The 72089-nt window shown below is 39.1% G+C and overlaps 2 protein-coding genes across 4 annotated transcripts; both read right to left on the minus strand.

The window, feature by feature from the left end:
• Nucleotides 1–26178: 26178 nt before the first annotated feature.
• Nucleotides 26179–38558, minus strand: LOC121147115 (alcohol dehydrogenase 1). Its single transcript, XM_040966845.1, has 9 exons — nucleotides 38410–38558; nucleotides 35328–35429; nucleotides 34623–34761; nucleotides 33800–33887; nucleotides 33484–33703; nucleotides 31431–31691; nucleotides 29318–29453; nucleotides 28347–28485; nucleotides 26179–26335 (listed from the first exon to the last, which is right to left on the minus strand). The coding sequence occupies exons 1-9, from the start codon at nucleotides 38533–38535 to the stop codon at nucleotides 26311–26313; spliced, it is 1236 nt and encodes a 411-aa protein (XP_040822779.1). The 5' UTR covers nucleotides 38536–38558; the 3' UTR covers nucleotides 26179–26310.
• Nucleotides 38559–49602: 11044 nt separating this feature from the next.
• LOC121147116 (alcohol dehydrogenase 1-like) lies at nucleotides 49603–65456 on the minus strand. Of its 3 annotated transcripts, none has more exons than XM_040966846.1 (9): nucleotides 65439–65456; nucleotides 59034–59135; nucleotides 58329–58467; nucleotides 57168–57255; nucleotides 56855–57071; nucleotides 54350–54610; nucleotides 52731–52866; nucleotides 51760–51898; nucleotides 49603–49762 (listed from the first exon to the last, which is right to left on the minus strand). In XM_040966846.1, exons 1-9 carry the CDS (start codon nucleotides 65454–65456, stop codon nucleotides 49738–49740), a joined length of 1125 nt encoding a protein of 374 aa, XP_040822780.1. In that variant the 3' UTR covers nucleotides 49603–49737. The 3 variants fall into 3 exon arrangements, with proteins under 3 accessions (XP_040822780.1, XP_040822781.1, XP_040822782.1); XM_040966847.1 differs by having other exon boundaries at nucleotides 52731–52862; nucleotides 54346–54610; XM_040966848.1 differs by lacking the exon at nucleotides 65439–65456 and having other exon boundaries at nucleotides 59034–59141.
• Between the last annotated feature and the right edge of the window lie 6633 nt (nucleotides 65457–72089).

Genomic DNA, 72089 nt, shown 5'->3' on the forward strand with positions numbered 1-72089 from the left:
TAGTAGTTAAAATTCCAGGTTGGATGGCCACCTCCCATACTGGAGCACCTTGAGTCCAATTATCGATTGCATGCCTGACTCAGTTTTCCTGCTAATGTGAACCTCCAAGGGGCAGTAGTGATATCTCAAGTAGTTGAGATCCTGCCACCCAAATGGCAGACCTGAGTTCAGTTCCTGGGTCTGGGCTTTGCTTCTTAGCTATTGGTGACATACAGAAAATTTTCCAGTGGACAAATGTGCTGTCTCTCTTTATGTCTAGCTCAGAAATGCTAAAGGTGATATGAAGCAACTGTGAATGAACACAAAGTTTTATTTGGGTAAAAATTTGGCTTCATCTCTGCCGGGGACCAGCTCCAGCTGACTGAGAGCTTGCAAAGGATGCGTGGATCGGCGAGATGATAGGAAGAGATAAGACACGGACCACTATGACTTGATGCTCATAATGGACAACTCAGAAAAGTTGCCTTCTTTATTTATACATAAATCATCACAAGTTATTTCACAACATCCAATTGTTTCATTTTTCATTACATCATGGTTATGAAAATGCAAGAAGCAATCCTAAAAAATATTTTTCTATTTCAAAGAAAACATTCTTAACAAACCGTTACTCATTGAAACCTGCAATCACCTGGCTGAAGCCAGGAACTCCACAGTTGGCAGCGCATGCAGTTACATAGTGACAAGTAGTTTACTTATACTCAAAATCAACTTTTACTAAACACAAACTAATATTGATTAAAATATTAAGAATACAGAATTAAAAGATCATAAGTAAAGGGATTTTATAAAAGCATATAACATAGATTCTTTGCTAAATTTTTTAATCAAATCATGCATTAATTACGGTCACCCTCACCTAGTGCTGATTCAGTTGTTTTTTATTCTTTTGTTAAAGGGCAGTGAAAGGCAATTCAGCTAATCTACAGAGGGCCTCTTACAAGAAACTTACTTTCATCTATATAAACTGTTTTCTTTCCCTAAATATAAGTGCCAATATAAGATTGAGATTTTAAGCCAATTTGACGGGGGTTCACATTTATTTCCTTATAAAAGATGCCCCATATACTTTTGCTTTCTGTGGTAAGAAACTAAAATGCATCATATCATGTGTTGTAACAGTTCGAACAGTAAACAAACTCTTTGTACCTCCATGATTGCCATCTGTTGCAAGATATTATCAAGCCATTTCTTAAGGAAAACATTACTTATACTAGGGCAAACTTTAGGACAAAAGTGGGCACATAACAGGATATTTGGAAACATAGTGGGCTCAATTGTATTATTGTATACTTTCAACTGTGTGTCATGGCCTTACGTTACTATAGGTGTTTTTATCATAACATGATAGATCAATTTGAGGTGTTATACCAGTTACAGGAATCACTTCACATTAGCAGAAAAGCAACAGCACCACCCTCAGAAGAATTCTATGAAACATCAGAGAGGTGATTGAGTTCCATACAATGGGGTGAGGCAGCAATGAGGTGACCAGAGACATTCTGCTGGGCCTTGCCACGCAGCCAGAAACTCCTCGCAGCCTTGCTAACTGAGGAGCGGTGCTCATCACACACCCATGCCATCCGACCCAACTGCACGGCTCCCCACACATCTCAAAGAATTTATATAAATAAAGCACTTGGTAGCATATTCCAAATAGAGGAATAACCTCTGAAAAATACTGATGATGGTGATCATCTGATGATGATAATTAAGATGATGATCATTATGCTATCTTTCCATCTTATTTTTATCTTTAATTTTTTAATTTTTAATTTTTATGATTGAGTCTGATAGGCTCAGGGATTACCCTTCTACCCTCCCATTCCTCCTCCTCCCACTGATTTTCCCCATATTATTACAGTAGTATAATCCTTAAACAACAGTCACAAGTCCATCATTCCACCATTAAAGTGTATCATGATACTGCAGGTATAGTCAATAGTAGAAAGTCCAACATCATATTATCAAAATATATTCAACAGTTTCATTGGAAACCCATCTTTTATTCAGAAGTAGAGATGCATATTGCAATATGTCTTCTCTTCTTGGTATGCTAATATTGATTATACAGTTCCTGTGTATGAATATATACATGTTTGCGTATATATCTGTTGTTCTTGTATTTTGCATGAAGATTGACTTTTATCACAGAGAACATAGAATACTTGTTCATTGAGGATTGGTTGATCTTACTGAGCATAATGATCTGCTTCGGCTTAGTAAGGCTCGGTGTGGTTGATGAAAGTCTGAGAAGGCTGTGACTTGAAAGGAAGGCATCTGTTGCCAAGAGGAGTACCATTTTCTGTGTGTATTTTATGGCATCTTACTGAAGCCTGTAACATTTGTCACATTTGCCTACATTCAGAGCTTTATTGAGCTTGTTTGCTGAGTTCTAAGAGATGACAGGTGATAAATGACCAATTAAGTGGTTTACAACAAGTCAGAAGGGGCAGAATCCGTATTGCTTCCTCACCCGGTTTATGCAGTGGGTTCCGTATTTCAAGGATTTCAGTGGATCATATAACTTTTGTTGCCCATTTCTTGTATTAGCTAAGACTGAGGTTTCCACCTTGTAGAAACACAACATGAGGACAGTTGAGGAAGAGGGAAAGGTTTCAAATAACAGTAACCATGAAAGGACGGAATTACCAACAAGAATGGAACTGCAATGAATAACTGGAATGTATTAATGTTCTATAGGACTTTTCTGTCTCTCTCACGTGAAACCATGGAGATAGAGCATGGAGACTGGCATTAACAGACACAAGTTCCATTGTGAGACTGGAGGGGATAATGGAGGGGAGGGAACTTGGGAAGGAGGAAGGGAGACCCCAGCACCAACTAAACTTTATAAAAAAATTAAAAATATGAGAAGCCTTTTGATGAAATGAAAATAAAAACAATCATCAAGACTAAAAAAAAAAAAAAACCCAAAACAACAACAACAAAAAAGACACAAGTTCAAATTACATGCATTAGTACAAGGCAGAAAATTCACTGAAATGAGGATGATTATAGCACTACTGAATTCAGAAAGTTATTAAAAGAATTCATAAAGTTTCTGTAACACAGGTATTGAGAACTTTGTTTAGCACATAGCAAATTTCTCCCCATTATCGTTGTGGTGTCTTTTGCAATACTGGTTTCATCTGGGTCTTCCACTTTGGGTGTAGGGACCCAAGCATTTGGACCATCTTCCACTGCTTTCCCCAGACAATTAGCAAAGAGCTTAATTGGAAGTGGAGCAGCTGGGACTCAAATCTACACTGACTTGGGATGCCAGCATTGCAAGTGACAGCTTTACCTGCCATAACACAATGCTGTCCTTCTGAAGTTCCTTTGTTAAGCCAAGAAATTTCAATGACTACTTACAACTAGAAGATTCCAGGGGAAAGTGTGAAACAGAGGAGATCCAGGATCCTCTAGCCCCCAGAACTGTGAAAGAATTTATTTTTGTGTTTTAAAAATCATGTGGTTTGTTTCCGTAGTTCTAGAAAATGAATATAGTTCTCAAAATGGAGAAACATGCTATTGCTGTAAAAAAACAAATTAAAATATTGTGTCTTTGATACTCTGGTTTCTCTTAAGATTGTATAATCTTTCACCTTTTACTAAAGAATTTGTTCTAGCATTGAGTCAAGATGAAAGTAAATGTCTAGATTGCTTTAGTAGAAATGTGGGTATTATAAAGTGATTCTTGGAGTAGGTGTTTAACCCAAGGGTTAAGTTGCTGATTGTGACAACTGCTTATACTTCTAATATCAGCTTCCTACCAAGACACACTTCACAATGCAGAAATGGTTGTGTTCATGCCACCTACATAGGGACCCCAGAGCTAATGCCTGTTTCTGGATTTAGTCTAGTCCAGCCCTGGCTGTGGTGTGCTTTTGGAAAGTGAAACAATGAAATGAAGTCTCTCTTGGTCTATCTATCTCTCAAATAAATAAAAGAAATGACATAAAAGTAGCAATTCAGGTAGAGAATCTGAAGGGGGAGAGCAGTATGGTAGAGGAACTCTCTGATGGAGCTTGTCTTGCTTGGCATAGAAGCCTGAAAGTTAAAGCTGTACCTAGTGAAGTTTCAAAAGAAAATGGGAAATTTGTTATTAGATCCTGAAGAAATGGATGATCTTATTGTAAAATGGCAGAGAGCCTGTCTGAATTGTGTTGTAGTATATGGAAAATTAGAACTTGTAACCAGCAAGTTCAGCTGTTTAGCTGCAAATGTGCTCAAGCAAAGCAGAGATGTGGCCTGATTTCTCTTTGCTGCCCACACTTAATAAATATAAAGCAGGAAAGGTTGAGGATGAAACTGCTGGGCCTTAAAGAAACAGCCCTTAACCATCCAGGTAATGTGCTCTGGAAATGGGGCTGAGGATGTGCCTGGACAAATCCCTTACAAAGGTAAGATTTATGGACTTTGTCATTTAAGCCAATAGGTATCTTTGGAAAACCTTCTTGTGCAATGTTGCGAATCTCCTTGATATATGCAAAAGACTGACAAGCTTTTTGAGAACATCGTGTCAGCATAAATAACTTCAGCTTGTTCTGAAGAGGCAAGAGACAGGATAAAATAAAGGAAGGCTGCCAATCTTTTGGAATTCTACAGCTAGGAATCAGGCTGATAAACAATGTTCAACTATAAGCCTGTGCTAACATAAAACAAAGGAAAAAATGACTAAGGATAGACTTGGAGATGCAGAGGCCAAAGAGGCATGCCCACAGGTAGAGCATTCATGCATGTAGAAGATGAGCTGAGCCATGGAAGATTCATTTCAGGCATTGAAATTAAAGACAACAGGCCCTGATGAACTGAGAATTTCCCTTTGCCTCATCTACCATCGTTCTTTAGAAGCAGTTTTTGTTGTTGTTGTTGTTTTGTTTTCCTGGTTTGGAGGTTCACAGGTGGGGACATCTGTTCAAGCATGGATCATAGCCAGAGTCCAATCCCTACCTGGAACTTATTGAGTTAAAAATACTTAGATGGGATTTGTAATGTAGAGTTAATGTTGAAGTAGATTAAGACTTTTGGGGGTTTTGAGCTAGGGTGATTATTTTATACACAGAATAGGGGAAGGATGTGAAAGGGAGAAGACTACTGGGTTTAAAAGTGTCCTCTTAAACCCAAATCAGCTTGAAATCTCAGAATTTGGCCTTGTTTGCAACAGGGTATTTGCAAATGTAATTAGTTAAGATAAATTGAGATCATACTGTGTTATAGTGGCTCTAAGCTTTACAAGGAAAGCAGATCCAACTCTGAAATGCAGGGAAGAAGTTCATGTTCCTGGGGGAAAAAAAATAAGTGCTCCAATGAAGATGAAGTGAAAAATTATTGGCCTGTTGAAAATTTGTTTTCTAATGTAAAAAACAAAAGTATGGGAGTAATCAAATCCATAATAAGCTAAGTCAGATGAAGTTGAATTTCAAGCTGTTCTTACAATTTGTTTTTTTTTGCATGATGTTTATTCCTGGTGTTTCCTCATCCATTAAGTTCTATCCTGACATGACAAATTTTGTTGATAAAAAGATGCAGTGTGTACTTATTTAGTCCTGATTGCTTTTGACTCAGTGTTATGCTTCCAACTGGTCTGTTTATTAGTCCACAGATCTTCCTCCCCTCTGGCTCTCTTCTCTGCCAGAATGGGAGGGCTCTCCATCACTTTTTAAATGACTACCCTCCTATAATTCTGTCTACATAGACAATGAGTCCATTTTGTTTATCCAGCTTATCTGATATTTAGTATGCACACTCCATTTTACTGTTTTGTATATAGATACTGTTTTCTGGGTGAGTCAAGGTAAGAAACAGAAGGGAAACTAAGGAGTGGTTTCTTCCCCCTTTACCATTTTCCCTCTTTTTTAATGAAAGCTAGGTTTGAATCTCTGCTCAGAATAGCTTCATATTTAAATCGCTTGATTTTTTTTTTTTTAGTTTTGAACTGCAGTATTGCATTAACTTAGTATTCATTCATATGCTTTCCTATTTCATTCTCTTAAAGACATTAGCAGTCAAGATATTTCTACAGACATTTATTGAAAAATGCCAAGAGATGTCAATATGTAAAAGTTTTTCTGGACAATTCAATTTCATAACATAAGATAACATAACATTGAGATGTGCTTCCTATCATACATTTTGGGGAAAATTAAAATTACGGGTTTATTTTACAGTGGAAAATACTGAGCTCAAAGTGATTGATCTCATGATGAAATAGCTGATAAGTATAGATTAGAGAAGGAATCCAGCTTTGCTTGACTCCAAAGTTCTTTTCATTACTTATGATGTCTTTCATTGCCATACTGAAACACTGCATAAAAATAATGACAATTCTAATAGCTCCTTCTAGATACTTTATCCCATGAAATAATTTTATTCTCAATTGTCTTTTTGAAACTGACTTATTTCCCTGAGCATACTGGCCTCTGGTTAGGACCATTTTGTTGCAAATGTTAGGATTTCAATTCCGTTTTATGGTTGTGTAGTATTCCACAGAATAGAAGTACCACAGTTTCTTTATCCATTTTTTTTAATGAGCATCTGAGCTATTTCCCTGTCTTTAGTATTATAGATTATGCTAGTATAACCAGACAGTTGCAAGTCACTTTCTGGTATGCAGCTTTCACTTGATGGTTCCTACCCAGAAACCATATTTAGGAACCATATTGAAGTTCTTGATATATTTAAAGCTGATTTTTATATAAACTAAAAGCTGTAGGTGTTGTTCATAACTTGTATAAACTGATACCCAATTGTTTCTATAACATTGGTTGAATAGACCAACCTTTTCCCTTTGGGTTATTTGCAGTTCTCTTATCAAAGACTAGTTGACTGTACACGTGCGGGCTCACTTCTGGGGTTTCGATTCAATTTTATCATCCTCTCTTTGCAGCAGTAACAGACTGTTTTAAAGACCACTGCCATATAGTATGTCTTGAAATTTGGAGTTGTAATTCCTCCAACTTGCTTTTTATTTTTCAAGATAGCTTTGGCCGCTCATAGTCTCTCCTGTTTCTAGATGAATTTTTATATAAATTTTTCCATCTCTGAGAAAAATGTTAAAATTTTGATTGGAATCACATTGGATCTGTATATTACTTTACCACTATTCTCTGTTATGTCTCTATCTGGTTTTGGTATTAAGATGGTGTTAGCTTCAGAGAAAGAGTTTGGAAGGATTGCCTTCCTTTTTATTGTTGTAGAAGATTGGAAAAAGCTCTTGAAATGTTTTATAGAATTCTACAGTGAAGCCATCTGATCTAGGGCTTTTCTTTATTGGGAATGATTCAATTACTGATTAGTCTTCATCCTGGTTATAGTTCTCTTTAGATTACCTCATGACTCAGTTTTGGTAAATTGGATGTGTACAGAAATCTATTCATTTCTTCTAAGTCTTCTGATTTGTTGTCAGAAGGTTGCTTGTAATAGTTCTGATTTTCTGCATATATCTGGTGCTGACTGGTGTTCCAGCTGCTTCATTTATAACCAGCTTGCTATTTGTGAGCTGGGATGGCAGTGAAGACTGGCCCAGGTTCTTTGGACGGTGCATACCCTGGAAGGGACTTCTGGCTCCTGGATTTGCATCAGTTCAGCTCCAGCTGTTGTGGCCATTTAGAGAGTCAACCAGAGGATGAAAACTCTTTCTGTCTTCTCTTTATAGATGTGCATTTCCAATAAAAACAAGTACATTTTAAACTGTATTGGTCACAGATCTGACAGCAGTGTCCACTTTCCTATTTAGTCTCCATTCTAGGCTCACTCTGTACAGAACATGGATTTTTTTCCCCTCTTCTTGCTGAAAACTGCTCACAGCTAGGTTAGGAGCAACCTAGACTTATTTTGTGTGGAACCCATGAGATACTGAGTCAATATTGTTTTACTGATGGGACCAGCAAAATGTGTTCATGACATTAGATTATGCAGAGGCCCCTTGGAGAGTCAGATACGGGTTCTCCCCAAACTTAATGCATGTGCAGATCGCGTTCCCCCAGGCCTTTTGTCACTATCCTGAAAATGGTGCCTGATGTGCCACCTGTAGTGGTGGTGTGGGGCTGCATTGTACACTCTATACCTGCTCCTGTGTCCCTCTGCATGGGCTCCACTGCTCTGTCTCATCTCCTGATTGATTAAAAGATCAGTGGAAGCTGTCATTTTGCCTTGAATCACCTCTGGCATCTCTGGTGATCTCTCTTTCCCTCCTGTGTGCTGGTGGAGCTCTGGTCTCCAGTGAGATATCTGGTCACTGCAACACTGTTCCACTGTCTCTGCTGCTTCCCTATGTCCATGGGTCCCTGGCTACTGCTCTGCTGCTGACCTGCCCCCTCCTGTCACCTGGAATCACATCTAATTCTTCTCTGTTTTAATTTGTCTTCACCCAATTCTACCATCTTTGCTCACTTTTTATTGCTGATAAATCAAGTCCATCTCATCAGTTTGTTTTGGGGCTCCAGTGTGATAGCTTCAGGAAAGTACGGATCTACAACCAGAATGCAACACACTGGCAAGGCTGTTTTATGCACACAGATATCCATAAACATGGTCTTAGGCATATTGGTCTGGAGTTTAGATACTGGCTGTAATGCATTTTTCATTCTGCCTAAGTTGGACAATCCTTGATTTACCTTGAATGGTATACTAAATGCATGTCAGCCAATAGGTATATGTAGGCTTTTAGGCCCACTGTCTGTTCAGTCTATCTCCGTGGCTGTACAAATACACTGCATGAACATATAAGAGACAGGCATATATTTTAAGAGAGTTGAAAATTGCTTTCTCATGTATCAGATCCTTTGAATGTATTCCAAGAAATGGGATTGTTGGGTCATATGGTAGGTGAATGTTCAGTTGCCTGAGTATTCTCCATACCAACTTCCATAGTGGCTGCACCAGCCTGCAATTCCACCAGTAGTAGAGTAGGATTCCATTTTGCACCTTTCCTCACCAGCAGGTGTTGTTGGTAGTTTTCTGCACATAGACCATTCTCACTGGAGTTAAATGGAATCTCACTGTTGTTTTTATTTGAATTTCACTTATTGCTAGGGAGTTGAGCATTTTTTTATATATCTGTTAGCAGTTTGAATTTGTTCCTTTGAAAAACGTCTGCTCATTCCCTTCACCCATTTCTTGACTGGTTTGTTTTGTTGTTATAGTTATTCTGGATCTCTTTCTATATTCTGGATAGTAGTCCCTTCTCTGTCGTGTAGTGTGCAAAGATTTTCTCCTACTCTGTTGGTTGCTTTTCTACTTTGTTGATCATTTCCTTTGCTGTGCAGAAGCTTCTTAGTTTGATATAGTCTCATTTGTTTATTTTGTTCTTGGCTGCCTTGGATTTTGAAGATTTTTCTAGCAAGTCTTTGCCTGTGCCTATATGTTATAGAACATTTTCTATGTTTTCTATAAGTTTGGTGATTTCTGGGTGTAGGTTTAGATCCTTTAATCATTTAGACTTGATCTTTGTGTGTGGTGAAAGGTGGGGATCTTGTTTCTTACTTCTTCAGGCTGCCATCCAATTGTTGCAACCGCATTTGCTGAAAAGACATGCTTTCTTCCCTGGGTTGTTTTATGTTCTCTTGTCGAAGATCAGATGGCTATACATGTGTGGGCTCCCTTCTGTTCCCCCACCCCAGGCCACCTTACCAATCCTAAATCTCCCATATAACATCTCAGTTTCTATGATGAACTAAAGGTTTTCAGAAATTAAAAAAAGAAAGAATTGAAAAGAACATAAAACTTCTGTTCCTAAGCCCCTTGTTGTGTGTTTGTATGATTTTGTGCTGTGAATTGTCATGCTATATGATCAACTTCTGATTCACACCCATACTAGAAACAGCTGCCAGGCTTTTTGAACTAACTAAAATATTTTAATTAGCTCTGTTTAAATTCTGTGAATATATGTACATATGCTTTACAGATGGATATGTGTACATTTAAAATTGAAACAATATGTTTTAAATGCTAGCAAATTATCAAATTTTAATTGTTCATTTATTTTAAGGGTGTGCTAACTTTTTAAATGATGAAGATAACTGTTTTACAGAAACTGTAAGAGCTTTCCGAACAATAGTATCATTTATAATAAGAATTTTCATATTTATTTGACTTGCTTGATTATGAAAAATTTTTAAAGGTTTATTTTTTTGGTTACAGAGTTACACAGAGAGAAATCTTATATGTGCTGATTGATTTTCCAAAGTGGAATGTAGTTGAAACTTGGCATGTCTAAAGCCAGGAGCTTCATTTGGGCTTCCCATGTAGGTGGCAGAAGCCCAAAGAATTAGCAATCCTCTGCTACTCTCCCTGGTACATTAACAGGGAGCCAGATCAAAAGTGAGGCAACTGAAACTTCAACCGGTGCTACATGGAATGTGAGCATGGTAGTCAGAAGCTTAACTTGCTATGCCACATTGCTAACCCTGAAGTATGACAATTCTAATGCTCTTACTTGATATCTGTGGTGATTTGATTAAAAATGCATAGAAAATATGTGAAGTCCTCTTCTAAATCCGTTATGTAAAATAATTTGTCAGTTTGAAATTTCAGAAATTTAAGATCTCATGGTCTTTGTAAACTTCAGCTTCTTTATAAAGGTACCTTCATGATTAGAAATTTTTCATGTTGGATTTAGCAAACCATTCATATTTAGCTTCAGATAAACCTCTAAAAGTTAGCTTTCATAGATAAAGAGGAAAAAATTAAAAATGATTGCTATACAGTGTGAAGAATTTAGAGACACTCTTGCAAAAGTCAGCATAGTTCTTTCTGTTTCTAACTTAAGTTTTAATATCAAATTGGCCTTTGAATCCACATTATAAATGATAAAGAAAATTAAGCTTCATATTAAATTTGTGTCTTTCTCCTGCTAAACTCATGATTTCTGTCATCTCTGCATCACCATATTTCAACTATTTGATCTGCTAGCAGAACAGAAATAAAATCAATTCTAAATATATGGTTTGTATTTTTTTTTTCATTCACATAATCAAAGTGGCACTGAAACAGCACTTGGAATTGTGACATTATTTTCCAGATGCCCAATAATATTTTTGTTCCAAGCTAATTTTCTTAGTTGAAATATTTTCCATTATATAATTTTTGAAGTTTTTATTTGGAGAAGAGTGATAGGAGGACTGGAAGCAGAGAGAGAGAAAGTGAGAGAGAAGAGAGATAACGTATACATTATATTCCAAGCACTGGCCAAGACTGGAGCCAGGAATGGGGAACAGGAGTCGGGCTGGAGCTGGGAACAGAATCCAGGCCCCCTGACTCCTCCAGCAAATACATTTTAATCTCTTTTTACTTCCTGGATTTTGTATTCCTTTTCAGACACATTCTGGTCATTAGAATTCTGTTCCCTTTGTTACACTGAACTCCAACTTTGAATCTATATAGTGCAATTGAAAAGAAAAAGAACATGAAGCAGGAACGAGGGTGTTGCGACCCAAAGAAATGTGATCCAGTTTTCTCTTCTTCTGAGTAGAGAGGCGGATGCTCAATCTGCCAAACCCAAGCTGCTGGCATTCCACTAGCAGAGTGCCATGCCAGAACTGGCTCAACATTTGGAGTGTCCCAATGCAATTCTGTCAATCACTAAGTTTCACAGAGCATCACTCCTGCCTATCAGCCCAGTTACACGTAACATTTGTATTTTAGTACCATCTTCTAAACAGATTATCCAGAGAGAATATATGATTGATGTAGCTTGGGTCAGGGGTCCCCATGTGGTGGGCAGAATAATAAGCCCTAAAATAGTCCATTCCTGATCCATTAAACATATAAATACTTTGCTATGGACGGCAACAGGGACATTTCCAATGTGGTTGAGCTACGATCTTAAGATGAGAAAATGATTTTGAATTATCAAGTGGACTCAGTTTGCTCACAGGGGCCTTAAAACTGTTTTTCCTAACTGTGTTTAGAGAGGAAGAAATGACTATTCACAGCTCTTAGATACTCAGTTTTATATTGCTGATGTAGTAAATACTGGAAACCCTCTTGGAAAATTAGCATAAAGGCAAGGTCTGACATCTTAAAGACAATTACACAGCTAATAGTGAGTGGTGGTGAAATTTGCTCCAAAGGTTCTCAAGGAGAGGCCAATGTCTGCAAGGATGATTTTTCCTTTCCTCAGATGCCTGATAACTGGCAAAAACAATCCTCAGTCCAAATCCTTCAATTTGACAAAACTCTGAGGTTATTATTTTAATGATTTGTTGAAAGGCAATGCAGGTTACATCAACCCTGTGATACACACATCCCATTTCTGAGTGGCAGTCCCAGTCCCAACTATGCTGTTTCTGATTCAAATGCCTAAAAATGTGCCTGAGAATACAGCCTAAGTACTTAGACTCCTTGCAATGGCAGGAACAGGGTTGGAGAGGGAGGTGATGTGCCGTTGAGAAGATAAGAAATAAGAGACCCAAGATAGACTAGAAATGTGAGATGGCCAAAGGAGATTGACCCTTTTATTGAACTGCTTGAGGAGTTAAAGGATTGATGCGGCACAAATTTTGGTAGCTGCACCATACTGTTGTTAACCAGCCAATATTTGGTGATTCAGAATTAACAATGTGACCTGGAGTTTGTCCTCGAGGCTTGGATGGACGGACCTCCCGACAGCATAGTGGCTGCTGGGAGCATCTGAGCCAGGTCAGACTCAATGCTTGGGGCCCTAGCCCAAGCTATTGTTACCAAGCAATGGGCAAATTCAGGACTTTTGGGTGGCTGGCGTGACAACTGATGCCGGGATTTGCTCCATGGTTGCCCAAGCAGAGAGCTCTGGGTCCTTAAAGGGGTGGAGTTACCGCCTACATACATCCATGGATAAGGCCACTGGACATGTAGGTGAGAATGAATCCTGAGGGACTCCCAGTGACAGGGCCACTGTACTTGCAGGTGAGTGAGAAGACTGAGACCTGGTGATTTGGAGGGGAGAGACAGGAAGATTTATATGGGTCACACTGATACACCAGTCCACATGGGAGACCTGAGTAGGGCTTGTTAGTATGGAAAATTGCTGACTATCACACAACAGTCCACATGAAAGCTATGGCTGGGGGTTGTGTGGCAGGGCTAGATCCCAGTACCAGACTGAGCATCGGAATAGGAGGTGAGTTATATTAGGTAGGGTGGTGTTACTGACCAGCACATGAGAGATCCAGGTCCAGGGGTAGTTTCTGTGAGGGATACATGGATCAAACCCCATGGAAATACAAGTTACGCTGGTTAGCTCAGGAGTTGGGATAATGATGGGCTGAATTGATGCAACCATGGAACCAGCCAAACTCACAGGTACAGAGACTAAGAATAGTCTGAGCATGTCCAGGCTGCAGCACCTACATGTGCATCCTAAAACAGGGTGTGGGACAGGCCAGACCACAGCATTCACCAGCTCATACTAAGACCGGGAAGGATGGGGCAGGCTATGCTGGGCAAGGGTCTAGCATCTGCTGGCATGCATAAGATCTGGGTCTGGGAGTGGGCCGTGTGTGGGAACTTGGGAAACTCCCCAAGTGGGTGATAGTTCTCACTGGTAAGCACGTGGTCCAGGCCTGGGGTTTGGGCAAGCTGGGCAAGATAGCTTCAACTGATAACAAATGTGTGGTTTGGTAGAAGGGGACAGACCAGGCAAGGCCAAGCAACCAGCAGGTTCACCAACAGGTGCAGAAACCAATGAGTGCAGAGCATGCTGGGCTAGGCTATCATACCTACTGGTTTGCATGAGTCAGGGATGGGAACAGACTGAGCAAGGCCAGATTCCAGCACATATCAGTGAGAGTCAGTACTGGGGGCAGGTCAGGTCAGGCCAGGCTACATCATCCAAAGGCAAAGGCCATGACAGGTGAGGGACTATACCAAGCTGGGTCAAAGCAACTACTGACACATACAAGATCTGTGGCTGGGAACAGGAGTGGTTGCGAGCAAAGGGAATGCCCAGGCTGGGATGCCCACTGGTGAGTGCAAAGGCCAGAGGTGGTGCTGCTATCTGGTCTGGACATGGCTGCAGTGTCCCTTGGCACAAGTATGACCTGGGGCTGGAGTGTGCCAGACTGGGCTAGACTCCAGTACCCACTGGTGTTCATGAGAACTAGGGGAGGCATAGAGCAGGCTATGCTAGGTCTCTGCCCTTGCTGAGCCATGTGTGAGCTGTGGCTGGGTGTGGACCAGGCTCAGTTGGGCTGTAGCACCCAACAGTAAAAGCCAGAATGGGTGAGGGTTGGTCAGGAACAGCCACTGTTCCTGCTAGGACAGTAGGTGGACTGAGTAGGACTTGCTCAATGACCCGCCGATGGACACGAGATCTGGCATTGGGAGAGGAGCTTGGAAAATTTCTCTCTCAGGACACAGTTCCTGCAGGTGAGCACAAGAACCATGATAGGGAGCAGCCTAGACCAGGCCAGGAAATGGTACCTACCAGCATACATTTGGTGCAAGTGTGGGGCACACCAGGTCGGGCTAGTTCACATCATCTGCTATTGAATCTGAGTGCTAGAATGGAGTGTGGGTTGCACCGGGTTTGATTGCAACACAAGCCAGTTAACATGAGGGCCAGAACTGGGGGTCAGCTGGGCTGGGCTAAGCTGTAGCTCCCACTAGTATGAGCTTGAATTAGGGTGGGCTGGACCTGGCCAGGCTACAGCACCCACTGGCAAATGCCAAGTTGAGATGGGCCATGTCTGACTGGGCTGCAGCACCCAAACAACACACATGAGGACCATAGAAGGAGCGGAGGGGAAAGCCAGTGGGGGGCTACTGTGAGGGGCTCCTCTGCTGGACCACCACTCCCAATGGAGAGCATCAGTTGAGATGGGGGCAGACAAGACTGGGCAGGGCTACAACACCTGTTGGCTTCATGTGAGCTGGTTTAGGGGAATGACAGGCTGGGTTGACTGTGCATGTACATGCATAAGCCAGAGTGAGCATGGGTTGTTTGGGCTTTGCTGCAGCATCAGCTGGCAGATTCTGGCCCTGGGGGGTAGAGGGAATTCCCTTAAGTTAACCTGCAATACTACCTGGAGAGTGCAAGTTCCAGGGATGATAGTGGGGCCACTAGGGAAACTGATCTGATAGTGGAGTGTATGTGTCAGAGCTGGGCCTCATCAGTGGCTTAGACAGAGCAGTGGCCAGCATATGCAGGTGCACGTGGAAGACGTGGAAGACGTGTCAGTACATTGGAGTATGCAGAGTACACTTAGTTCACAACAGAAGATGGAGGATAGCAAATTGATCCACTATCCCAGCCAATGTGTTGGTAGCGAATATCTGGGAAAATGGAGACTCTGAGGTAGACTATGTCAACCAGTGGTTTCTGGAGAGATTTTTTCATTCTAGGAGTGGTAAGATCAGCAGTAATTCAGAACTGTTGAACTATTGAAACCTCTTGAAGAGGCCTCAGAGCATGCCTCATTTTGGGGACCCTAGTATTGTATTGGGTGGCTGGACCAGGGTCCCCATTTGGGAGGCTGGGTGTGGTTTCTCTCCTTATCTTCCCCTTTCCCTAGATACAGGTAGGAAAAAAAGAGAATGTGGAAATTGTGATTTCATCCATCTTCTTGTAGCTCTTGATCCTTATCACCCTAATCAATTATGTAAAAATCATCAAAACAAAACAAGTGTGACCCAATACAGAAAACTGTATGACTGCCTCAGGAAATTTTAAAGCACACAGTTTTGTGGCCTTAGACAATTGTGCTGTGGGCCATTGCCCACTTTGATCTTGGAATTTTGCTGTCTTTCTGAGAGCAAGAGTTGTCCATCAATTTCATTATTGTTCTGTGGTACTGGCAGTCTGAGAACTCAAGATTTCAAACACGGTCTGTCCTACTCTTCCTTATCAAGTCTCAATTTTTTTTTAAAATAAACTACCTGTGGAATTACCCATTGGGAAAACTCTAAGATGGAGTTCAGGCTCCTGGCTGTTGCCATTGTGACCATGCTTGGTTAGAAGATAGTACTTTCTCTCTCTCTCTCTCTTTCTCTTTTTCTGCCTTTCATAGAAATAAGTTGTTAAAAATAAATGTGGCTGGGCCCAGCGCGGTGGTGCAGTGGTTAAGGTCCTCGCCTTGCACGCCTAGGATCCCATATGGGCGCCGGTTCTATCCCAGCAGCCCCGCTTCCCTTCCAGCTCCCTGCCTGTGGCCCAGGAAAGCAGTCGAGGACGGCCCAAAGCCTTGGGACACTGCACCCGTGTGGGAGACCTGGAAGAGTCTCCTGGCTTCGGATGGGCATAGCATCGGCCGTTGTGCTCACTTGGGGAGTGAATCATTGGACAGAAGATCTTCCTCTCTGTCTCTCCTCTCTGTATATCCGCCTTTCCAATAAAATAATAATAATAATAATGATAAAAATAAAATCTTTAAAAAAAATAAATGTGGCTGAAAATGAAAAATTGTGATGCTTCCTATATGTACATAAAAGATTCTAAAGCGGGGAAGCATGTTGAGGGATAAGGTGTTCAAAAGGAATAAGAAAGGTCTTTAGAAGTAGTAAGTCATCAGGACAGAAAGTTCAAGTTCGTTGAGCCATTTTAGAGATTATTTACATTCAAAACCATTAATTATTATCCAGTTGGCATTTCATTTAGATGAAATGAAAGATCAAAGATGTTAAGTGAAATGTGGGCATGGCAAGTAGCCTAGTGACTAAGGTTCTCGCCTAGCACGTGCTTGGATCCCATATGGGTACCAGTTTTAACTGTGGCAGCCTCACTTCTCATCCAGGTTTCTGCTTGTATCCTGGGAAAGCAGCCAAGGATGACCCAAAACCTTGCGACCCTGTACCTGAGTGGGAGACCCAAAAGAGGCTCCAGGCTCCTGGCTTCAGATTGGTGCAGCTCCAACCATTATGGCCACTTGGGGAGTGAATCAGGGGATGGAATATCTTTCCCCCCTCCTCCTCTCTGTATATATGGCTTTCCAATAAATAAATAAACAAACAAATAAATAATTCTTAAAAAAAAGGAAAATTGAAATGTTTGCCAATCATATTGTGACCTGGGAATTTTGGAACCTTCCTAGGAAGGAGGACTGCAAGGAAACAATGTTTGTTGACATTTTTCTTGCTTTGGGAAATAAATAGCCAAAACACAAAATCACAGAGATTTTTACTCATCTCACTGACAAACCACAAACCATGTGAATGACCCATAGTGGTTTGGGAGATTTATTTTAAATTATCCTGTTGATCTGCTTGGCAATTGCTTAAAGTATAAGCACCTTTCATGGCTGAGATGATGTGGAAGTACGAGGTATCTAATGTACCTTAGAACAATACAGATGCTATGGTAGGCACGATACAAAAAGAAAAATGAAAAAGTTATTTGATGGTTTAGAGTTTTCTGTTTTTTAAACATTTTAAATATAATTTTCATTAAAAACAAACTATTTCCTTACAACTATCTAACATTTATGGAGTGCTTAATTTTCTTTATGTTGCTTATATGTTATTACATCTATTGAAATTTAAAAATTGACTTCTGAAGTGGGTGGCACTGCCACACACATTATACACATGAGGACACCGAGGTTTACAGAGTTTACATACGCTACAGAAACTTCCTAAGTCACACAGCTAGTGGAAAGTCAGGATTGCAGACAGCCTAATTCCAGAATTTAATAGCCTGCCTTGTAATAGCAATAACACTAATGATAACAATGGCAGAAATTCTCACCACTCTCAGTTTGTGCCAGGCACTGTTTCATGCATTTGAGCAAATATTATCAGTAATCTAGAGATGATTTAACTGAGGTATCATCCTATTCCAGTTAAAATGGCTGTTATCCAAAAACTTAAAAATAATAGATGCAGGTGAGCTAGTAAAGAAAAGGATACCCTAACATACTGTTGATTGAAATGCAAATTAAAGACAATCATATGGAAACTGTTGAATATTTCTTAAAAAAAATAACAAAATTATATGACCCAACTCTTCTCTGGGAATATATCCAGAGTGAAATCAGTATAATATGTGTATTCCTGCATTCCAATATTATAGCAGCCTAATGCATAATAACAAATATATAATAAACCTAGGTGTCCATCAACTGATGACTAAAGAAAATGTATAAGATGATGTAATACTAGTCAGCAAAAAAAAAAAAAAATATGAATGGAATAGAACTTCAGACCATTATGCTAAGTGAAATCAGCCAAGTTCAGAAAGGGAAATATCAGGCTTTCTCTTATTTTGGAAGTTAACCTATAGAGTGTAAGAACTGTGCAAATTATTTTATTTGGTATGCAATTATAAATATTGTTTCATTGAATTATGCTAACTACATTACAACATACCCCCATTTTTCATACTTTCATCCACATTGCATTTTGTGACATTAATATCTGTTTTCAAGAAAAAGTAGCATGTGTATATGTAATATCCACATACATAGTAAATATGACAAAATATTTTAGATTTTAATGTTAAATAATTAAAATTAAGTATGTGGGAGGATTGTGTATATTATATGCAAATACTCTACCATTTTATCTAAGGAACTTGAGCTTCTGCTGATTTGGAGATCCATAAGACCTTTGAACACGTTGGTATCCACAAGTTATCTCGTATCCACAAGAGATAACTATTTATCTGCTTCAGTTGATCTTGGACTCCTAAGTGATCCAATAAGGAAAACATTTCTGACTTACTGAATAATAAGTAACATAAACAGAGTTTTTGAAAATCTTCCCAAGGATTTAAATATAACTGAGAATATTTTATATTGTTTTGACAATTGTTTGGCTAGAAATTTGTATTAATAATAATAATAACAATAGTAGCACAGCAATTGCATTAGCTCTGTTTTTCTCAGAATTATATATGAACATTGGCAGTTGACATGTTAAATTTGTATTTTAGTTTATATTGTAAGAAACATAAAAGCACAAATATCACAAGTAAAATCAGTTAAGCTCAAAAAAATTTACCTCTAATTCTTTTTAGATCCATATTTCTGTTGTAAGTTATCTATTTTGTATGTTTCTATATCTTTCTCCATCTTGTACAAACCTATGTACTAATAAGTGAGAGTTTTTATTCACTGTGTTTTGTGAATCACAAAAATTGGATCAATAAAATGCAGGTTACCCTGCACCTTGAGTTTTACCCTTGGTGAGCCATCATATTTATCCCTGACATTTTAAGGCATGGTTTTTCTATTAAAGATCTACTTAACATTCAAAATAGTGACATATTCTCTAGTCTGTCAGCTAATCATACTGTTAAACATACTGATTTTCTTCTACAAGCAAACAGCTGAGGGTTTATATTCTTATACAACGATACTAAACCTCTGTGAGTTGATCCCTCAAATGTGAGGTTGTCAAAGGAAAGGACGTATCTGTTTAAATTTTTTAAAAATCATTGTTAATAATTTTTAAAACTTAAAACAATTCACATTACTATCAGTGACGTATGCTGGAAAGTGAGTAGAGATAATTTGCTTTATTTTGATTTTCAGATCAGTAGCAAGATTCAGCACCATGTCATAAGCTGTCTGTTTTCATTTTCTCTGCTATGTTTTTTTTTTATTTCCAGCTTTTTTATTGAATCACCATTTTTAAAATTAAGAAAAAAATCACTTGGACATTAGGGATTTTTAACCCTGTCAATCATATGTACCACATATTTTTTCCTTGTGATTTTAGTTCTTTATGTAAAAAAAATGATAAGTTTTTATGCATCTCAGAATGTAATTTTAAAACTGCTTTCAGGAAAGTTATGAACTCTACTCCCACTGAATTGTGCTTACCTGTATCATGACAAATTTAAAAATTGAATCAATATATTCTCATATGCAGTGCATGTTTTCTGTTATCCTCATCTTGTCTGCTACTTTCATAATCCTGTTTTTCAACACCAGAAACCTGCCTCTGTGCTAATTATCTACCTCTTTGTATTAATCAGATATTTTCACAGAAATATCTGATTAATACAGTGCTAGTCAATAATTTCTGCACTATAATATATATTCATCTATGATTACCTAAAGTATTTAACAGCTTGTCTCATAGTAAAAACATCTGGTTATACTGGTCTCTTAAAGGTCCTTGAGTAAAGCAGGGCAATCGAGGTGCTGTTAGTCTTTAATAATTTACACAAATTTGACGTCATGAATTTTTTATGTATCATATTCCCCTATTGTATGTTATGAACTAAATATGTTCTGCCCAATTCCGTATGTGGAAGCCTGATCTCCAGTACAACAGTATGTGGAGTTGAGAGCTTTGGAGGATGATTTCATCCTCATGAGTGAGGTTGGTGCCCTTTTAAGAAGAGACACAGGAATGATCACTTTCTAGGCCCTCTGAGGCATCTTCTTCAGACAAGATGCTAACTTTCACTAGATATTGGTCTTATCGGTACCTTGAGCTTGGACTTTGCAATCTCCAAAACTGTGAGGAACAAGTGTTGTTTCAACCTCCTTGTCTCTGTGTGCGTGCGTGCGTGTGTGTGTGTGTGTGTGTGTGTGTATTTGCTATAGCAACTCAAACTGGCTATAATATTGGGCTAGACAAAATTCCAAGATGATTTCTAATATTCCAGCTCTCTGGTGTGCACACCTCATGTCGTCTCTTACACATAAAAGAGGGTGGAACTTTTGAATACAGTGGGTGACCCCCTCCCTTGATTAGCTGGTATTTTGTATAAATTGGTGATAGGATGGTCATGCCTATGATGCTGTCACAGTTTGTAACATTGTTGTAACAGACTGTAAGGGCACTGGAAGACAGAAGCTTGAAGTCATGAGGGGGTGAATCTAGGGACTTGTGATGAGTGATGAGGTTGTCCCTTGGTGAGCAAATAGGTGAGAGAACACAAGCCTCAGTCCTACATTTGCAGGGCCCTGAATTCTGACAGTGTGAACTTGAAAGCTCCAGAAAAGAATGGCACTCAACATTTATACACCTCAGCTGGAGAAACCAACTTGGCTGTGTCTGAATTTTTGACCCACAGAAATCATGAAATACTAAATGGGCATTCATTTGAACTAGCAAATTTTCAGTGTTTTGATCTTTATAAATAGAAAACTACCATTTCTGTGAGGCAATGCTTCATATAATTGAACACACATTTATATATATGTAATTAAGTGTACATTTATAAATACAGAGTAAACTTTTGGCTGTGATGAAGATGTTTAGAAAGGGATCAGTTGCAGTTAATAAGGAAAAACTTCAGAGAGGAAAGAATTAAAAAAATTTTTTTCTTGTTCTCTCTTACCCTGTCCTCCTCCACCATAGGTTGTATAATGGTGAGGAGACCCTTGCCAGATGACAGCACCTTGGTGCTGGACTTTCTAGCCTCCAGAACCATGTAAAATAGATGTCTATTCATTGTAAATCAGATATTGTTGCAGTGGCAGACTAAGACAACCATGTTCATCACAAATACCTGAGGCTGTTTTGAGATTACAGGCTGGTGAAGGGGTCTGACCTGCAGTCATCAGGCCAGACTCTCCAGACCTCCCTCTGTCCTGTGCTCTGTACTCCTGCAGGCTTGAGGCTGAATCACTGATGTTTCCCAAGAGATTTTCTTCATGGGTGCCCTTTTTACCTTTTCTGTTGAGTCATTGCTTTTTGTTTGTCCATTACTCAAACCTCCTAAACCCTGCATCTCCCTTCTCAGCAACTTTTTCCAAGCTGCAAAATTGAGTTTCTAATGTCCCACTAAAGAGATCTTATCACTCTGCTGAGACGAATGTTCCTAGAGCTCATATTTTTCAGAGATAAAGTCTAAACTCTCTTGTAAGGGATTCAGGGATCATTATTACTTGGCTGCTGATATTTCCCATTATGAAGTTCATAGTGCAGTGGTACTGCCTGCTTTTAATTCCCTCAATGCTCTGCTCTTTGATGCTGAAATCTTTGATCCAGGATAGTCCTCCTCCCCCGGTTTACCTCCTATAATTCCTCCAATTTTGGGCATAAATATTTGTGCTGGGTGTCAATCAACATAATCACAGAATGGAATTGTGAAGGCAAACATTGCTAATTTCTTTTGTCTATGTTATTCTTCCCTTACCTTCTTCACTCTTCATTTTCCACAGAGGTATGGAGGAGCTGGAAAACAGACAGACCAAAAAAGCATACTTCACGGCCACACATAGAAGTCAGTCGGCATGCTTTGAATATTCCCTATATCCAAGTGTTCCAGAATGAGGGGAAGGTAAGAAATGTCAAATAAATGGTCATTGAATACTCTAAGCTCTTTCTGCTACCCATTTTAGTTTGAAGATTTAGAAAGATAAAAACAAAGTCCTAGGATTTCTTTCTATTAGTAAGGGACTTCTCTACGGTTTTGGTTTTGCTTCTGATTTCTTAAGGCTTAAATTCACATTCAGCAGAAATGCTTATCAAAATGTTTTTCCCATCTTTTTCCTCCAACACATTTTTCAGTATGGCAGCACCAAGATGATATTTATTATTTAGATTTAAAGTGAACTGAAAATGTTACTGCATCAAAAATGTAGTTATAGCTCCTTAAAGTGATCACACTTCTGTGAATTATGGGTTTCGTGGTGGATATAGTAGTCTTACAATATTTTAGTCAGAAAAGATGTGTCTGTTGATTGCAGTAGCACGTTTTCCTTGATAACAAAGACATAAAGTTATTTATTAGTATGTAAGAGCCCTAAAAGAGCAAACCACAACATGGAAATCATTCTCTAATTATTCTTGTTCATGAGTCAGCATGGCTTGGTGAGTTCTTAAGCAATTCTGCAGTCACCTGATTATGATGGAGCTGTGTTATGATTTTAAGGATACCAAATCTCAAATGAGTAATATGAACAATCAAATCCCCAATAGATAACCACTCTTTCTATCAAAATCGTAATTGGCCACAACTATAGTACTCTCATTAGGTTTTTATTCTTGTTCTTGCCTACAGTAATTCAGATTCTCTTCTTATACAATAGCCAACTACTTGAATGTTGCTTGGCATTGGACTGACACAAATATTTTGAATTCCTCAAGACTCTCATGACTTTAACAATTTCAGGTGATGCCTGATTCAGGTTTTGTGCAATAAATATAGATGAACAGAGTTGAATAGGTTTCTGAGTATGTGGTTACCAAGCACACATGCTCTCACTCTATTAATAGTTTTGATTAATTATATGATAATTTCATCAATACTGCTTTCTTTCTGGCCCTAGAGCAGCTGTGTGATTTGTGAAGCAGTGCGTGGATAATGTTTATGTGGTGTTACTCCTTTTGTTTATGTTCATTCTCTTGAGGTGCTAAAGCAGTATATTGGGGTTATTGATTAGTTAATCTATCAACCTTGAATTCTTTCTCTTTTAAATGAAATTGACATTCATTTTACTAAGCTGTGACCTGCTGGCTACAAGTGAGTGCAAACCACATACATTTACCGAGTTGCATTTCTTATTGGGGATGAGCAAACATGGAAGTTAAGTTCTTGATGCCAGAGTCAAAATTTGACAGAAGCTATTAGCACAGTCTGAGTGTATGAATGTTAGGACTACTCACTCTGTGATTCCACTTATTCTTTATTTGATAATGCGTGTGGGTGCGCACACACACACACACACACACACACACACACACACCTCCTATCTGCTAGCTAACTTCTTAGATGCCCACAAACTCTAGAGGTGGGCCCAGCTGAAGGCAGGAGGCTGTACACTTCAACAGAATCCCCGGGTAAAAAACAGACATCAATGTCTTGAGCCATCCCCTGCTGTCTCTCAGGGTGACATAAGGAGAAAGCAGTACATGGGAGGGGAGCTGGAACTTGATGTGAAGTACTCAAATATGAGTTGCAGATGTTTCAGTCACGGCTCCAAATGTCTGGCCCATGAGGCTCCATTTGTGAACTTCTATTTGAATTCATTCTGTTCCTACCAATGTCAATGTAACTAACAGCTGGTGTGGGGTCCTGAAGATTCCCTGAGGGCTGTGCCATTCCACAACAACACTAGACAACCCCTCTTTCTCCACCTCAACCACTACATCTATGTTGTTTCCTCACACTCCAGCCCAACCTGGGAAGTAGGAGTGGGAGCAGGATGCAGGCCTCAAGGTTTACATGCTGCTGCTGTGAGGCAGGCATTGAGCACTACCTGTCTTTCTCTGGAACAGATATAATCTAGCTCTACTGTAAAAGTGACTGAGCATCCCTAAGAGAAGTGGTTATCTTAGGGACATGCTGTCTCGGGAACTTTCCAAGGGCTGTGTGGTAAAGCTATACAATGGAATACTGTCTGGGCATGAACATAAATAAAATATTGACATTTACCACATTATGTGTGAAACTGACAACCATTATTTTAAGTGAAATAAGCCAAAGAAAGACAAGAACATGTTCTCTCTGACTTGTAAAAATTTTCAAAGTAGGTCTGAAGTTAGAAGAGGCATTGTAAGTGTTTTGAATGGTGGGGGAGAGCAAGATAGGGTGGGGTTGGATAGTGCTTCACCACACGAAGAAGAGTGACAAGTTCAGGGGTCCCATGGGTAACTATGGTTCACAGCAATGTTTACTAAGCTATATGAAGGATTGGAAGAGAAGTGTGGAAAGATTCCAATAAAGGATAAGAAAAGGAAAAGAGAAGAAATGAGATTACAGACTGAGGAAACAGAAAGAGTGGTTGCCAGAGACCAGCTCCCGCTGACTTTACAGCTTGCAAAGGATGCGTGGATTGGCAAGAAGACAGGAGGAGACGTGGACCAGTACAGCACAATGATCGTAATGGACAACTCAATAAAGCTGCCTTCTTTATTTATGCAGAAATCATGACATGCTTTTGCATGACATCCATTTGTTTCCTTTTTGCTTCATGGTTAAGAGAATACAAAAAGAATCCTTAAAAGCATTATTGTTTTACTTCAAAGAAGACATTTTCAGCAAACCCTTACTCATTCAAACCTGCAGTCATGCAGCTGAAGCCTGGAACTCCTTGGTTGGCAGCACATGTGGTTACAGAGTGACAAGTGGTTTACTTATATCCAAAATCAATTTTCACTAAACCTAAACTAACATTACTAAAAATCTGAAGAGTGCAGTATTAAAAAGAATATCCGTAGATGAAGGCAATGTATAAAGGCATATAGCATAGATTCCTGATTACACCTTGTGTCAGTCATATACTACTTACCATCACTTTCACCTAGTACTGATTCAATTGTGTTTTGTTCTTTTGTTAAGTGTCAGTGAAGGGGATCAGGGCAACTCAGCCTTTTCGTGAACAGATGCCTTTACAATAAATTTCTTCTTATCTTTCCAAACTATTTTCTTTTGCTGAACATAAGTGCCAATATAAGGTAGAAGTTTTAAACCATTTTTCTTTAGGAGTTCACATTTGTCTCCCTTTAGAAGGTGCCCAATGTACTTTCTGCTTTCCATAGTGAGTAACCAAAATGTGTCATTTCATGTGTTGTCAGAGTTTGAGGCTGCACAGTAAACAAACTCTTTGAACATCCTTGATTGCCCAATTTGTTCCAAGATATTATCAAGCCGTTTCTTAAGGAATGCATTATTTATATTAGGGCAAGCTCCAGGACAAAGGTGTGCACATAACAGGATGTTTGAGGACAGTGTAGGTTCTATTGTATCATTGTATGCTTTTAGCTGTGTGTCATTGCCTTTAGTTGCTAAAGACCCTTTCACCATAACATGATTGACCAGTTTGAGATGTTATACTGGCTGCAGGAATCATTTCACATTTGCAGAAAAACAGAAACGACAGCCTCAAAAGTTTTCTATGAAATATTAGAGAAGTCATCGAGTGTGCATTCAATGGGATGAGGCAGCAATGAGGTGATTAGAGACATTCTGACGGGTCTTGCCACATGGCCAGCATCTCCCTGAATCCTTGCTAACTGAGGGGTGGTGCTAGTCACACCCTTACTCCATCTGTCCCAACTGCATGGCTTCCCACAGGGGTTGACGGCCCATATGCAATACTCTATCATGTATATTTTAGGGAGAAATGAATGATCCTGTCCACTAGGGGTCAATGATTAAGTGTTGCAGAGATGCAAAAATTCAAAACAGCTCAGGAAATGTCTTTCCTCAGTGGGAAAGGTGGCATGTGTGTAGAATGACTATGAAGGATCAGTTAGTGGCTTCCTATTTCCCAGATTATGTTCAATATCCTACAGAGATCTCAGTGAGACTTAAGCAAGTGCTTGGAAAAGTATTTCACATCAGCTTTTTGGCAGAGCTTTCACATCTCGTTTATTGAGGCATCTCCCAGAAAGAAGAAGTAGAAGTAATGCTGTGTGGCTTGTATTGCAGATGATGCAGAGCACGGGCATCAGAGGACTGTGTCCAGGGAAGGCATTTGTGTGATCTCAAAATGTCAGGATGGTACGAATACTGAAATAGGAAATAAAAGATAGTGTTTTAACATTTAGACAGTTCATACTCTTGCACACTAGAATCAAAGGAACATTCTGTAAGTCTCAGAGAAAATCTATGTTCCCAGCCATTCCCCTTCCCTTCCTGTGCTTTCATGACAAGAAAAAGTGCAGTTCTCTTCTGGTTCTATTTTGAGTATTCTCCCATTTTACTGCTACTCTGTTGAAAATTTAGGGTCTCATTATGCATATAAGTTTATATTCTCTTTTTCTGAGCCTGAGAGTATGAGAATTTCTAAGTGTATTGAAATGATTTTAATAGATTTTTTTTCACTTCTAATATGATTAGATCTAATCAGTGCCTTAATGTTAGCCATTCAACAATTTCTTGCTCATATATATATATATATATATATATGTATGTATGTATCTATAAAATATGTATATTCAGAGATGTGGGTTACCATTTTCATTCTTTTTCTATGAAAAATTGACTTCTAAAAGTTGAATTATTGGACAAAGTGTCTCTGTGTCTAAAGGTTTCTGGTGGAAATTACCCGATTTTTCTGCAATAGTATTTCTGTGAGCAGTACATTAAAGTGCCCAAGTGACCCTATGCTTATCAATATTGAAAGTTATAGTTTTGGATCTTTGCTTGTTAACAGGGTTCTGTTTATTTAAATATGTATGATCACCCATGTAGCATTCACATAAAGAGAATGGAAGCATGCTTAACAAATTCATTTCAAGCTGAATGCTGCTCTCTTATCTTCATGATGTCTAGACAGGCATCTTCAAAATATTTGAGGAAATTGTCTATTATAAAAGAATTTGCAATTTGCAGTAATTTTGGTACCAACATAAATATGTCATTTGACACCATTTTTTTGTGAAGTTCTTAAAGTAGCTTTGTGTTTGCCATCAACTTTACTGCCTAATAATGATGATATTAGTCAGTGGTAACTAACCTTTCATATCTACTGGACTTCATTGCTTTTGAGCTTAGGAGTCAATGTGATGTAATCGAGAGAAAACTGGCTTTGCTAGCAGTTCATCTAACTTGGAATTCTGGCCTCCATGCCTACCCTTTGCCTGAATTGGCCAAGTGACTCCTCTGACTTTTCCCGTTTGATGGTGAAGTTGGGATGAGCCTGTGAGCACTGGTTGAAAGCCATGTTAGATAATTAAAATGAGACACTTATTGAAACACTTATTTAAGCATGCTAATTTCTTTCCTTTGTCAAGATTGTTGATATATCCAGTGTATGGTATGTGAGTGTCCAAGAAATGTCCTTGATCATTGGAAGCTTCAAGACAGTAAGTGTGAGACAGGCAAAGAAGCTCCACTGTGGCCAATGGGGCCAGAGGAAGGGCACTGTTATTAGCTGTTACCAGCTGTGCCTCATGTAAATGCAGGTGCCTAAACTCATGCTATGAGATGGTTCTAAAGCTAAAAGGTACAAATAAGACAGGAACTTGGCTTTTCCCAAACTAAGCTTACATTTCAAATAGCATTTTGTCCTCTTAAAACAACTTTTCTCTGTGAAAAGTCTCTATCAAGTGTAAAAAGAGGTAAAAATTACAGTATGTTTAAGACTAAATGCTGGTACTATCTGTATAGAAAGCAGTCGCACAGTAATGGCACCTACTAGCACAATGCAAATTAGGGATATTATGAATGGAATTCAGATGTACACATTAATGGGAGTCCTCTGTGTCCCACCAGAGGCCTCAGTGACTCCATGATGGAATTAGGATGGCTTCTATTCCCTGAAGGGTCAGTGCTCTACCGTGCAGAAGTCTGAGTGGTTCTGATCATTCAGATGTGCTGTAAGCAATGGCATTTGGTTTTAGCACAACAGGAACTGCAAAACAATAACTCTTAGCTTCTCACAGCCTGATCTTAGATGTTCTACCTGAAAAGACTGAATGATTGAGGAAAAGCAAGCCACTCCAAGGCTTTCTCAGCCTTCCACATTTTCATTCAAAACGAGCCCACCTTCTCCCACAACAAGAAGCTTAAAATCTACCTCTTTCCAGTGCGAAGCAGGTCAAATCCTTCATTTATTTTTTCAAAGGGTAAAACTTTGGTTATTAGTGGATCCAACTGGAACTTGTTAGCCATAAAATCAGCTACGAGCTTGGGAACAGAGTCCTTACTCTTATAGCCTAAAGAGAAGACAGCATTATTGTTAGTTGCAACAAGGAGAATACACTTTTCAATACAATCAAATGAATCTTTATACAAGTATTACAAATACAGACTACTATTGTTGAGCCTAATAGAGAGGTAATACTTTAGCATCCCTCTGTAGGGTTTTACTTATTTTTCAACTCCCCCTGGCTATGCCAGGGGGCTGAGTTCTTCACTCTTTCATGGAGAAATTATGGCACAGTTGATTATGGCCTAGGTTAAGGAGCAAATTGAGCAGTTGCTTAACCTTGAGACATGGATGATGTTGTGAACGATAGCTATAGCTTTCCTATGTCCTGCTAGGAATGTGGATGCTTTATGTATGTAGTCATAAAAATCAGAAGAGGTGGTGCTGAAAGTTCTTGATTAGGTTTTGAGGTCACCAGAAAATCTGTTTTAGGATTTCCTCTGTGCATTTTTTTCCTGTCTTAATGGAATGTATACATACAAGAGGAAATCAAATTTACTTTTGGTTATATTGCTTTTCAAACCTGACCTTGTTGCTTATTTTTGTGATTTGATTTTATATTGGACATTGATTGCATAGGTGAGACTGTTGCATATCTACATGGGGCCTCTGATTATAGTGAAGAGGTCAAGGTGTGGAGGAAGGTGGGTGCTTTTAATATTTCAGTTCTTTTTTTTTCTCCCTCCTGTGTAAATGGAAGGGGCAGAGGAGAGAAGGGGAGAGGGTTGCTTCTTGCCCTCCAACTATGTCAGCACCCAGGGTTGAGTCTCTGACTTGTCAGTTGTAGAAGGTGGGAAATTCTTAGACTCAGCTCTTCAAGCCTGACTGTGTCTACATACCACCAAAGACTGCTCCTTTCCAGGTGCGTCCTGTCAGTATTTCCAGAGGGTTCACTGAGAGGCTTTGTGAATCTGGGGGTACCCCTACGACAACACTTGTGCCACACGACCCATGGCAGCATGACAGGGCAGCAGTCTGGAATAAAAGCACATTGAGCATTATTAAAGTAGATTCTCGGATAGTTCCTAATATTACTCTAGTAATATAGTGTAATATAGACCAGGCCAGAAAGTGTGTAGAGAAGGGATTATGTTCCTGACCTCCTTAATTTCCCTTGGTGCCTGCATTCATTGTGTAGTGTTGTTGCTACTGGAAATATCCATAAACATATTTTTTGAAGGAAAGAAAAAATGAATAAATCGGTATGTGTTTATTGCCTTTTTATAAATGTTACGCAAGAAGACATCAAAGATTTTGGTTGTATATATTCATCAACATGATGTGTTGTGTAGTGTATAATTAATTTGGGATAAAGAAGTGGAAATGGAATCTCTCTGCCTTTGGAACTGTACAGTGAAAAAACAAAGTAAAGCGCTAGTAAAGAGGAAAACATGTCTATAAACATGTAAAATATAAACAGTTTCCTCAATTAAGTTTACAGTTTGTTTTACAGTGTATGAGCGAAGTATGAGTTGCTTAATTTATTTTACATTAATATAATGAGTTGGTATTTTGTACCTGTGCCTCTTAATTTTTATTGTATTATTAATAGTTTTTCTTATATATTCTCACCTCCTTTCCCATGGTTCCTTTTTTGTGCATGTCTAAAATGGATATATTTTAGTTTTATTATATATATTTATTTATTATATATATTATATATATTTATTTTATATATAATATATTATATATATTTATTTTATTATATATATTTATTATATATATTTATTTAGTTTTTACTTTAAACTTTATTAACCTGGCTTTATATTATATTGAAAGACATTCCAGAAGTCTATCCTGCTGTATTCAGGCTTAGGGACATATTCTGAAGAATGAAAAATGTCTGGGTTCTCCCATGTTATATAATGGTTAATTTTTCCATAACAGTTGAAGATCAGTTGTCCTCAGAATAGGTGGGTATCAGGAATTGATGCCTTGAAATAGTCAAAACCGTTTTTTCATGAGGTGTTTAGTAAAAGGAGCATAGAAAAAATCAACGGTATGGAAAGAGCTGGTTTCTCCAAGAACTTAATTCATTTATAGTATATTGGAGCAGGGCAAGACTGTAAAGACTTTTACTGGAAGATTAATCTCTCTCTCTGTTAGCAAAATTGTGAGAACTTACTGGAGAGTGTCGATAGTAATGATATGTGGTCATTACTATTTCAAGTGTAGAAATCTAAAGAATTCACGTTAGGAGAGACAAATCTGGATATCTTCCCTGTGGCAATTGGTGACATTTGAAATTTTATGGAAGTAACATTATTTATATTGTAAATGTCATTACTGTAAGGAAGTCATTTAAGGAGACGTTTCATGTGATAAGTATTTTACATACATTGTGTCGTGTTATTCCTAAGCAAAAGTGAAACTTGGTGCCCAACAAAAACTGATGACTATTTAAATGAATATATAGATCCTGCTACGTGCTGAGACATGCAATATGCTGAGTCTCGTAAGATGTAATGATATAAGCATTCATCTTACGTTGGGATATTTTGTGTTAACAAAATGCAATGTGGCCTAAAATGATCCTTGTTAGTTATAGTCAAATGAAAATTTGTGACAAAAGTCATTAAGCTTCTGAAACCTTTAAAATCATATTTATAAGAATGTGAGACAAAATATACCTGCCAATGAAAAAAAAAGAATTTTTGTTACTCGTATTTGCTTTAGTTTGATTCTTTGTAAATGTTAGCATGCTTATTTTGGAATGGTTCTTTAAGAAAAAAAAAAAACATTTTCCAGTTATGAAATGGAAGTATTCTTCAGTTCTGTTTAGCTGATTGAATGAAAAATTTCTCCTAACAATAAATGAAACAGTCCAGATCAAAGAAATAGAGGCAAAAAATTATCTTTCATCATTCTAGTAAATCTTATTATATAGTTTTTTGCTTAAGGCAGCTTCCAGATTGTGGAAGTGGTAATCTCAAGGTATATTTTAGTACATACCATGGTGTCAAGCCGACCAATCACTTCAAATGAAAAGTCCACACCTCCGTCGCTCATTTCCTGTATCACTTCGTGGATGGGCTTCTTATAGTCTTGAGGGTTAATGCACTCAGTGGCACCAACCTCTTTGGCCTTTGGAAACTTGTCTTTGTTGATGTCCACCCCGATGATCCTGGCTGCCCCAGCTGCTTTACAGCCCATAATAACAGAGAGGCCAACTCCTCCCAGACCAAACACAGCACAGGTCGACCCTGGGGTGACCTGTGTTTTCAGAAAAGGCAAAAATGGATTAAGTGACACTTATTCAAAAACTAAGCTGTGAAGTGCCATACCATGTCTGTTACTAGCAGCTCCTCATAGTCTTCCATCAAACCCACTGTGCAAACCTCTTCTTGCTTCATGTCTATCTGGAGTATGTTAAACTAGTTAGTTGTTCACACTTTCCTGTATTTAAGACTTATTTGGGGGTGTTTATTTTTTGTTTTTCCAAAAAGCCCAGTGCCTAAGTTAGAGCTGTGTCAATTAAATCATGATCTCTGCGGACTAACCCCACCCCAGGTGAATGCAACTGGGGCCCAAACTAGGAACCAGTGATTTGGATGATCACAATGTCAATGACTGCAGTCATGATGAGACCCTCAATGGCTCAAATCCATTGTCATCCAGTTTCAGTGCCTCATACACACATGCAAGCAGTTTTGGGAAATGAAATATGTGGACAAGGTCATGCCCAAAGACTGAAAAATGACACAATCACACCCTCAAGAATTAATTCCTTTTTGGTTCATTCACAGTAAAACAAGAACAAAAGTTAGCTGTGAAACATAACCAAATTAATCTTGTTTTAAAGCAAAGCCTAAGCAACGGGGGGAAATTCAGCATAAAACACTTAAGGAACACACCTTGAGACCAATGTGCTCTTCGTTAATTTGATCTTTGAGTTTAAATGCTCAGAAATGATAGTGTAATGAAGTAATGCAATGAAAATATGTCATTGATTTTAGTGGAGACCAAAATGCATTAATATGATTACCCTTAGCTTCTGGTCTCTGTGTAGGCTCACTTATATCATATGTTAAAACAGATTATGCAATGTCACAAAGCAGTTGTGTCTAAAGTCGCGGATATTTGGAAAAGCTGTGCTCTAAATAGCTTCAGTTGTCTTAATTCTCTTTAATGAACTTAGTCTTCTGCAGTCATCTTTGAGAGTGGGTAAGATACTTTTTTGCCCCAATAATTTAATTTTACATTCTCAATTAGTGTACATTTATTACTTCATTAACCTACTGTTATTCTGGGCACTTAGCACAAAGAAAGATTCTGTGCTGTAGCGCTTGGATTAACATCTACGCTGTCCTTTTGGCTCCAATTTCCTGTTCATGTGCAATAGCTCAAGTTTTGGTCATTGACATACTGAGGATTGACAAGAAACTCTAAACCTTTGGCTTAGCCTGATTGAGCCTTGGTTATCATCTGCATTTCGAGAGTGAGGGAACCAGTGAGTGGAAGATTTCCCTATCAGTCTGTGAAAGTTTGTAAAAAGTGGAATAAATATCACTAAAAATTCATTTCCTGCTTCTTACAAAACCAACTTATTCTGGAAAGAGAAATAAGATGTCCTCAAGAGCATCTCTGAAGACAGGCTTCCCCTTTCAAGCACTGACATGAAGACTTCAGGGCCTCCCATTGCCTCCGAGGCTAACAGAGCCAGCTATGCCAAGTGTGTATAGATGGTTGATTTTTATTTCTAAAATTATGATTCAGAGAGTCCCAGAACCTAATATTTAATCAATAACAAATGCTAGTTAAATTATAATTATTGAAAATGAAACAGTTACATTTCCTTAATTATCAATACCTCAACATTTTTAAAATTGGCCTTTAATATAAGACATGCTCGCATATTTCTTCCAGGGCTAGAGTTCTATTCATATCCACCACTACCACCACTGAAGTTTGAAGAAGAACCTCTAATTCCTGTCAGAAATGGCTTCCCCATTTGTTTCCTGATAGTTTGAATAGAACTGGTTTTACTGGCCAGTGTCATTCCTACCTTGGCAACTTTGACTGCCGACCCATAACCAGTGGAAAATCCGCAGCCAATGAGGCAGACTTTCTCCAGCGGTGCAGCTGCATCAATTTTGGCTACTGAAATCTCATCCACCACTGTGTACTGGGAGAAGGTGCTGGTGCCTACAAAGTGGTAGACAGGTTTTCCCTTACAGGTAAACCTTCTGGTACCATCCACTAATGTTCCACGTGGCTTGGCCAAACTGTTCAGAGCAAGACAGAAACACACAAGGACATGAGACAGGAACATAATGAATATGTAAACAGATTGCTGTGCAAGGGGAGTGTCAGAAACATACTCATTTTTCAAGCAGAAATTGCTCTCTGGATGTTTACAAACTCTGCATTTTCCACACTGGGGAGTAAAGAGCGGGATGACTTTATCACCTGGAGAGGCAGAAAACAAGTTCTTAGGTTTTTACCCAGGAGTTAATGAAGCATGATCAAAAAGTTTACATCACAAAGCATGTATTATAGGTTTGGGTTTCTTTTTTTGTTTTAAATCTGCAAGACATAAGTTTTAATCCCAGCTCTCACTAGTCACTTTAGCAAAGGTTTTTGTTTAGGTTTTTTTTTGTTTTTTATCAGTAGTGGGTTTGATGGTGCCTGGATACTCCAAACAGGAAATTCAAATGTGAGAATCAACACAGATTTAGAAATAACTTCCACTATATTAATACTTCATTTTGCACTCCCTGATTTCTGCTGGGGACTCTACACACACAATTTCACTTACTCTTTCATTAATTCAAGCCTAAGTCTTTTCTCCAGAAGTATTAATTTAGTTTCAAGTGGGCTGTCATAGTTCCATTACATGTTGAGGAGACTGGATAATCTGCTGTAGCCTGGATTATAGTGAAAATGAGAATGTTGATAACCAATTCTTGACTTTTCCAAGTAACTTGGCCTCTAGGAGATGCTCAAAACATAATTACTGCAGAAGAGAGTGCCTGAGTGCCTGAACGCATATATATGCCCAAGTTAGGCAGAAGGAAAGAAGAAAGCAGCTCACTAGTGAACTTGGGCAAGTTGTCTTCTCTATCATGTCCTCAGTGTGTTCTTTGACCTGGATGCTCTTGGGATCTAAAACTAAGGCACCGTCTCTGAGTGTGAATTCTTTACCTGGTTTTACAGTTGTCACGCCTTCACCTATGCTCTCCACAATGCCAGCTGCCTCATGGCCTAGAATAATAGGGAGAGGAGAGACAATGCTTCCACTAACCGCGTGGTCGTCTGAGCGGCAGATTCCAGTGGCCACCATCTAAGGAGAGAAAGAGTAGATTCAGAGGAGGATGTGATCCTCAGATGGATTGTATCATGTCGTGGAGGTGTACTTCTAAGGAGTTTTACTAATAATCCCTACTTTTCCCAATTACAATTCAGTTGAGTCTGAAGGTGAATCTAAAGCCTTTTGTGCCTAGTCTGCCTTCATTCCCTTAAGTAAGCCATTTGGAATATTCTGTGAAATAATTTATCCTGACATATATGTCTCATCTAGTGTACAGGAATGTATGAGTTTTGTACAAATGTAAATTGTGCATTAGCTCATGGAAATACCCAGTGGTAGTCAATTTTGAAATCATGCATCCTTTCTTTCTATAAATACATACATTTTCTTTAATATTGTAGACTTTCACTATACATGCTCTTGCTCAGTTTTAAAAAGATTAAAAGCAAGTATTTATCTTTCCTTAATTGCAAATGCAATTCTGTTGCCTGAAAAAACATGTATTCAATGTTGTTGAATGTATTTTTAAAAATTTTCCATTTAATATCTTCTGGAAGTTTTGCATGTAAAATTCTATTGAAGTATAAAAAGTGGTTCACCTTAATACGAACTTCATGGGCCTTAGGTGGTGCGACCTCCACCTCCTCGATGGAAAAGGGCTTGTTTCTCTCCCATAGCACAGCTGCTTTGCATTTTATTACCTGGAAAGTCAAGCAGAAGGATGATGCCATTTCCCCCAGTCTAAGAGCAGGGATTGTGATTCTCCTCAACCTGCATGTAGTATCTGGTCTCATGTTTGAATCCTAAGAAGTGTATCACAGCAATGAACAAAGAAAATTTGAAAGTTTTGAAAACCATATTCAAAGCATACTATAAGGAGAGAGAAACACTCTGCTATGATATTGAGAGAAACAGGAATATATTCACCAAAGGCATCATTTGTTTGATTTCCCCCACCAAGAGTGCTTATTTCTGGTCGTTCCTGATTGCTACTACCGTATGCACAAATACTGTTTTGTACATGAAACTCTAAGAATCATTTTTTGAAAGTCAGCCTACATTCACGTAAAAGCTGTTATTTCATTGCTTAATTTTCTGCTTAAAACAAAAGGATCTGATGTTATGTGTATGATCTTGGGTCATTGATCAGGATGACTTTCTTTATTTGCCTATTCTTGATTCTCCCTCTTGAGCACATCTTCATTCTCTGTATTTGCATGAGTGATTTAACACTTTGAGTTGTTACTTTTGTTATTTATGTGTAGAGACTGTTGGGCAAGATTTGTGCTCACAGTATTTTGTTTGCATGTGCACATATTGTGGGTTGAAATTATGTTTTGTCAATATTAAATAAAAATGGAAGGAAGCAATGAGGGAGATTTAGAGAAGCAGAAGAAGAGAAGGAAATATGGTTATATTCTTAGAACTTGACATCTAAAACACATGTAATTTGTTCTTTCTATGATATTAATTATTTAAGAAGTTGAAACTCCTGAAACTGACTCTTGTAAGACAAACACAGTTGTGAGCTTTCTTGAAAGAGAGTTAATATAATTGCAAATATGTCAAGAATTTAATTGAAATTTATTCTTCTGAGAGTTTGTTTTCCTAATTTATGCTTCAAATGGTTCTACTATGGAGTATGTTGTCTATCATCAGTGTCAAAATAAATTTTGTGATGGGTGTTTGATCCAGCAATGAAGCCACCAATTCAGAAGCCCACATGCCAGATCAGAGGACTTGGGTTCAATACCTCCCTCTAGCACCTGACCCCAGCTTCCTGATAACACAGACCTTAAGAAACAGTGCTGTTGCCTTGAGTTTGTTTCCTGCCACACATGTGAGAGGCCTGGATTGAGATCCTGACTTCAGCTACCTTGCTGTGGTGTTTGAGACGGTACCAGGGTTGGCTGGTCTCTCTCTCTCTAACAGCTTCTCAAAGGAGTCAATAAACAGAAGAGTACTTGACATTGACACACTAATAATATTGAGGTCTTGATAATCAGAGGCACTTACATTGTGTTTTGTAATGAGTTACAAGCTTCATCTTTAAGAATTAAGATTTAAGAACGAAGAGTATAATTGCATTGTTTTGCCTTAATTTTGGAATGAAAAGACTGAAGCTCAGTTGATTTAGGGAGCAATTTTCTAAAGTCAAGAATAGTGGATCCTAGAGAATTGAAAACTTCCTCTCCTTGTAGTGGTGAAAAGTCAACAAAATGTTCAGCAACACCAGCAATAATAGAAATGACCAACATGTAATAACTTATTCTATGTACCAGCCATTATTCTAAGTGCTTGACAGTATTAATTTATTAATCTCACATGACTACTGTATTATGTCAATGTTATTTTCCATCTGAGGAAACTGAAAGCAAGTGTGTGTAACATACAGGAAGCACTATCAGTAGGCTGAGTGATTGTTGTGTACCTGAGAGGACAGGATTGCTAGATGTCCCATTTCTTCATGTGTAATTTTATTATTGTAGTTCTTTACACTTTTGCTGTGTCAGCTTAAGATTTTTTTCTAAGCTGTGCATGACTAAACTTAAGGTTTTTACCTAATTATTTTTACTTAAATAGAAAATGCTGTTGTAAATACTCAATGGTAAAAATGGAAATAGAGAAAGACAGTTAAGAACACTGGCAAAAGCTGCTCATGTGCCTCCAACCAATTTTATTCATAAAGGCTTTTTTAATTTTGAATTTTCAAATTTTGTTGTGCAATTTTGTATAAACTTGGAAGCCCATTTAGCTCCCATCCTTCTACAGATTTTCCCCCTGTTCCAAAACAATATAGTCCTCATAAGGACCCATCATTCCATCAATCTGTTATTTAAGTTTGCCTTAGAAACAAGAAGAGGGTCTGAAATAATATTTCATTGTATCATCTGTTCTTAACACAGCAAAAATACTGGATACCATTACAGTGCTTTTGTAATGAAGCACTTAAAATGAACAGATTATTTTGATAGACTGAGTACATTTCTCTGCAATTGTAAGCAAGTTGCTTTAAAAATATAAATTTATGAAAGATTTAAAACCAACTATCTTTGTGCCTAGGATTAGTAAGATACTTGGGTTTGGTGTGATTTTATCTTTTGAAAAATCATGTTGAATTTTATATGGAATAGATACTTTTCATTGGAATTTGGTAGAAATTATGAATTAATATTGGTTTTGTCTTCTAATATGATGATCCTAATGCTCTGAGAAAAATACTTGTGGAAAAGATTTTATACAAATTGTATTTCACTGTCCTTGAAACAAATTCTTCTACATCTTTCATTCTTAAAATTCTAGGGTACAGAAAATGCATGATTACAAACATTAGCATATTGAAATTACGTACTTTTATCATAGATACCTTCCTGATTAAAGACATACAATCATAAAGTACTCTCATTAGAAATAATAGTCTTGGAATAATCTATCACATTATTACAAACTGATTTGTTGGTTTGGTAAAATCAATATAAGCAGATTTTATGCATTTTACTGAAAGATATTTGAAATAATTTTTCCATTGCAGTGCAGCACACAATGTAAATATAGGATATATTTCACATTGTATTTCAGCATATATATCCCTTCTAATTTAGACATGAATTTTAAATTGCTCATCAATGCCACATAATTCATGCAGATATGTAATGCCAACAGAAACAGAGTTTTTCTTACTTTTCCTTCTGTGCTCATGTTGTTTCTGAGTTCTCTGCAGACCAGGAGACTGGCAAATTCTTGTGGACTTCTTGCTTGCACAAGTACATGAAGCAAATATATTGCACAGATGTTTTGTTTGCTCATGTGTCATCAAATTCGCACATGATTTGTGATTTGAATTTCTAACCACGCCCATCAGCTTAGTCTCACACCAAATCAAATCAGAAAAACAGAACTCAAAACCTGGATTCCAAACCTTGGTTTTGCAATTTGCTCTGCTGATTACAAGTTGTTGTTATTAGGTTAACCGTTTCCCTACACATACATTTGAATACATATCTTTTTATGTGTGTGTCCATGTGTCTCCTCTTTCAATCCCACTAAGATAATTTAGAGTACTGTTTCTCCTTGTCTGCTCCAAGTCTGAACTTTGAATCTGCAGGCTGCAACTGGGAAGGAGGAGAAAAGCAGCAGCACCAATTAAATAGGACAGAATGAGCCAATGAGTGAGTCTTGATGACGTTTTCTCCTCTTCAAAGTTCAGAATTAGGCACCCAACTGTTGAAGCAAAGGTTCTTACTGTCTCTGGTATTTCTGCTTCACATGACATCAGTCAGCATACCTCCCTGACTGATGTATGGTGGACTGATCAATCCACTGTTCTAGACTGGGCAGGTATCAGTGGGGTGAGTTTGGTTGGTGCCAAAGGCAGCATAGGTTCAGGACACTAGTTGGCCTTTGGAATCAAACAGACCTGACTATCTGTGAGAACTTGAAGTTATTTAACTGTTCCTTCTCTGAAGTTTCTTATCTGTAAGATTTTGGTGGACTATAGTACCAGGTCAAAGGATTGTTTGGCCTATCAATGAAATAAACATGTGAAGCACTTCTCATGGAACACTGGCAAACAGGTACATTCTCAATTATTTTATCTGGCATAGGAAAGGCACAGTCCCTGGAGAAGAATGGTGCATAAGCAAGAGAATGAGCCTGGCTGGGCAGGGCTTAGGAGAGGCAAGGCATTCCCACTGAAGGATTCCAAAGAGGCTTTAGAGAGAGAAGCCCTTTGTATTTCAGATCAATGACTGTTTTGGCAAATGGGACCATACTCAGTGTAATCCCTATATCTACCAAACTGTATTATGCAAAATAAAACACACACGCACATGCAAAAAAAAATGCCACTAAAAAGCTTATACAAACAAAGTGCTACAAATTATCAAATGCTAAAAAACGGACAAAGAAAATACAGAGTATAGGTTTAATTTTGAGGAAGTCTTGAGTCTTCCACCAATACGTGTAGGGACACGGTGCAGATAACCATGTGTTGGTTTATAGCCAAGCAAGTATACTCATAAGCTTAGGCATGTATTTGAATAGACTTGCCAAGGAGCAACAAGTTTCTGTTTCCAGCTTTACTTTCAGAAGTGCAGAGAGTCATATTGGGCTGCTCCATGCCATCACACAGGGACAGGGGGGTCTTTCATCTCTTCAGTGTGGTCTTGCAATCATTGCTTGCAATCACTTCTTGATAACAGTCCTCAGTCTGCTCCCCTATCCACCTTTACCTACCCTGACTTGTGGAGACCAGTGTGCAGAATGGAGTCTGGTCATTCAGCAGAGGATGTGGGTGATGTCAAGTAGTGCCCTTGCCCTGATCCATCTGAGAAACTCTTCCGTATGATTGCTCAGTGAGAGACAGGCGTGATATCTAGAACCAATTCAGTTCTTCATACATTGGCAGTTTATTTGATATATATACTTAGAAAGAACCAATGCCCACAATTTATTCCTCACTTGTTAAGTTTGTAGAACTCTATGGGAAGTGATTCATTCATTTTCAGGTGTAATCCTCAGAGCGGCCTTCCAAGGAATGTATTACTATTATTTTTTCTATTTTGCACATTAAGCAAATCCCAAGATTCCTTGCTAACATTTGATAGGTACAAGAGCAAAATTGTATTCAAAATAATGCTAATAACAATTTTACAGTGAGGAAAAGAAAATCACTGCAGTGTCCGGTTCATTGACTTAGGTGCTAAATCATTATGTTACACCTGCCAGGATCCCCTGTGTTCACTTGTTTGTGTTCGGGCAGCTCTTCTTCCTATCCAGCTACCTCATTGTGTCCTGTTATAGCAGCTGAGAATTGCCCAAAGCCTTGGGACCCTGTACTTGTGCAAGAAGCCTAAAAGAGACTTCTGACCCTAGTTTCAATTTGGCTCAGTTCCAATCTATGTTACCACTTGGACAGTGAAACAGCAGAAGGCAAGCTTTTCTCTGTCTCTCCTCTCTCTAAATTTGATCTGCATTTGAAATGAAAATTTAAAAATCTTGAAATGTAAACATAAGAGGACAAGAAAACAAGTAAGTGATGTATCTTGACTAACTGCCCATCAGAACTCACTGTCAATCTCACATCTCTCTCTCTCACTCTACCTCTCCCTCTATCTCCATCTCCTCCTCTCTCCCTTTCTCCTTCTTTCCCTGCCTTACTTCCTCCCTACTTTCTTCCCTATACCCTCCTCCACTTACCAATCAATCTTCTTTGGACCCTGGACACAACTCTAATTTATCTTATGTGGACAGAACATTTCTGTAATTTAGTTGGGTCAAACATTGAGCCCAAGTCAGATGTCTGGTCATGAACTAATTCGATCAAATCAGAGGGTTGAGGATGCATGATGTAGAAAGGCATACCCTCTTGAAAGGTGCTGTGAAAATGCTGTGTAGCAGTGACAGAATCCCAAGGCACATCTGTGTGGCTCAGAAGCCCACTCTCTTTCCTCGACTATGCCAAAGGGGGCCTGAGCAGAAGAGCCTTGGAGTGAGTCATCCAGCTGTGTGCCACCCACAAAGGCCACCTCCACATTTTGCAAGGCCCAGTAAAAAGCACAGTAACTGACAAGGTGCTCAGAAATCATCTTGTCCAAATTCGTTCACCTGTAGGTCAGAGGACTTGGCAGTATAACATGGTTAATATTTACTTAAAAGGTATTTGGAATGAAAAAAACATGTTGCCTCTTGTGAGTGCAAAGAAAACTTAAAAATATGAAATTTAAACAGGATAAGGAGCAAAGATTTAAGTTTCTAAGGCAATGTGTTTCATCTACCCAAATCTAACACCATGCATCTAGTCCTTTCTTATTCTTTCACTAAATGTGGAAGCCAAGGAAGGTGAGAGAATTAAGATTACTTCCTTTCCCACAATTTAAAACCTGGATGGCCTACTGAAATTTGGACCCTGGCATAAAGAGCTTGTTTTGGTTCTTGGAAATGTTTGTTCCTGGATCACCTCATGAATTCTCTGATAGAAGCAGCAGGCAAAGCTAATGAGATACTCTTGATACTGAATGCCAAACTCAAAAACATGTTAGTGAGGTACTGGTGAAGTACCAGGTAAATGATCATTTTTAAGAAAACACCGAAGCAAAAATTATATAGTGATTTAAATATCGTGCAAAATGGTACCAGTCCAATAATCTTAATAAAATAAAAACATCAAAATATAAAATGCATACAATAAGAGAATGTGGCTTATAAATTTAAAATAACTTTTTTTAGAATTTCTTTCTTTATTTATTTGAGAGTATTTGATGAGAGGGAGTGCTATAGAAATAGAGTACTTTTCCATTTGCTTTTGACTCTCAGTGAGTGAAGCTAGGAGCCAGGAACTTCATCCAGATTCTCCCCGTGGTTTACATGGGTCCCAAAACCTTTGGCCATCTTCTGCTGCTTTAGAAAAGCACATTAATAGGATTGGAAGTGCAGCTGCTGAGATTCAAACCAGCACCTGTACCGATGCTAGCCTCATATACAGTGTTTTGCCCTCTACTCAACACCTCCAGAAAAAAAGATAGCTTTTGTTTTCTCTTGGCTTGTTTCAAATTTCTTTTCTTATGTTAGCCAATTAATTTTATGATACAGATCCATAAGTTCTGGGATTCTCTCACCTTCACAAATCTCGTCCCTCTTTTGATTTCCCCTGCAGTATTACAATAGTTTAGTCCTTCAAAGACAGCTTTTAAGGGTGAAGGTTTTTTGGTCATGTTTCATGTATTCCATCTTATTTCATCATATCCTATCACTAGTATTGCCCACAGTTTATTGAGTAGTAATTAAGTATCTTACTTATGTTGGAAATGTTAACTCTTATTAGGAAAATATTATTGCAAATTATGCTTGAGAAGAAGAAAGTTGCCTGAGGTAAGAGTCTAAGAGGTTTTCATCAGAGTTGCAAATAATAGTAACAGTGGCTCACATTTTAGAGGTACTCAGTATGTGTGAAGTATTGTTCTAAATGCTTTATATTTACTAACTTTTTTATCTCATATCAATCCATGAGACAGGTAAGATTATTATGACTTCTTTATTTTTCCATGTTTAATCTTTATTTTTATTTCATGGTACAGTTCCATAGGCTCTGGGATATCTTCTTGCATTCTTCCATTACAACTGTCCCACTATTTTCCCCCCCTATTATAACAATATTATAGTATATTATGACTTTGTATGGGGCCAGAAAGAAAGGGCCAAAACTGTGCTCCCAACTGGCTGCAGCAAAATTAGGGTTAGAACTCAGGGTTAGAAAAGATTAGAACATGTCTACACTCCTGTGCTATTCCTAGGACTCAGTGGAATGGCAAAGGAGTGCTGATGATGAATTAAGTTCTTAAGGAAAACCAGAGTATTGGTAATGATAGCAAAACAACTGCAAATGTCCTAGCTTGAAAGAGTACTCAGGAACATAAGTGATCTTGTTGATTTAAAAAGCAAGGTTGGGGAGGTTGATTTCAACATGTTAAATTTTGGGTAATTTTGAAATGCCCGGATTAGCATTTCCTTTTGGGGGGTGTTGGGGACCATCTGGCCAATACAAAATGATTTAACACATGGATTTGTCTCCAGAGAAAGATGATACTTTCCAGTTCTTCATGTGAACTGATGTCTTGAGAGAGAAGTTTTGCAAAGAGCAGGATTCAAGAAAATTGGCAGCAAAAGGCCAAAGAGATGAGTAAGAATCTGAAAGTGGTATAATTAGCTAATACCATTTTTTCATTTAAAGTGAGTCAGGGAACAGTGAGAACTCAACAGCAAGTGACAGGAGGAGAGTGGTGACTGAAGGCAGGCACCTGGTTCCTGGAGGACCTGTATGGATTTGTGAGAGAGGTGGGCCTGCCTCCAGGAGACTGGGCAGCCAGAAAGGAGCAGAGAGCAGGCAAGTTGTTCTGAGACGAAGAAAAGGAAACAGGAGAGCAGCTGGAGGGAAGTTGCATTGCCTGGTTCTCTTTTACAACTGTTAATGCTGTGTGCTGGTGGACTGGAAATAGAGCTAGGAAGACTGGATCTGCGCATCGCACTGGGCAAGGGACGCCTGTTGAAATAGTTCCCCCAGTGCCAGGAAGGGTCAGATGGCAGAGCTTAGCATTCTGAAATTAGAGCTACCTTGCAGTTGAATGTGGCAATCTGGTGGAAGTAGAAAGGATTACATCTGGGTATCACATAAATACAAAACATGTATATTGTGTTGTTGTTTACCTACTACCTCAAAGCGTTTAGTCTTTAATAGTTTGACTTATGCCACAGAACTGTGACCCTGTAAAAACAGCATCTCACACCCTTTTGACACTGGGCTTTCCTAACATTTCTGCCAGTGAAGGATACTAGAGAGCTATGAAGGCAGGAAGAGAGAGGAGATATTTTTGTTTAGTTTTCAATAATGCCATCCTGTTTTATGGTTGGGTTCCATTCTGCAACAGCTCTCATTCCTCCAGGCACCAACCTTGCCTGGCTTCCTCAGAGGGAGCAGCTGCAGTTGAGTCAAGCTCTCTTGGCCACAGAAACACACACCTGGCCTTCTGAGCAAATACTAGGTTCCACCCCAAACTACTGGAGCACTTCCTCTGAAACAGTTTAGTAAGTTTTCCACTTTTCTTGTCACAGCGCTAAGGGGGATTGTCATGTTCTGAGTCACCTCTAATTGCCCTCTATAACCGTTTAGGCTTCCAACAAACCTATAAATCAGTTTTATACAATAAATCTATTTTGTTTGAAATATAATCATCTATTTATTTGAGCTTTAGGGGCAGAGAGAGAAAACTTTCCCCTGTGCTGGTTTATACCTCCAATGTCCACAATGAACATGGCTGTGCCGTGCTGAAGCCAAGACCCAGGAACTCAATGTTCGTTTTGCATGCAGGTGGGATGGATCCACTTACTTGAGCCATCCCCACTATATACAAGATTTAACTTTGCAGGGGACTGCAATTTGGAGCAAGAGCCAAAAGTCAAACCCGGCATTCAGACATTGGACACAGGTGTCTCAACCTGTACACTAAACTCCTGATCCTGCAGTCTTTTATTTTCCTAACTGAAAGCATTGCTTAGTCATTAGCAGAAGCAGTTGTCTCAGTAACTGACTGTCAAGTAAACATTTGTGCTTACACAGCTTCAGTTGATGTCTTTTAGTGGTTGTAATATTCTGAAATAGAAAGCATTACACTGAGTATGTCTCTGGGACTTGAGAAGTGGAAATAGCCATAATATTCAACAAAGGGGAAGCAAGTAGAGATGCCTAACAGTGCCAGATGCTCTTTCCATTACAGATGTAGTAACTGCCTTGATCTACAGTGTTTTGCTTACCCTTCATTTCCTTCAAAGGGAAGTTTTCCAGATCACTCAGATCACCTCTGAGACATTTGAGAAATGAAATGCTTTTCTAATTCTTGTATGATATAGCCACTGAAAATGCTAGTTCCAGCCTGTTTGCAGATAGAAAAGAATTCTTTCTCAGTTTTAATTTATTTTGCATTTTGTGGATCCTAGAATATAAGGAACACTTTTAGTGATCATCTTTCCAGCATTTTATTTTCCCTGCTTTCATTTTAATAAAACTGTACACTCACATTCACACATACTACAATGCTTCTTATGGAAAAATAGCAGTATTTGCTTTCCAAACTATTTATATATTTTTTCCTCCTGACTAGCTGTTGCTTTCAATGCTTGAAATCATTTGTTTGGATTTGTCTCTTCCTGTACCTGTGTAGTATGTATATTGATTTGGAAAGGTCTGTGGATCTTCCTTTGTGACGCTTGAAATGGTATAGAACCCTCATTTGTCAATCAAGAGATGTGCAAGAATAATATAAACCAAAAAGTACCATTAGGCAAGAATCATCAATGGATGATAAAACCTGTAGATGCAAGGTTCTTAGGATACAGAATTTTTACCTTTTACTCAAGAACCACTCTATAAATTAGTGAATGAGTTCAAGGCAAAAAAAAAAAAATTCAAAACATGATTTGGTCTTGAAAGTGTCATGTTCAGTAAGAGATCAATTAGCTGTATCAATAATGGGAATGAGCCAGTTATGTGGCTCTGATAAAATATAATATTAACTTGCAGGAATTTTGTCAGAACTGTTTTAAAGCAATCATGTGGAAATAACTGGACAGGCTCACCCTACGTGGCTTTCCAGAAGAGATGGGCTTGAATTTTCTAAAACAGACTCATGAAACACAAGTAAGAGAGCTAACTTGGATTAAAAGGGTCTAACAAAGTTTGAAAACTAAATGAAATGTTAATTATTGATATTTTTTAAAGTAATATAGAACCAAGGAAAAAAGACAATCACAAGTATGAGGGAAATTAATGGAGACACTTGGATATAACATTATCAAAAAACATTAAATTTCTTAGGTAAAATAATGGTTGCAGAGCTACATATTGAATTTAACTGATTCAAGGTTAGATGTCAGAGGATAGCACAATGTCTACAATGGAAATGAACAGTCATCTGTACATGAAATGAACAATTGTAACTATGTGAATAAATGAATCCTCATAAATGGTACTTAGGTATCTATTCTAATACCTATTTCTAGTTTTTCTTAATTTTTAATATTATAAAATATCAAGTTGGGGGAAAATAATCATATAAATAAAAAAATTCAGAACAAGAAAAAAAGAAAATGGTATAATCACTGTTATAGTAAAATCTTATTTCTCCCATTAAAACTTTCAGGAAATGTCTAGTTCCAGTTATTTATGCAACACCACTTGTGAATAGAGATGAATGATATCTGAATATATAATCACAAAATACACACATGCTCTTACTCTACTTCCTCTTTTGAATCATTTCATAAAAATTTTATCAATATCACTATCTTTCTGACCCTAGAGCAGCTGTGTGATTTGTGAAGCAGTACGTGGATAATGTTTATGTGGTGTTACTCCTTTTGTTTATGTTCATTCTCTTGAGGTGCTAAAGCAGTATATTGGGGTTATTGATTAGTTAATCTATCAACCTTGAATTCTTTCTCTCTTAAATGAAATTGACATTCATTTTACTAAGCTGTGTCCTGCTGGCTACAAGTGAGTGCAAACCACATACATTTACAGAGTTGCATTTCTTATTGGGGATGAGCAAACATGGAAGTTAAGTTCTTGATGCCAGAGTCAAAATTTGACAGAAGCTATTAGCACAGTCTGAGTGTATGAATGTTAGGACTACTCACTCTGTGATTCCACTTATTCTTTATTTGATAATGCGTGCGGGTGCGCGCACACAGACACACACACACACACCCACACACCTCCTATCTGCTAGCTAACTTCTTAGATGCCCACAAACTCTAGAGGTGGGCCCAGCTGAAGGCAGGAGGCTGTACACTTCAACAGAATCCCCAGGTGGACAACAGAGATCAATGTCTTGAGCCATTCCCTGCTGTCTCTCAGGGTGCACATAAGGAGAAAGCAGTAAATGGGAGGGGAGCTGGAACTTGATGTGAAGTACTCAAATATGAGTTGCAGATGTTTCAGTCACGGCTCCAAATGTCTGGCCCATGAGGCTCCATTTGTGAACTTCTATTTGAATTCATTCTGTTCCTACCAATGTCAATGTAACTAACAGCTGGTGTGGGGTCCTGAAGATTCCCTGAGGGCTGTGCCATTCCACAACAACACTAGGCATCCCCTCTTTCCCCACCTCAACCACTACATCTATGCTGTTTCCTCACTGCCCAGCCCAACCTGGGAAGTAGGAGTGGGAGCAGGATGCAGGCCTCAAGGTTTACATGCTCCTGCTGTGAGGCAGGCATTGAGCACTACCTGTCTTTCTCTGGAACAGACATAATCTAGCTCTACTGTAAAAGTGACTGAGCATCCCTAAGAGAAGTGGTTATCTTAGGGACATGCTGTCTCGGGAACTTTCCAAGGGCTGTGTGGTAAAGCTATACAATGGAATACTGTCTGGGCATGAACATAAATAAAATATTCACATTTGCCACAATATGTGTGAAACTGACAACCATTATTTTAAGTGAAATAAGCCAAAGAAAGACAAGAACATGTTCTCTCTGACTTGTAAAAATTTTCAAAGTAGGTCTGAAGTTAGAAGAGGCATTGTAAGTGTTTTGCATGGTGGGGGAGAGCATGATAGGGTGGGGTTGGATAGTGATTTACCACACGAAGAAGAGTGACAAGGTCAGGGGTCCCATGGGTAACTATGGTTCACAGCAATGTTTACTAAGCTATATGAAGGATTGGAAGAGAAGTGTGGAAAGATTCCAATAAAAGATAAGAAAAGGAAAAGAGAAGAAATGAGATTACAGACTGAGGAAACAGAAAGAGTGGTTGTCAGAGACCAGCTCTCACTGACTTTACAGCTTGCAAAGGATGCGTGGATTGGCAAGAAGACAGGAGGAGACGTGGACCAGTACAGCACGATGCTCGTAATGGACAACTCAATAAAGCTGCCTTCTTTATTTATGCAGAAATCATGACATGCTTTTGCACGACATCCATTTGTTTCCTTTTTGCTTCATGGTTAAGAGAATACAAAAAGAATCCTTAAAAGCATTATTATTTTACTTCAAAGAAGACATTTTCAGCAAACCCTTACTCATTCAAACCTGCAGTCATGCAACTGAAGCCTGGAACTCCTTGGTTGGCAGCACATGTGGTTACAGAGTGACAAGTGGTTTACTTATATCCAAAATCAATTTTCACTAAACCTAAACTAACATTACTAAAAATCTGAAGAGTGCAGTATTAAAAAGAAAGTTCATAAATGAAGGCAATGTACAAAGGCATATGGCATAGATTCCTGATTAAATCTTGTGTCAGTCATATACTACTTACCATCACTTTCACCTAGTACTGATTCAATTGTGTTTTGTTCTTTTGTTAAGTGTCAGTGAAGGGGATCAGGGCAACTCAGCCTTTTCGTGAACAGATGCCTTTACAATAAATTTCTTCTTATCTTTCCAAACTATTTTCTTTTGCTGAACATAAGTGCCAATATAAGGTAGAAGTTTTAAACCATTTTTCTTTGGGAGTTCACGTTTGTCTCCCTTTAGGAGATGCCCAATGTACTTTCTGCCTTCCATAGTGAGCAACCAAAATGTGTCATTTCATGTGTTGTCAGAGTTTGAGGCTGCACAGTAAACAAACTCTTTGAACATCCTTGATTGCCCAATTTGTTCCAAGATATTATCAAGCCGTTTCTTAAGGAATGCATTATTTATATTAGGGCAAGCTCCAGGACAAAGGTGTGCACATAACAGGATGTTTGAGGACAGTGTAGGTCCTATTGTACTATTGTATGCTTTTAGCTGTGTGTCATTGCCTTTAGTTGCTAAAGACCCTTTCACCATAACATGATTGATCAGTTTGAGATGTTATACTGGCTACAGGAATCATTTCATATTTGCAGAAAAACAGAAACGACAGCCTCAAAAGTTTTCTATGAAATATTAGAGAAGTCATTGAGTGTGCATTCAATGGGATGAGGCAGCAATGAGGTGATTAGAGACATTCTGCCGGGTCTTGCCACGTAGCCAGCATCTCCTTGTATCCTTGCTAACTGAGGGGTGGTGCTAGTCACACCCTTACTCCATCTGTCCCAACTGCATGGCATCCTGCAGGCCCATGTGAAGGCCCATGTGCAGTAGTCTATCATGTATATTTTAGGGAGAAATGAATGATCCTGTCCACTAGGGGTCAATGATTAAGTGTTGCAGAGATGCAAAAATTCAAAACAGCTCAGGAAATGTCTTTCCTCAGTGGGAAAGGTGGCATGTGTAGAATGACTATGAAGGATCAGTTAGTGGCTTCCTATTTCCCAGATTATGTTCAATATCCTACAGAGATCTCAGTGAGACTTAAGCAAGTGCTTGGAAAAGTATTTCACATCAGCTTTTTGGTAGAGCTTTCACATCTCGTTTATTGAGGCATCTCCCAGAAAGAAGAAGTAGAAGTAATGCTGTGTGGCTTGTATTGCAGATGATGCAGAGCACGGGCATCAGAGGACTGTGTCCAGGGAAGGCATTTGTGTGATCTCAAAATGTCAGGATGGTACGAATACTGAAATAGGAAATAAAAGATAGTGTTTTAACATTTAGACAGTTCATACTCTTGCACACTAGAATCAAAGGAACATACTGTAAGTCTCAGAGAAAATCTATGTTCCCAGCCATTCCCCTTCCCTTCCTGTGCTTTCATGACAAGAAAAAGTGCAGTTCTCTTCTGGTTCTATTTTGAGTATTCTCCCATTTTACTGCTACTCTGTTGAAAATTTAGGGTCTCATTATGCATATAAGTTTATATTCTCTTTTTCTGAGCCTGAGAGTATGAGAATTTCTAAGTGTATTGAAATGATTTTAATAGATTTTTCACTTCTAATATGATTAGAATCTAATCAGTGCCTTAATGTTAGCCATTCAACAATTTCTTACTCATATATATATATACATATATATGTATGTATCTATAAAATATGTATATTCAGAGATGTGGGTTACCATTTTCATTCTTTTTCTATGAAAAATTGACTTCTAAAAGTTGAATTATTGGACAAAGTGTCTCTGTGTCTAAAGGTTTCTGGTGGAAATTACCCGATTGTTCTGCAGTAGTATTTCTGTGAGCAGTATATTAAAGTGCCCAAGTGACCCTATGCTTATCAATATTGAAAGTTATAGTTTTGGATCTCTGCTTGTTAACAGGGTTCTGTTTAATTAAATATGTATGATCACCCATGTAGCATTCACATAAAGAGAATGGAAGCATGCTTAACAAATTCATTTCAAGCTGAATGCTGCTCTCTTATCTTCATGATGTCTAGACAGGCATCTTCAAAATATTTGAGGAAATTGTCTATTATAAAAGAATTTGTGATTTGCAGTAATTTTGGTTCCAACATAAATATGTCATTTGACACCATTTTTTTGTGAAGTTCTTAAAGTAGCTTTGTGTTTGCCATCAACTTTACTGCCTAATAATGATGATATTAGTCAGTGGTAACTAACCTTTCGTATCTACTGGACTTCATTGCTTTTGAGCTTAGGAGTCAATGTGATGTAATCGAGAGAAAACTGGCTTTGCTAGCAGTTCATCTAACTTGGAATTCTGGCCTCCATGCCTACCCTTTGCCTGAATTGGCCAAGTGACTCCTCTGACTTTTCCCGTTTGATGGTGAAGTTGGGATGAGCCTGTGAGCACTGGTTGAAAGCCATGTTAGATAATTAAAATGAGACACTTATTGAAACACTTATTTAAGCATGCTAATTTCTTTCCTTTGTCAAGATTGTTGATATATCCAGTGTATGGTATGTGAGTGTCCAAGAAATGTCCTTGATCATTGGAAGCTTCAAGACAGTAAGTGTGAGACAGGCAAAGAAGCTCCACTGTGGCCAATGGGGCCAGAGGAAGGGCACTATTATTAGCTGTTACCAGCTGTGCCTCATGTAAATGCAGGTGCCTAAACTCATGCTATGAGATGGTTCTAAAGCTAAAAGGTACAAATAAGACAGGAACTTGGCTTTTCCCAAACTAAGCTTACATTTCAAATAGCATTTTGTCCTCTTAAAACAAGTTTTCTCTGTGAAAAGTCTCCATCAAGTGTAAGAAGAGGTAAAAATTACAGTATGTTTAAGACTAAATGCTGGTACTATCTGTATAGAAGGCAGTCGCACAGTAATGGCACCTACTAGCACAATGCAAATTAGGGATATTATGAATGGAATTCAGATGTACACATATTAATGGGAGGCCTCTGTGTCCCACCAGAGGCCTCAGTGACTCCATGATGGAATTAGGATGGCTTCTATTCCCTGAAGGATGAGTGCTCTACTGTGCAGAAGTCTGAGTGGTTCTGGTCATTCAGATGTGCTGTAAGCAATGGCATTTGGTTTTAGCACAACAGGAACTGCAAAACAATAACTCTTAGCTTCTCACAGCCTAATCTTAGATGTTCTACCTCAAATGATTGAGGAAAAGCATGCCACTCCAAGGCTTTCTCAGCCTTCCACATTTTCATTCAAAACGAGCCCACCTTCTGCCACAACAAGAAGCTTAAAATCTACCTCTTTCCAGTGCGAAGCAGGTCAAATCCTTCATTTATTTTTTCAAAGGGTAAAACTTTGGTTATTAGTGGATCCAACTGGAACTTGTTAGCCATAAAATCAGCTACGAGCTTGGGAACAGAGTCCTTACTCTTAAAGCCTAAAGAGAAGACAGCATTATTGTTAGTTGCAACAAGGAGAATACACTTTTCAATACAATCAAATGAATCTTTATACAAGTATTACAGATACAGACTACTATTGTTGAGCCTAATAGAGAGGTAATACTTTAGCATCCCTCTGTAGGGTTTTACTTATTTTTCAACTCCCCCTGGCTATGCCAGGGGGCTGAGTTCTTCACTCTTTCATGGAGAAATTATGGCACAGTTGATTATGGCCTAGGTTAAGGAGCAAATTGAGCAGTTGCTTAACCTTGAGACATGGATGATGTTGTGAACGATAGCTATAGCTTTCCTATGTCCTGCTAGGAATGTGGATGCTTTATGTATGTAGTCATAAACATCAGAAGAGGTGGTGCTGAAAGTTCTTGATTAGGTTTTGAGGTCACCAGAAAATCTGTTTTAGGATTTCCTCTGTGCATTTGCTTCCTGTCTTAATGGAATGTATACATACAAGAGGAAATCAAATTTACTTTTGGTTATATTGCTTTTCAAACCTGACCTTGTTGCTTATTTTTGTGATTTGATTTTATATTGGTCATTGATTGCATAGGTGAGACTGTTGCATATCTACATGGGGCCTCTGATTATAGTGAAGAGGTCAAGGTGTGGAGGAAGGTGGGTGCTTTTAATATTTCAGTTCTTTTTTTTTCTCCCTCCTGTGTAAATGGAAGGGGCAGAGGAAAGAAGGGGAGAGGGTTGCTTCTTGCCCTCCAACTATGTCAGCACCCAGGGCTGGGTCTCTGACTTGTCAGTTGTAGAAGGTGGGAAATTCTTAGACTCAGCTCTTCAAGCCTGACTGTGTCTACATACCACCAAAGATTGCTCCTTTCCAGGTGCGTCCTGTCAGTATTTCCAGAGGGTTCACTGTGAGGCTTTCTGAACCCGGGGGTACCCCTACGACAACACTTGTGCCACACGACCCATGGCAGCATAACAGGGCAGCTGTCTGGAATAAAAGCACATTGAGCATTATTAAAGTAGATTCTCGGATAGTTCCTAATATAACTCATGTAATATAGTGTAATATAGACCAGGCCAGAAAGTGTGTAGAGAAGGGATTATGTTCCTGACTTCCTTAATTCTCATGGTGCCAGAGAATGTGCTGTAAGGTTGTGGCTGTAGAAAATGTCCATAAACAAATATTTTTGAAGGAAAGGATGAATTGATGAGTTTGTATATATTTTGTGCCTTCCTATGAAATTAATATGCTGGAAAACATTTTTATCATCGTGGAAAGTATGAACACTGTTTCCTCAAGTAAAATTACAGTTTGATCATCATATGGTTGTTGGGCAAAGTATGAATTTCTTAATTCATTTTATATTGATTTACTATGTGAGTATTTTCAGCCTGTGACTCGGATAACTTTATGATATCATTAACAGTTTTTCTTGTATTTTCCCATGTCCCTTTCTAATGGATCAGCGTTGCATCCATTTCTATAATGGACATATCAAAGTGGAATTTTTACCTTCTGAAAATGTATATTGATTTTGCTTTAAACTTCACCTGCTTTTTTGAAAAGTTAAAAGACAATCCAGAAATTCATCCTTCCCATCATTTTTGGGGACATATTCTGATGAACAAGAAATCTCTGGGTTCCCCCAAGTTACATAATGCTAACTCCTTCTATGACACTTGAAGAATAGTTTTCCATAAAACAGGTAGGTATTATGAATTGATGCCTTCAAATACAGTCAAAACCTATTTTCATGTGGGATGATGCAAAAGGAATGTTGAAAAAAAGACCCTGCAGTCTGGAAAGAGCTGGATTCTCCTAGACTTTAATTCATGTATACGGCAAAGTTGTAGAGACTTAACTACAGATTCGCTTCTTGTTACCAATATTGCTGCAACTTTCTGAAGAACTTCAACAGTGGAGATGTGTGGTCCCTGGGAACTTCAAATGTAGGAATCTAAAGAATTCAGGTTAGATGACTTAGAACTGAAATGTGCCCTGAGGCTACTGATGACATTTGAATTTATATGGAAGTAAAATTATGTATATTATAAATGTTATTACTGAAGATTAGGAACAGAAACTTTAAAACAGTAACAAGCAGCTGTCATTTATATGTTATAAGTGTTTCACCCACATTGTGTCATGTCATCCATAACCAAAATGGAAACTTGTGGCCCAATAAAACCTGTTAACTTGTAAGTTGAACACATTGATCCTGGTGTGTACAGTGCTGGGCTTTGTGCTGTTTCTGTGAAGATACAATGTTATATTAAGGCTATGATTTTCCATGGGATGCTTAAGTGAAAAATTTCTCCTAACAATAAATGAAACAGTCCAGATCAAAGAAATAGAGGCAAAAAATTGGCTTTCATCATTCTAGTAAATCTTAATATATGATATATTTTTTTGCTTAAAGCAGCTTCCAGATTGTGGAAGTGGTAATCTCAAGGTATATTTTAGTACATACCATGGTGTCAAGCCGACCAATCACTTCAAATGAAAAGTCCACACCTCCGTCGCTCATTTCCTGTATCACTTCGTGGATGGGCTTCTTATAGTCTTGAGGGTTAATGCACTCAGTGGCACCGACCTCTTTGGCCTTTGGAAACTTGTCTTTGTTGATGTCCACCCCAATGATCCTGGCTGCCCCAGCTGCTTTACAGCCCATAATAACAGAGAGGCCAACTCCTCCCAGACCAAACACAGCACAGGTCGACCCTGGGGTGACCTGTGTTTTCAGAAAAGGCAAAAATGGATTAAGTGACACTTATTCAAAAACTAAGCTGTGAAGTGCCATACCATGTCTGTTACTAGCAGCTCCTCATAGTCTTCCATCAAACCCACTGTGCAAACCTCTTCTTGCTTCATGTCTATCTGGAGTATGTTAAACTAGTTAGTTGTTCACACTTTCCTGTATTTAAGACTTATTTGGGGGTGTTTATTTTTTTTTCCAAAAAACCCAGTGCCTAAGTAAGAGCTGTGTCAATTAAATCCGTATGTCTACCTCCAAGAGAGTACAGCTGGAATCCAAGCTAGGAACCAGTGATTTGGATGATCACAATATCAATGACTGCAGTCATGATGAGACCCTCAATGGCTCAAATCCATTGTCATCAATGTTTCAGTACCTCATACACACATGCAAGCAGTTTTGGGAAATGAAATATGTGGACAAGGTCATGCCCAAAGACTGAAAATGACACAATCACACCCTCAAGAATTAACTTCCTTTTGGTTCATTCACAGTAAAACAAGAAGTAAAGTTAGCTGTGAAACATAACCAAATTAATCTTGTTTTAAAGCAAAGCCTAAACAACGGGGGAAATTCAGCATAAAACACTTAAGGAACACACCTTGAGACCAATGTGCTCTTCATTAATCTGATCTTTGAGTTTAAATGCTCAGAACCTAGCAATAATGCAATGAAAATATGTCATTGATTTTAGGTGTTGACCAAAATGCATTAATATGATTTACCCTTAGCTTCTGGTCTCTGTGTAGGCTCACTTATATCATGTGTTAAAAGTGAGTAAGCAATGGCACCAGGCATCTGGGACTAAAGTCACAGTGATTTTTGGAAAGTCATGCTCTAAATTGATTTAATTGCCTAGGAAAAATTTAATGAGCCTGTCTTAGTATTCTCTCGTCATTTTTCAGAGTGGATAAAATGCCCCTTTGGCCCAGTTATTTTTATTGTTATATATTCTTGTTAGTCTTCATTTACTTTCATTCAGCAAACACTCTTGCATGCCAGAGTAAGGGTGGACACTTAGCACATCCACATTCCCTGCTGGAGTGCCTGGAATAGAGTCCCAGCTCTTCTTTTGACTTCCTGCTAATTTACACATTGGCGTACAGCAGGTGTCCAGTTTTGTTCCTGGACACTTCTATTGGCAACTCTTGACTTGGAAAAGACTGGGCCTTTGGCCTAGCCTTGTCAAGCCTTAATAGTGTGTGCATTTGTGGGTTGAAGGGCCTAGTGAGTGGAAGACTTCCCTTTCTGTCTCTGTCACTCTGTCTTTCCAATAAACAAGAACAAATAAGTTCAAAAACAATGCCACAAGCAATGAAATCACCTCCTGTTATATCTGGCAAAAAGTAGGTTTTATGATTATAATTTGAAGGTGTTTCTAATTATGTATTTTGATTTAAAATCAGCAGGAGATCTTAGGAAAATATTCTCATCTTCACACTTTTTAAATCAGCAATCAAAAATATGGCAAATAGCTTTATGTCTCTGGATCACAATTTCAAAAATGAGCCTAATACTAGACTTTAAACCCTTCAGGGGAAAAAGATTAGAATTCTACTAGAGATTTGTCACTTAATAAATATGTGTGTGTGCGCGCGCTCATGATGAGGAGGAAATGTGATAGTGAAATCCCATTTCAGTTGAATGAATATCAATCAAACTTCACTTCCTGCTTCTTAGAAATCCAAATGTAAGTGACCTTTCTATGGTAGGTTGCAGGAAAGCTTTTAGAATCTACTGCAAATAATTAATTCTGCTAAGAGAAAATGAGATGTCCTCAAGAGCATCTCTGAAGACAGGCTTCCCCTTTCAAGCACTGACATGAAGACTTCAGGGCCTCCCATTGCCTCCGAGGCTAACAGAGCCAGCTATGCCAAGTGTGTATAGATGGTTGATTTTTATTTCTAAAATTATGATTCAGAGAGTCCCAGAACCTAATATTTAATCAATAATAAATGCTAGTTAAATTATAATTATTGAAAATGAAGCTTATTCTTTCTTAACTATCAATAACTGAACCATTTTTACAACTGTACTGAAACAGTTTAGTTTTCGAGGACATGCTCGCATATTTCTTCCAGGGCTAGAGTTCTATTCATATCCACCACTACCACCACTGAAGTTTGAAGAAGAACCTCTAATTCCTGTCAGAAATGGCTTCCCCGTTTGTTTCCTGATAGTTTGAATAGAACTGGTTTTACTGGCCAGTGTCATTCCTACCTTGGCAACTTTGACTGCCGACCCATAACCAGTGGAAAATCCGCAGCCAATGAGGCAGACTTTCTCCAGCGGTGCAGCTGCATCAATTTTGGCTACTGAAATCTCATCCACCACTGTGTACTGGGAGAAGGTGCTGGTGCCCAGAAAGTGATAGATAGGCTTTCCCTTACAGGTAAACCTTCTGGTACCATCAATCAGTGTCCCCCGCTGGACCAAACTGTGCAGAGCAAGACAGAAACACACAAGGACATGAGACAGGAGCATAATCAATATGTCAACAGATTGCTGTGCAAGGGGAGTGTCAGAAACATACTCATTTTTCAAGCAGAAATTGCTCTCCGGATGTTTACAAACTCTGCATTTTCCACACTGGGGATTAAAGAGCGGAATGACTTTATCACCTGGAGAGGCAAAAAAACAAGTTCTTGGGTTTTTACCCAGGAGTTAATAAAGCATGATCAAAAAGTTTACATCACAAAGTATGTATTATAGGTTTGGCTTTCTTTTTTTTAAACCTGCAAGACATAAGTTTTTTTTTTTTTTTTTTAAAGATTTATTTTTATTATTTTTTCATTGGAAAGGCGGATATACAGAGAGGAGAGACAGAGAGGAAGATCTTCCATCCGATGATTCACTCCCCAAGTGAGCGCAACGGGCCGATACTATGCCGATCCGAAGCCAGGAGCCTCTTCCGGGTCTCCCACGCGGGTGCAGGTTCCCAAAGCTTTGGGCCGTCCTCGACTGCTTTCCCGGGCCACAGGCAGGGAGCTGGAAGGGAAGCGGGGCTGCCGGGATTAGAACCGGTGCCCATATGGGATCCTGGGCGTGCAAGGCGAGGACTCAACCTCTTGCGCCACCGCGCCGGGCCCAAGACATAAGTTTTAATCCCAGCTCTCATTAGTCAGTTTAACAAAGGTTTTCTTTTTCTTTTTTTATCAGTAGTGTGTTTAATGGTGCCTGGATACTCCAAACAGGAAATTCAAATGTGAGAATCAACACAGATTTAGAAATAACTTCCACTATAGTAATACTTCACTTTTACACTCCCTGATTTCTGCTGGGGACTCTACACACACAATTTCACTTACTCTTTCATTAATTCAAGCCTAAGTCTTTTCTCCAGAAGTATTAATTTAGTTTCAAGTGGGCTGTCATAGTTCCATTACATGTTGAGGAGACTGGATAATCTGCTGTAGCCTGGATTATAGTGAAAATGAGAATGTTGATAACCAATTCTTGACTTTTCCAAGTGACTTGGCCTCTAGGAGATGCTCAAAACATAATTACTGCAGAAGAGAGTGCCTGAGTGCCTGAACGCATATATATGCCCAAGTTAGGCAGAAGGAAAGAAGAAAGCAGCTCACTAGTGAACTTGGGCAAGTTGTCTTCTCTATCATGTCCTCAGTGTGTTCTTTGACCTGGATGCTCTTGGGATCTAAAACTAAGGCACCGTCTCTGAGTGTGAATTCTTTACCTGGTTTTACAGTTGTCACGCCTTCACCTATGCTCTCCACAATGCCAGCTGCCTCATGGCCTAGAATAATAGGGAGAGGAGAGACAATGCTTCCACTAACCACGTGGTCGTCTGAGCGGCAGATTCCAGTGGCCACCATCTAAAGAGAGAAAGAGTAGATTCAGAGGAGGGTGTGATCCTCAGATGGATTGTGTCATGTCATGGAGGTGTACTTCTAAGGAGTTTTACTAATAATCCCTACTTTTCCCAATTACAATTCAGTTGAGTCTGAAGGTGAATCTAAAGCCTTTTGTGCCTAGTCTGCCTTCATTCCCTTAAGTAAGTCATTTGGAATATTCTGTGAAATAATTTATCCTGACATATATGTCTCACCTAGTGTACAGGAATGTATGAGTTTTGTATAAATGTAAATTGTGCATTAGCTCATGGAAATACCCAGTGGTAGTCAATTTTGAAATCATGCATCCTTTCTTTCTATAAATACATACATTTTCTTTAACATTGTAGACTTTCACTATACATGCTCTTGCTCAGTTTTAAAAAGATTAAAAGCAAGTATTTATCTTTCCTTAATTGCAAATGCAATTCTGTTGCCTGAAAAAACATGTATTCAATGTTGTTGAATGTATTTTTAAAAATTTTCCATTTAATATCTTCTGGAAGTTTTGCATGTAAAATTCTATTGAAGTATAAAAAGTGGTTCACCTTAATACGAACTTCATGGGCCTTAGGTGGTGCGACCTCCACCTCCTCGATGGAAAAGGGCTTGTTTTTCTCCCATAGCACAGCTGCCTTGCATTTTATTACCTGGAAAGTCAAGCAGAAGGATGATGCCATTTCCCCCAGTCTAAGAGCAGGGATTGTGATTCTCCTCAACCTGCATGTAGTATCTGGTCTCATGTTTGAATCCTAAGAAGTGTATCACAGCAATGAACAAAGAAAATTTAAAAAGCTTTTTGAAAACCATATTCAAAGCAATACTATAAGGAGAGAGAAACACTCTGCTATGATATTGAGAGAAACAGGAATATATTCACCAAAGGCATCATTTGTTTGATTTTCCCCCACCAAGAGTGCTTATTTCTGGTCGTTCCTGATTGCTACTACCGTATGCACAAATACTGTTTTGTACATGAAACTCTAAGAATCATTTTTTGAAAGTCAGCCTACATTCACGTAAAAGCTGTTATTTCATTGCTTAATTTTCTGCTTAAAACAAAAGGATCTGATGTTATGTGTATGATCTTGGGTCATTGATCAGGATGACTTCTCTTTCTTTATTTGCCTATTCTTGATTCTCCCTCTTGAGCACATCTTCATTCTCTGTATTTGCATGAGTGATTTAACACTTTGAGTTGTTACTTTTGTTATTTATGTGTAGAGACTGTTGGGCAAGATTTGTGCTCACAGTATTTTGTTTGCATGTGCACATATTGTGGGTTGAAATTATGTTTTGTCAATATTAAATAAAAATGGAAGAAAGCAATGAGGGAGATTCAGAGAAGCAGAAGAAGAGAAGGAAGTATGGTTATATTCTTAGAACTTGACATCTGAAACACATGTAATTTGTTCTTTCTATGATATTAATTATTTAAGAAGTTGAAACTCCTGAAACTGACTCTGGTAAAACAAACACAGTTGTGAGCTTTCTTGAAAGAGAGTTAATATAATTGCAAATATGTCAAGAATTTAATTGAAATTTATTCTTCTGAGAGTTTGTTTTCCTAATTTATGCTTCAAATGGTTCTACTATGGAGTATGTTGTCTATCATCAGTGTCAAAATAAATTTTGTGATGGGTGTTTGATCCAGTAATGAAGCCACCAATTCAGAAGCCCACATGCCGCATCAGAGGACCTGGGTTCAATACCTCCCTCTAGCACCTGACCCCAGCTTCCTGATAACACAGACCTTAAGAAACAGTGCTGTTGCCTTGAGTTTGTTTCCTGCCACACATGTGAGAGGCCTGGATTGAGATCCTGACTTCAGCTACCTTGCTGTGGTGTTTGAGACGGTACCAGGGTTGGCTGGTCTCTCTCTCTCTAACAGCTTCTCAAAGGAGTCAATAAACAGAAGAGTACTTGACATTGACACACTAATAATATTGAGGTCTTGATAATCAGAGGCACTTACATTGTGTTTTGTAATGAGTTACAAGCTTCATCTTTAAGAATTAAGATTTAAGAACGAAGAGTATAATTGCATTGTTTTGCCTTAATTTTGGAATGAAAAGACTGAAGCTCAGCTGATTTAGGGAGCAATTTTCTAAAGTCAAGAATAGTGGATCCTAGAGAATTGAAAACTTCCTCTCCTTGTAGTGGTGAAAAGTCAACAAAATGTTCAGCAACACCAGCAATAATAGAAATGACCAACATGTAATAACTTATTCTATGTACCAGCCATTATTCTAAGTGCTTGACAGTATTAATTTATTAATCTCTCACGACTACTGTATTACGTCAATGTTATTTTCCATCTGAGGAAACTGAAAGCAAATGTGTGTAACATACAGGAAGCACTATCAGTAGGCTGAGTGATTGTTGTGTACCTGAGAGGACAGGATTGCTAGATGTCCCATTTCTTCATGTGTAATTTTATTATTGTAGTTCTTTACACTTTTGCTGTGTCAGCTTAAGATTTTTTTCTAAGCTGTGCATGACTAAACTTAAGGATTTTTCCTAATTATTTTTACTTAAATAGAAAATGCTGTTGTAAATACTCATGAGTAATAATGGAAATAAAATAAGACAGATTAGGAACACTGACAATCAACTTATTATGTGCCTCCAACCTTCGTTATTGATCAAGGCCTTTTGTTTGGAAATGTTAGAACCTTTAGATTTAAAACCAACTGTGTTTGTGCCTAGCATTAGTAAGAGACTTGGGTTTTGTGAGTTTTTATTTTCTGTAAAATCATGCTGATTTTATGTGGAGAAAAAACTTTCCATTTGGAATTTGGTAGAAATTACAAATTAAAATTGCCTTCTTCTAATATGTTGATCCTAATGCTCTGAGATAAAATACTTGTGGAAGAGATAATATATTTAAAAGATATTTCAAAGTCTTCTGAATGAAATTCTCATATAATGTCACCCTTAAGCCCCCGAAGTCAGCGAAGTAGTATGATTACAAAGACTAGCACATTGGAATTATGGACTTTCGGTGCTGGTGTGGGTGCATGACCTACACTGGTGCGGCGGGTTGGTTCACGGTGGCTGGGTGCAAGCATGCAGGGGACTGGGACCTGTGAGATGGCTTTTGCAGGATCCTGAGAGGACCTTCGGTCTCACACCCTTGTAAGCAGAGTGAGCCTGGTGATTTCCTGATTGTTTGGCCCTAGGTGGTATGGGGAAAGGGTAGAGGATAACTATCAATCAAAATGCAGGTTTGTTGTTTTGTTTTGGTGGACGAAGCTTGGGGAACTGAATGTTCTTTAATCTTGGGTGGGTAAAGGTGTAGGCTGCCAGTCCAGCATGTATGCCAGTCGCTTGGGTCCCTGTGGGCGGCAGAACTCCAGGCCAGCATACCACCCCACTGGAAGAATGGGCTTCAGAAGACTATAATGGAAAACCATTAGCTCCCAAGTGCAGGGACTGTGGATTGGTCAGGGAAGGGAGTGAGGGTATGTGTGGGAAGGAGGACCACTGAGGGAGTATGTTGTAGATGAGGACTTCTGAGGGACTTCCATCAGTAAGTGAAAGGACTGAGACCAAGCAGCTTGGAGAGTGAAGCTGGGGAAACTTTCTGGGTCAGACCAATGCACCTGCCCATGTGGGAAACCAGAGCTGTTCTAGCCAGTACTGACCAGTGCTGACTACTACCCAGCAGTGCACACTTAAGTTAGGTTTGTGGGCCTACCTGGCATGGCTAAATCACAATATCTTCCAGTGAGTGTCATGGCTGGGCACGACACTGACCAGCAGGTGAGAGGTCAGGTCTAAGGGCAGAATCTGTAGGGGACACCTGATCCCATTCCTATGGAACTGCAGTTTCTGCTGGTTTGCTAAAGATTTGGGGGGTGGAGGTGGACTAATTTAGGCATTACCACGTAAGGTTGTAACACTCATGGGTACTAGGGTTGGGAACCAGTCAGGTACGTGCTGCAGCACCCACAAGCACACCAAAGATAGGGTGTGTGGCAGACCAGACCACAAATCCAGCAGTTCATACAAAGGCCGAGAAAGAAGGAGCAGGCTATGTCAGGTAAGGGCCTAGTAACCACCAACACATGTGAGACCTGGGTCTGAGAGTAGGCCTGGTGGGGAACTTGGGAAAATTTCCTGGTAGGCTGTATCTCCCACTGGAGAGCATGTGATTCATGCCTGGGTGTTAGTCAGGCCAGGCAAGGTAGATCCACTTGTCAGCAAGTTGTAGGTTGGTTCTGGGAGTGAGTGCAGATGGGCAAGTCCAGGCCAAATCTTAGGACACTGGTATGTGCAAGAGTCTGGAAGAATATGGGTCATGCTGGGCTAGGCTATCATACTAACCAGTTTGCATGAGCCAGGGATGAGAACAGACTGGACTTGCATAGGCTGTAGCACCCACCAGTGCGAGTTGTGACTGGGTGTAGGCCAGGACAGACCAGGCTACAGCATCTGATAGCAAAGGCCAAGATGAAGGAAGGGTTGTGCCAATCCAGCTCAGAGCAATCACTGGCATGCACAAGATCTGGGCTAGGAGTAGGCCTGGTTGGGCAGCTAAGGGGACACCCTGGCTGGGTAGTAGTTCAAACTGGTGACTGTGAGAACCAGAAATGGGTGTGGTGATCTGTGCTGGACATGACTGCAGTGTCCCTTGGCATGGGTATGGGATGTGTCCCTAGGTCTGGGGTGTGCCAGACTGTGGCTTTACTCCTGCACCCGCTGGTGCTCATGAAAGCCAGGGTGGGTGTAGGAGATGCTGGGCTAGGTCTTGGGACCTGCTGGACCATGCAAGAGCTGGGTCTGGCTATGGACCAGGTGTGGCTGGGCTGTAGCACCCAATGGTAAGAACTGGAAAGGGTGTGGTACAATTGGACAAGGCCACTGTTGCTGTGAGGACAGAAAGTGGACCAAATTAGGCTAGGCCAAGGACCCATCTGTGTGAGTGAGATCTGCCATTGTGAGGTGATCTGATAGAGGAGCATCTTTCAGGATGCACTTCCTGCAGGTGTGTTCAAGAATCAAGGCTGGGAGCAGCCAAGTCCAGGCCAGGTTGCAACAACCACTGGCTAACATGTGGCTCAATTTCAGGGAAAGACTATTCAGGGCCAGTTCATAAAAACTCACTGGCACCTCTGAGAACCAGGACAGGGTGCATGATAGGACCGATGGCCCACAATACCAGCCAGTTCACATTAGGGGGACTGGCTGTGCTAGGCTTTAGCATCCACCAGCATGAGTTGAAACTGGGAGCCGAATAGGAAGAACCGGGCTACAGCACACACCAGCATATATAAACCTGCGGGAGGCTGGGACAGGGTGAGTCTGTAGGGGCCAGTGTGGACTCCACTGCTGGGCATCTGCTCCCACTGATGAGTGTGAGAACCGGAACCTGGGGTAGATCAGGCTAGGCAGGGCTGCAACACCTTTGGGTAGATATGAGCAAGTTAGGGCAGAGCCAGGCTGTGCTAATCTACTGTATCGACTGCTGCATGCATGAGGCAGAATAAGTGCAGGCTAGTCTGGGTTTGCCACAGAGTCAGCTAACAAGTGCTGGGAATGGGGGCAAGTCCTGACAAGCTAGACTGTAGAACCACCTGAAAAGCACAATATCCAGTACTTGGAGTAAGCCTAGTAGGGAAACTGTAGACAAGGCAACACTACAGCACCCTTTTATGTGTACAAAAGCCAAATGGGATGCGGCCCAGATCAGACCAGTCTACTGAATGGACTGATACATGCAGCAATCATGCTGCAAGCAGGCCAAGTGTGGGTTACTCTGACTGTTCTGCAGTTCCCATTGGTGTATGTGAAAGCCAGGTGTGCGGTGGGCAGGGTTGCCTGGGCCACAACACCCATTGTTTCCCATAAGAAATGGGACTGGACAAGAACTTAACCAGCAACTGCAACCACCCTGTGTGCAGGCTTATGTGAATGATGGATTAATGACCCAACACTGGCTAGCATTCAAAATGTCATATCTCAGATCACTTCAGACATGGTTTCCTTCAGTATCCCCCAGCTGAACTGTTGGACTGAGAACTGAATGAAATAAACATGGGTAGAATCACAGGATCTATGATCTGACTGTGGACTGCATGTATCAGAACTGGGCGTCCTCAGCTGCTTGACAAAGCTGTGGGCCGTGTGCAGAAGCTCATGGAGGATATTTCAATCCACTGGCGTCTGTAGAGGATGGATGACAGACAAATTTACAAGTCCCCCAACTGATTGCTGATAGCAAATACCTGGCTGAATGGACACTCTAATGTGTACTATGTCAGCCAATGAATCTTTGAAATACTACTTCATGCTTGGAGCAATGAAATTAATAGCATTTCTGAACTCTCAAAACCACATGAGCAGAAGCCTTGGAGCATGCTCCACATCAGGGATACAGGGATGATCAGGTGGTTGTTCCCCATCCCTGTGTACTGATGCAGTTAGGATGCTGGTTGCAGCTTCTTCCCTTCTCTCTCTGTTTCCCCAGATACAGGAAAAAGAAAAAGAAACTTGAAAACAATCGTTTCATCTATCCCCATATTCATTGATCCTACTCACACTAATCAGTGGTCCACTGGGGAATGCATCATTCTCAAATATGTAGACATCCTCAAAAATAAAATTCAGATAACTGCCAACTTTAACATAGCTCCCTTTGTAATTAAAGACTTCCAATTATAAAGTTTCACATTAGGTATAATTGTCTTAGAATAATCTATCACATTATTACAAACTTGTTTCGTATATGAGTAAAATCAATGTAAGTAGATCATATGCATTTTACTGAAAGATATTTGAAATAATTTTTTTCCATTACAGTGCAGCACTCAATGTAAATATAGGATATATTTCCCATTCTATTTCAGCATATATATCCCTTCTAATTTAGACATGAATTTTAAATTGCTCATCAGTGTCATATCCTTTATAAGAGACTGTGTTGCCAACAGACAAATTGTTTTGCTTACTTTTCCTGCTGTGCTCATGTTGTTTCTGAGTTCGAGTTCTCTGCAGACCAGGAGACTGGCAAATTCTTGTGGACTTCTTGCTTGCACAAGTACATGAAGCAAATATATTGCACAGATGTTTTGTTTGCTCATGTGTCATCAAATTCGCACATGATTTGTGATTTGAATTTCTAACCACGCCCATCAGCTTAGTCTCACACCAAATCAAATCAGAAAAACAGAACTCAAAACCTGGATTCCAAACCTTCATTTTGCAATTTGCTCTGCTGATTACAAGTTGTTGTTATTAGGTTAACCGTTTCCCTACACATACATTTGAATACATATATTTTTATGTGTGTGTCCATGTGTCTCCTCTTTCAATCCCACTAAGATAATTTAGAGTACTGTTTCTCCTTGTCTGCTCCAAGTCTGAACTTTGAATCTGCAGGCTGCAACTGGGAAGGAGGAGAAAAGCAGCAGCACCAATTAAGTAGGACAGAATGAGCCAATGAGTGAGTCTTGATGACGTTTTCTCCTCTTCAAAGTTCAGAATTAGGCACCCAACTGTTGAAGCAAAGGTTCTTACTGTCTCTGGTATTTCTGCTTCACGTGACATCAGTCAGCATACCTCCCTGACTGATGTATGGTGGACTGATCAATCCACTGTTCTAGACTGGGCAGGTATCAGTGGGGTGAGATTGGTTGGTGCCAAAGGCAGCATAGATTCAGGACACTGGGTGGCTTTTGGAATCAAACAGACCTGACTATCTGTGAGAACTTGAAGTTATTTAACTGTTCCTTCTCTGAAGTTTCTTATCTGTAAGATTTTGGTGGACTATAGTACCAGGTCAAAGGATTGTTTGGCCTATCAATGAAATAAACATGTGAAGCACTTCTCATGGAACACTGGCAAACAGGTACATTCTCAATTATTTTATCTGGCATAGGAAAGGCACAGTCCCTGGAGAAGAATGGTGCATAAGCAAGAGAATGAGCCTGGCTGGGCAGGGCTTAGGAGAGGCAAGGCATTCCCACTGAAGGATTCCAAAGAGGCTTTAGAGAGAGAAGCCCTTTGTATTTCAGATCAATGACTGTTTTGGCAAATGGGACCATACTCAGTGTAATCCCTATATCTACCAAACTGTATTATGCAAAATAAAACACACACGCACATACACATGCAAGAAAACCCACAAGACACTAAAAATTTTTTGAAAACAAAGTGCTACAAATTATCAAATGCTAAAAAACGGACAAAGAAAATATAGAGTATAGGTTTAATTTTGAGGAAGTCTTGAGTCTTCCACCAATACGTGTAGGGACACGGTGCAGATAACCATGTGTTGGTTTATAGCCAAGCAAGTATACTCATAAGCTTAGGCATGTATTTGAATAGACTTGCCAAGGAGCAACAAGTTTCTGTTTCCAGCTTTACTTTCAGAAGTGCAGAGAGTCATATTGGGCTGCTCCATGCCATCACACAGGACAGGTGGTCTTTCACATCTCTTCAGTGTCTGCAATCATTGCTCAATCACTTGCTTGCATAACAATCTTCTTCATACACAGTCCTCATCCTGCCCCCTTATCCACCTTTACCTACCCTGACTTGTGGAGACCAGTGTGCAGAATGGAGTCTGGTCATTCAGCAGAGGATGTGGGTGATGTCAAGTAGTACCCTTGCCCTGATCCATCTGAGAAACTCTTCCGTATGATTGCTCAGTGAGAGTCAGGCATGGTTGGGTATCAACAACCATTTTAATTCTTCATATATTGGTAGCTTATTTGATATATATACTTACAAAGAACCAATGCCCACAATTTATTCATCACTTGTTAAGTTTGTAGAACTCTATGGGAAGTGATTCATTCAAATTGGCCCAACTGGAATCCATTATGCTAAGAGAAATGAACCAATCCCAAAAGGTTAAATATCACTTGTTTGTCTTAATTTGAGATGAAAAGATGCCAATCTGGAAAATAGTACCTGTATATCGTAATATTATTGCAATCTCTGACAGCCTGTATCCAATGCAATAAGATAAGCCATTGTATTCTATAAACAATTTATGTGAGTCAGACTGCTTATAATCTACATCAAAGAACTGTAAAACTTGAAACACTCTTAATACCCTATGTTGTTCCGTCATGGGGAAGGAATGCAAAGAAATCTTCCATCTGTCTAAAAAGTATGAGGAAGATGTGAAATATAGCCTATCTGGATCAAATCTGGTAACTCATAGACCACAGACTTGAGTCTGCTCTAGACAATAGTAAAGCTACACAGGCATAAGGGGGCAATCGGGAGCGATCCTGACAGCCTCTTAACAGGAGGTCATGCGTATGGGGCAGGGGGGAGACCCCAGAGTGGAGCAGGTGTACAGGAGGAGGCTTGTATCACAACTCTGAAGACTCCCAGATCCTCACCAAGGACCATCAACATGGACACCTAGGACTACATCCCAACTGCCAAGGACACCATGGGGAATAGGAGTGCCTTCAGAGGCGGAGAACTCTGAGGTCACCCACCCTCATCTGGAGCTTCCACAGGGGAATGGAAGAAGTCCAAACTCTGCCGTGCAGAAACCAGTGTCATCGGAACGACAACCTGGAGCCCGGAGCGGTCTGCCGAAACAGAAGAACAATAAACTTTCTTCGAGATTAGGGAGGCAGGCTTTCTCTGGTCCTCGCCTAGCTCTCGCTCTGGGTCCTCACCCTCTCTTGTGATCACCATTAGGATCACTCCAGAAACCCCTCAAAACAATCGAACAAACATATGAACAAACAAAAAAACCTAGAATGGACAGACAACAACAAGGAGAGCTTAGAATCAGACAGGAAATGGTCATCCTGGATTCACTCATACCTCACTAGGTGGGACACAGAGATTAGTTACACCTCACTGGGGTATTGGGAATTTCTCTGCACACCCCTCCTAAAAAAAAAAAAAGTTCGGTACCTAAACTGATGACACATGTCTTGCTAGAGTTATAAGCCAGTTCAGACCATCTGAAAAACAACGAAGTTCAGCAAAATCATGCTTCAGCACTATAAGCAGCTAAATACTAAAGTGAAAATAGACGTGAGACAACTAAATAGTAATCTGTAGCCATTTTGAAGCGTATAGAACCCCATTGAATATGAACCAAAATTGAAATGTCTATGAAGAAATCACAGGATGTAGTTAAGAACCTGCATTTTCCTATTAACATATTAGTTAATCAATACCATGTCAATTAATACCATAATGTTGTAAATTGTTGATGTTATGTTGGAGCTTTTCATTGATTGGGATGATACTTTTCCTGACTTTACCTTCAGAGCAGAGATGGTCTCACCAGGAAATCGTTGAACTCATTAGCATAATAAGATGCTGGACTTTATGCCTGGTAAATACTTCCAATGAAAGAACCTCACCTGAATTTGAACTGTGGTAATGCAACAAGGTAGAGAAATTCAACATGGGGAGAGGGTTCAGAGAGGGGTGAGAGGAATCCTAGTGCCTATAACACAGTGTCACATAATGCAATGCAATTAATAATAAAAAAAGAAAATATTAGGAAAAATTTTATCGTTATTATATTTGTATCATTTAAAGGTTCCCTTTGGGACACAAATACCACATCTCCATGTAATGTTTTTGTAACTTCTTACACTCTATAAATATTTTAAAATGCATATTAAAAGAATACAATATTTTCACTTTGAAATATGTTTATGTTATGTATGTATATATAACACTTTATTGTGCATCTCTACTTCCAAATATTGTTTTATTTTTAGTGAAATAAATTTAACCTGAAATTAAGAAATACTGTTAAATAGTGAGGGTTAAGGATAAAAAGAAAAGTGTAAGAGATCATGGGTTAATTTTACACGTTTCATTCTATTAAGAATTGTAGGAAATATGGTATTAAAAAAACAGAACGATAAATTTTGCACTAGTTCAGTGTGAACTCCTAATTCTTTATAAATTTAGTTCCTTCTCAAGCAGCAAAAAAGATTATTGTGGTATCATTACAACTGGCTTCTCCTACCATTGAGGTTTTTCTTTCACATATAAATTATTTACAAGTGTGTTGTTGAGACAGTATTATGTCAAGGTGGATTAATTCTTCACCTGCAGCACACACATCACACATGAGCAAAGTTTGAGAACTGGCTGTCTGGTTCTGATCCTGCTCCCTGATAGTGCACCTGCAAGGCAGTGAGGTTGGCCCGCAAGACACATGACCTTTCTCTCACTTAATTGACCGAAATAAGATATTTGAGTCTTGTTTTCAGCCTGATTTCAGTGTCAACAACTGTTGTAAGGCCTCTCACTCTCTCTGTTTCTCTCTCTCTCTCTCAGTAATTCCACCTTTATCTCTCAAATATATAGAATAATTTTTTAAAGATTTATTTTTAATTAAAATTTTATTTTAACTGAAATGCAGACTTACAGAGGGAGAAGAATCAGAACTCTTCCATTCACTGATTCACTCCTTCAGTGACCACAATGTTTGCTGATCTGAAGTCTGGAGACATGAGACTCTCCTAAGTGCCCTGTGTGGGTGCAGGGATCCAGGGACTGGAGTCACCCACTGCTTAATTCCAGACCATGGGCGGGGGATGTATCAGAAATGGAGCAGCCTGCACAAGAATCTGTGCCCATGAGGGATGCTGGTACAAGAAGATGATTAATCTACACAAGTATCATGTGAGGCTATGTATTTGATCTGAAGAACAAGAAGGTGTTTACTGTGGACATATTCCTGTCATCCTTTTTGGGATTGATTTCTAGTTTGGTCCTTCCATGGTCACAGCACATACTTTGCATGGTAACATTTTTTCTATTTTATTTTTAAATTTATGGTATAATTCCATGGACTCTGGGATTTCCATCAATCCCTCCCCATATTCCCTGCATCCTACTGGCTTCCCCATATTATTACAATAGCACAGTCCTTTTTATAGCAGTCATAAGCCCATCATTCTACTATTTAAGTGTGTCGTGACATTGCCAGTATAGACAATGGTAGACAGTCCAGTATCCTATTATCAAGATACATCCAACAATCTCATTGGGAGTCCATTTTTGCTTTGGAAGTAGAGATGTAGACTGCACTGTATCTTTATATCTAGATATGATCGTCTCTGTTATACAGCTACTATATGTTCCCTTAAATGAGAAGCCATAAACTAAAATCAACACAGAAATAAAGTTAAAAAAATTACAGCATCACGGAGTTTAGTAAAATGCTGCTGAACAACCAATGCATCAAAGAAGAAATGAAAAATAAAAAAGCTTCTTGGAGAAAATGGTGCTCTGCTGGGGTTCATGCAGTAGGTGTGGATGGCACAAAGGTGTGAAGATAACAGCTCCCCAGCTTGGCAGGGCCCAGGGGAGCTTCCAGCTGTTTGGCAGGGCCGGGTGGATTTCTCTGACCACCTTGATGCTGTCTCACCCCATGTTTGCATGGACACTCAAACACCCCACTAAGAATTCTGTAATCTATTGAGGCATTGTTTGCCCCTGTGGGATGGCTGTTGTCACCAATGTGAGCTTGAGAGTTAATGTCACTGATAATGTCCTGAAGAGTGGGCCTTTGACAGTTTACACACAGGAACACAATTAAGCCCATGCCATTTTCCGACACCATATTGGGTACTTAACCATTGTCTTATATTTTGGCCCAGACATGTAGCACACTTTCTGGAAGGGGCTTGAAAATATCCTAATATTAATGCAAGTGATGGGAGTGAGAGCTGAAACTGCTATGGCAATAAATATAGTTATTGTTATCTCAAAGGCTAGCCTGTGTTGCAATTTTTTGGAGCATAGAAAATGTAACTGTTTTAGCCACTTTTATAATTTTTAGCTAGAGGAATTAAGGATGCTTTTATTAAAGAAAAATGCTTTTGATTATTGCTTTACTGTTTATGGAGTTGTAGGAGTCTATAGTTGTAGGAAGATTTAACATTTGAAGTTTCTGTTTTAGATTTTAGGTTTTTTCCTTTGTAACCTATTTTCCCATTAAATAATGGGTGAATTGTAGAAATAGAAATGTGGTAGGAATGTACTACTGATTAGCAGATAATCGCATGTGCCTTGGCCTTGGAGTCCTGGCTGTTGCTCCATGGCTACTATTGGAGAATGAATAATAGATTGCTTTGAAGAATAAGAATATGGTATTTTGCAGAATTATCTTTAGGGGCACCTGCTTAGCCTTGAAGTGCAGACTGTGTGACCAAAAGTCTGTACATGCCCCCCCCTAGTCTTGAAGTAAAAAATTGAACAATTAGTTGCTTGTGTAGAAGCTTGAGAGGGATTTTGAGAAAATAAAAACAGCTTTTTCTTGAGCTGTTGTGAGAATGCACCAAGTGTCTGTGTCTGTGTCTTTCTTTATTGCTAACTCCATGCACCCTTCCCAAGCTCCGAACTCAGCTGGAGCTGGACTCCGGCAGTGCTCTTTTCGGATCTATGCGTCAGTGAAGAATTTAATAAGACAAAAGAAAGTATTTTGAAGAAATGAAAATAAAAACAAACTATCAAAACCCATCATAGCATGGAGCATGCTAGAGAAGAGATCACGTGTTAAGTCATAAAATAACTCTCAACAACTATTTTCAATTTTTTTAAAAAATTACTCATTTATTTTATATCCCATGAGTTCCATAGGCTCTGGGATT

The sequence above is a fragment of the Ochotona curzoniae genome, unplaced genomic scaffold (assembly GCF_017591425.1).
Source record: "Ochotona curzoniae isolate NIBS_2020 unplaced genomic scaffold, NIBS_Ocur_1.0 scaffold_4506, whole genome shotgun sequence".
NCBI classification, from domain to species: domain Eukaryota; kingdom Metazoa; phylum Chordata; class Mammalia; order Lagomorpha; family Ochotonidae; genus Ochotona; species Ochotona curzoniae.

Coding starts and splice junctions, on each gene's coding strand:
- LOC121147115 (XM_040966845.1), bottom strand. CDS start 38,535: ATGAGCAAACAAAACATCTGTGCAATATATTTGCTTCATGTACTTGTG. Junction 33,704..33,799: donor AATTTCTGCTTGAAAAATGA/GTATGTTTCTGA, acceptor TGCTCTGAACAG/TTTGGCCAAGCCACGTGGAA. Junction 26,336..28,346: donor CTGCTTCGCACTGGAAAGAG/GTAGATTTTAAG, acceptor TTCCTATTTCAG/TATTCGTACCATCCTGACAT.
- LOC121147116 (XM_040966846.1), bottom strand. Junction 57,256..58,328: donor CGTGACAACTGTAAAACCAG/GTAAAGAATTCA, acceptor TTGCCTCTCCAG/GTGATAAAGTCATTCCGCTC. Junction 52,867..54,349: donor TTGGTCGGCTTGACACCATG/GTATGTACTAAA, acceptor CTTTTATTCCAG/ACAGCTGCCCTGTTATGCTG.